At 38.1% G+C, this 70,689-nt stretch overlaps 9 protein-coding genes across 12 annotated transcripts; 4 read left to right on the top strand and 5 right to left on the bottom strand.

Annotated features, from left to right (window-relative positions):
* Positions 1–6,636: 6,636 nt before the first annotated feature.
* On the bottom strand, positions 6,637–7,888 carry LOC121785897 (ethylene-responsive transcription factor ERF011-like). The gene has a single exon (XM_042184371.1). The coding sequence runs from the start codon at positions 7,729–7,731 to the stop codon at positions 7,291–7,293; it is 441 nt and encodes a 146-aa protein (XP_042040305.1). The 5' UTR covers positions 7,732–7,888; the 3' UTR covers positions 6,637–7,290.
* Positions 7,889–18,336: 10,448 nt separating this feature from the next.
* On the bottom strand, positions 18,337–23,099 carry LOC121787032. Of its 2 annotated transcripts, none has more exons than XM_042185629.1 (10): positions 22,761–23,099; positions 22,088–22,150; positions 20,834–20,918; positions 20,697–20,765; positions 20,053–20,128; positions 19,788–19,836; positions 19,377–19,459; positions 19,216–19,285; positions 18,969–19,054; positions 18,337–18,865 (listed from the first exon to the last, which is right to left on the bottom strand). In XM_042185629.1, exons 1-10 carry the CDS (start codon positions 23,028–23,030, stop codon positions 18,817–18,819), a joined length of 900 nt encoding a protein of 299 aa, XP_042041563.1. In that variant the 5' UTR covers positions 23,031–23,099; the 3' UTR covers positions 18,337–18,816. The 2 variants fall into 2 exon arrangements, with proteins under 2 accessions (XP_042041563.1, XP_042041564.1); XM_042185630.1 differs by having other exon boundaries at positions 20,053–20,125; positions 22,761–23,098.
* Positions 23,100–23,499: 400 nt separating this feature from the next.
* Positions 23,500–27,769, bottom strand: LOC121787034 (SUMO-conjugating enzyme SCE1-like). Its single transcript, XM_042185631.1, has 5 exons — positions 27,523–27,769; positions 27,313–27,396; positions 24,361–24,513; positions 24,154–24,267; positions 23,500–23,823 (listed from the first exon to the last, which is right to left on the bottom strand). The coding sequence occupies exons 1-5, from the start codon at positions 27,589–27,591 to the stop codon at positions 23,761–23,763; spliced, it is 483 nt and encodes a 160-aa protein (XP_042041565.1). The 5' UTR covers positions 27,592–27,769; the 3' UTR covers positions 23,500–23,760.
* Positions 27,770–28,970: 1,201 nt separating this feature from the next.
* On the top strand, positions 28,971–31,244 carry LOC121786512. Its single transcript, XM_042185148.1, has 2 exons — positions 28,971–30,358; positions 30,991–31,244. The coding sequence occupies exons 1-2, from the start codon at positions 29,134–29,136 to the stop codon at positions 31,026–31,028; spliced, it is 1,263 nt and encodes a 420-aa protein (XP_042041082.1). The 5' UTR covers positions 28,971–29,133; the 3' UTR covers positions 31,029–31,244.
* A 13,490-nt stretch (positions 31,245–44,734) lies between these two features.
* On the top strand, positions 44,735–46,027 carry LOC121787555 (protein IRX15-LIKE-like). The gene has a single exon (XM_042186326.1). The coding sequence runs from the start codon at positions 44,960–44,962 to the stop codon at positions 45,878–45,880; it is 921 nt and encodes a 306-aa protein (XP_042042260.1). The 5' UTR covers positions 44,735–44,959; the 3' UTR covers positions 45,881–46,027.
* A 35-nt stretch (positions 46,028–46,062) lies between these two features.
* Positions 46,063–50,209, bottom strand: LOC121787554 (tRNA-dihydrouridine(16/17) synthase [NAD(P)(+)]-like). Its single transcript, XM_042186325.1, has 3 exons — positions 49,650–50,209; positions 49,451–49,557; positions 46,063–47,078 (listed from the first exon to the last, which is right to left on the bottom strand). Exons 1-3 carry the CDS (start codon positions 50,094–50,096, stop codon positions 46,346–46,348), a joined length of 1,287 nt encoding a protein of 428 aa, XP_042042259.1. The 5' UTR covers positions 50,097–50,209; the 3' UTR covers positions 46,063–46,345.
* Positions 50,210–56,763: 6,554 nt separating this feature from the next.
* LOC121787893 (probable E3 ubiquitin-protein ligase ATL44) lies at positions 56,764–57,240 on the top strand. The gene has a single exon (XM_042186740.1). It carries the CDS (start codon positions 56,764–56,766, stop codon positions 57,238–57,240), a length of 477 nt encoding a protein of 158 aa, XP_042042674.1.
* An 8,362-nt stretch (positions 57,241–65,602) lies between these two features.
* Positions 65,603–67,291, top strand: LOC121786130 (zingipain-2-like). Its single transcript, XM_042184672.1, has 4 exons — positions 65,603–66,089; positions 66,174–66,409; positions 66,598–66,735; positions 66,814–67,291. Exons 1-4 carry the CDS (start codon positions 65,663–65,665, stop codon positions 67,045–67,047), a joined length of 1,035 nt encoding a protein of 344 aa, XP_042040606.1. The 5' UTR covers positions 65,603–65,662; the 3' UTR covers positions 67,048–67,291.
* A 131-nt stretch (positions 67,292–67,422) lies between these two features.
* On the bottom strand, positions 67,423–69,315 carry LOC121786131 (protein RER1A-like). Of its 3 annotated transcripts, none has more exons than XM_042184675.1 (4): positions 68,894–69,315; positions 67,981–68,161; positions 67,821–67,888; positions 67,423–67,755 (listed from the first exon to the last, which is right to left on the bottom strand). In XM_042184675.1, the coding sequence occupies exons 1-3, from the start codon at positions 69,250–69,252 to the stop codon at positions 67,835–67,837; spliced, it is 594 nt and encodes a 197-aa protein (XP_042040609.1). In that variant the 5' UTR covers positions 69,253–69,315; the 3' UTR covers positions 67,423–67,755; positions 67,821–67,834. The 3 variants fall into 3 exon arrangements, with proteins under 3 accessions (XP_042040609.1, XP_042040610.1, XP_042040607.1); XM_042184676.1 differs by having other exon boundaries at positions 67,423–67,751; XM_042184673.1 differs by having other exon boundaries at positions 67,423–67,703.
* Between the last annotated feature and the right edge of the window lie 1,374 nt (positions 69,316–70,689).

Genomic DNA, 70,689 nt, shown 5'->3' with positions numbered 1-70,689 from the left:
TTTTTTTTAAATTACTAAACATAACATCTTCTTCTTGTTTCAAAAATATTGTGCAGATTAAGGTGATGATGGTGACATTTCGAACCTTAGAGCATGAATAACGCGGAGGGTCGGGCCGCAAATCGCGAGTCCCGGCCTGTCCCGCGCGATGGAGGAGGAGGCGGCATGGCCTGGGCCGGTCCCCGTGCCGCGATTCAGGCCTGGTGCCCGACCCGTGGCCCGGCCTGGGACGGCGTTATTCGGGGGACGGGCTGCATCCGCGAGTCCCGGCCCAACGTTACACGCTTCTTGGGCCGGGCCGCATGTCCAATTTATTATTATTTTTTTTGATTGTGTGTCTATAAATATGAGCATTCCATTTGTGCATCAATCCTACGTGCATTCCATTTCAATCTCTATTATACCCTTTATTTCGGGGTCAATGGATTGGTTCAACAGCGATGAACGTGAGATGGAGGAGTTCGTTAACTCGAACAATTGGTACATACCGGGGTCGCAACCATCGCAGCCACAACCTAGTCCGGGAGTCGGTAGCAACGTCGACGTAACATCGCCGGTTAACACCGAAGAGTTCGAGCTCAGTGAGATGGAGCCCGCTCAAGAGCGGGGCAAGGAGAAGGTCGGCGAGGAGGATGGGCCGAAGAAGTACGGTCCGCAAGAGACAATGTGGCTTGTAAGGAACTACATCGACGTCGCCGAGGATCCTATCATCGGCAACCAGCAGACCGACAAGGCTTTCTGGGAGCGGATTGCTCAGAAGTATAACGCTGGCCGTCCTAAAGTGTCGATCGAGCGTAGCTACATGAAGCTGCGCAAGCATTAGGGCCGGGTCCAGGCGGATATGAGCAAGTGGAACGGAAAGTGGGCCAACGTAGTCCGGATGTGGCCGAGCTGGCACAGCGAGGCGGACCTCGTCTAGAAGGCGAAGGATGCGTTCTTCACTGACGGGAAGAAGGCCTTCAAGTACTACGAGGTTTGGAAGCTCATCGAGAAGAGCCCGAAGTACACCAGCGGTGCCGAGCCGGCGGCAACTGGGGCGGCGAAGAGAACCAAAGTTTCCGCCTCCGAAAACTACTCTTCGAGCGAAGGAGGTCCGACGATCGACCTCAACGTGACGGACGACGACGTCTTCGGCTCCTCTCCTAGCATTCAGAGCCGCCTGACGGGAACAAAGGCGGCCAAGAGGAAAGCAAAGGGGAAGGTAACTGCGAGCAACTCCGCTATGGTGCCACCGCCGACCAATCCGTCTCTGGATAAGATGTCCGACACTTTTTCGGAGATGAGTATTACATGGCGGATGAGCCAGTTGACGGAGTTTACATCGAGGGATACATCGAAGATGTCGGACGACGAACTCGAGTTGCATCGTGAGATGATCGCCTACCTTTGCGCCCAAATGAAAAAGTAGTAGTCGTGGCCCGGGTTTCTAGTATTTTAAATTTGCTTCGTCTAGTAATGTAATGTTAATTTCTAATGAACAATGCATTTTCCCGGTTTCAATTGTTCGACGAATTGCGTTTACGAGTTAAATATGTTGAAGTTGTGAATAGTGTCATTTATTAGTTGCGGCCCGAGTTGCTAGAGCAGTTGGGGCCTGGGCCGCAACTGTAGAGGAATGATGACGTGGAGGGGACTTGGGGCTAGAAATGGGGATGGGGTTATTCATGCCCTTAAGAATAGGCGCTCGTAGAAATCTAGGCCGACTATGTTTATGGATTTTATTGCTCTCTCTGTTCGCCATTAGAGTTCTGGTTTAATATTTTAATCTGTATGCAATTATAAGTCTCAATTAACTTTTACTATTAATGGTAGGTAGATCGTAGACCATACATTCTACTCATATTATATTATAAGATTATATCTTATGATTAAATATGTTATATTCATGAGATTGAATCTCACCAATTGATCGTGAGATTGAATCTGACAACTTGATCTTAGATGAATAATTATGTGATAATAATAAGTAATATCCACTCCCTCCAACTAAAATAAAATCAGAACCTAATTCGATGAATAACCATATGATAATGAGTCATAACAACCGGAGGACATTTTTATAGACCAACAATTTATCCAACAGAGTACTAACCTCTGTAAAAAAACAAAATAATTTCTAAACTCAAGAAGCGGCTATGTCGTTATTTGACTCGATTCTAAGGGATATTAACTAGACTCTTTGAGCTGTCCGGCAAGTGATGCAGGCCAAGAGTTCCCAAAGTTATTTCATGTTTTAATTATATTCGATGTAATTTACAGTTTATTTTTCTAGCCCAAGCAAGATATTTTATTTGTGTAGCCCAAAATCATGATTATTAATGGCCATAAACAATCTTATTTGGAGTCCAAGCTACCAATTATTTTTTTAACTAAGGGACTCTAATAAGATAATGAGTAGTGCTAAATGGCCATAATATGGCCAACCATAAAAATAAAATATTAATAAAAAAACTCTCACATTTAGTGCCAATTTACTTGGATTTAGTTCATCTTAGAAGTAACAATTTTCTAAGACTAATTTACCCTTTGTTTACCTATAAAATATCACCAAATCATCTTGGTAACATTCAATTTTGAAAATGTAATTATTAATATTCGATAATAAGTGGTTATCATGGCTTTAAGTTAAGGATCCGATAATAATTAGTTTTGGGAAATAGAGTTGTAATTATTATAGAGAGAAATTGTTATCATGGGTTTAAGTTAAGTAACCGATAATAATTAGTTTTCTCCAAAATTGATAGGAAAAGGACAATTAAGTAAAAGTATTTGAGCACTATCTAAAACTATTATTTTATTATATTATTGTGTACAACTATTTACAAAAATGCCCCTGTGTGACCAGCCATATTATGGCCGCATAGCATTATCCTAAGATAATTGAGGGTTGTATTGAAAATTACCCAATACATATTTCTTACACTAATTAGTACTCCTTCCCTCCGTTCCATAGTACTATCTAAGAAAATTATTCCCAATGAGTATATTGTAAAATATTCAGCTAAATTTAACATGTGTTTGTGTTAAATAATCATAATGATTCCTCCTATTATCACCTTATCGGGTGGGAAGACTTCAGGTCGGTGGATTTTAATTGGGCTAGTCTGTTAGAAAATTGGACTAGGCTGTCACTATTAATCCATGCATTTCAAATTTTATATAAGTATGTGGTCATAATTATGTTTTTAGTGTGTGGATAGGCAAGGCCAACAACATGTCAACGATCTGACTCGTTAATTTTTTTTTCTTAGCAAAGTCATCAAAGGTCATGTCGAGTTCAATAATTTAGCATCAAAATACACAAATTTAGGTATTATTACACACCAATTTTGAATCAATTCAGAAGGCACTTTGTAGTCTATTTTTTTTTCGTTATTTAAGCAAATTTAATGTGTTATATTCGGAATATTATACCAGCACAAGAGTAATTTATAAAATTTCACCGGCCAAACTAGTTCAATAAATGGTCTTTAATTAGCATTACATTTCCTATATTACAACCTTGACAAATTGTCATGCAAAAAGTTGAGATATTTCATTCCAGTAACTGTTTTGTCATTTCATCCTTCAATTCTGATAAGAAATCCCACAAAAGAAATATATCACCAAGAGTGTGAATACATAGGAAATGATAATAATATGGAATCTTAGTATATGTAGTTGAGCTTGTGTAGCTGCTTGAAGTGACATTAAAATTTTGTGTAGTCTGACTGTATTCCACAAAGATTATGTGGAGCATTCACAAAGTCTGACATGGAATCAATACAATAAGTATACACTATAACAAAATCACGTTGAGAAAATATAGTGTGATTCTTAGAAGAGCTTGTGAAATTTGATCATCAAATTTTGATAGGTTTCACAACTTTCAAAATAAGTTGGAAAACAATGAATTCATAATTTATAACCAAATGGGGTTGTTTTCTTTACGAATAAAGACATCGATTAACTCACCGGTAATGACGTACATGTATCATTTCAACCATATGAGCAGTGGCGGACACAGTAAGGGGTGGAGGAGGGTTTAAGCCATTCCCAAATCATTTTTTTTTATAAATTTTCTATTGTGATTTTTCTCAAAATTTTTGAAATGCATACTTAGGCCTTCCCAAACTAATGATACTTCAGACTAAATAAATAAAAGTTGGATGTTAAAAGGGGCTCAATTTGATTATTTAAATTTTAAAGAACAGTAACAATGGTTGCCCTTTTATTTGGAGAAGAAGACGTATTCAAGAAGGAGAAGAGTAAGACCAAAAAGTTAAATAATAGTATTATAATAATACTTTTTAACATAAAAAAACGTGTGTGAAATTTGTTTCACTTATGGCTTGTAATTTCTCATATCCCGAGGATATTGATTTTAAAAAATTTAATGACCTTTAAAGAGTGATTAATCATTCCATTAAGGGATTTTTTAAAATTAATTACTAAGCAAAGTCTCCTTTAAATTATACACTCTAACCGGTTAACCTATGTTAAAATTTTCATTAACTTATTCCTTTTACATTAAAAACTTGTTTTTTACTAATTTATATTTTTTTCTGAGAAACTAAGATATAAATATGCATAGATATATTTTTGTTAAATACATGTTGGGCTCGTTTTTATGTGTATAAAATATTTATGTATTTTTATACTTATATGATTATTATTTTATGTTTCACTTTATTTTTTCATATCCTATCAAAGATGATCCCTCACCTCTTAAGGAAATAATTAAAATATATAATTGTATTTCATCTCTCCTCCTTTAAAACACCCAATAATATTTTTTCTCTTTTATGTTATTCCTATTTCGTACTTTTAAATACTCAACAATATATTCTCTATGTTAATTTATTCATTTTACCTACTTTAAAACATCCAATAACCTTTACTTTCTATTTAAACTCTTTAAAATGAAATTACATAAAATGTTGTATCGTCCTAAGGACTATCTATCCTGAGAGGAGTGTATATAGTACAACCCCTGCTAGAAAAATTTTCTGCGTCTGCCACTGCATATGAGATACAATTTCATCAAATTTTATTTTGTTTGAATAATTGCAAACAAATTCTAACTTCAGAATTAATTGCCTAACTGATTTCTACACTCAATAAAAAAAATGGAAACAAGAAAAAGAAAAGAATTTAGTATTGTTAATGAGGAAAGTGTGTATAGAATTTTGTTTTGCATCACTCTAAAATACTAATCAAGATTATATGTAATTTGGTATAAAGTCCTTTTAATTTCTTTAGAGTATTTTAAACAAGATCAACACTGCTTTGTAAAACTCAATTCCTGCAAAAACTGATACATGAGTTAGACAATAGCATGCTGGGCTAGGTAATTGTCAATGTCAAAATCCAGTTTTTGTTGTCTTTTATGTAATTGATGATGAGGATGGATATCTTGCATTCCAACTGAGGAAGTAAAACCAATTCCCTGCAAGTAAACATGTTTTCTCCTACTCTATTTTTGTGCAGAAAAACTCACATGCATGCTTTATCTAGGAAAGAAGTAAAGAACCAAAATATGCAAGTTATGAGAACTAAGCATGATAGTGGCAAAAAATTCTTTCACATAGTACTATAATGATTGAACAACAAGTCATTTGTGTGAATTCACCGCTCTAGTTCAATAAAATGCTCTTTAGCACTATGTTATTTTACCAACCTTGACAAGCATGAAAGATGAGGGATTTCGTTCTATTAACTCCTTTGTTATTTTCAGCCCTAAATTCTGACGTCAACTTCTAAACACTAGTAACATTTTCAACTAATACGAATGGATAAATATGACAATTACATGGAATCTTACCCCATGTAGTTGAGGTCGTAGACAAGGTAAAATTTTATACAATTTGCCTAATTTCACAAAGATTAAATCCCCACTGATTTTAGACAAATTCTTGTTAGTCCGAAACATTAAAATCTATCATCAAAATTATGAATTTTAATATTTTACTCAAAATTTTCATATGGTCTAATTTGAATGAAGTTATTGATTTCACATTGAACTCATGTTAGTAAGATATGTAGTGTCTGCTTTGGACAAACCATCACAATTTTATTTTTAGAAAACTTGTCAAAGGGTTTCAAACTAATTAATGCAATTTTGATAACCCCTTGTATATTGCTTGCAAGTTAATATATTCCACAATGCGAGATGTAGTAGATGTAGTTTGCACCATAACAAATAAGATCACATGACCTAGACTATATATGTTACACCATGTACACAGGTCACCATAGGTCACACCACATAGGAACACCGATAAACATGCAAATTAAAGCAATTTACAGAACCACGAGTGACTCATGCCCGGCTCAAACATGCAAAAAAAATATTTTTTAAAATAAAAATAAAATTATTTTTTTCTTTTATTTATTTAATTTTTATTAAGAATGAGAGAAATATATATATATAATATTTGAATGAGGAGTATAAAATAACTTTATTCCTCCAATGGATAAGAACGGGAGCTTTAAGAAACTGCATGTGGTGGGTTGCTGTGCACTAAACGTAAGTCGACCCAATTCCATTATCCATTCAAAACTCTCCCAAGCCTATCCCCTCCTTCTCATTTGGGCCCACATTTTTCATTATTATACTATTATATCAAACATAACTCCAACTATATATCATATAAATAATAATAATAATAATAATAAAATAGAAAAGGATACAACATGATTGAGATTGACCCACTAGCTCCGCCGGGCCGGCTGGGGGCTGTGGCTGCCACCGTGTAAAAGCAAGAAATAGTTATACTCCTAAACACCTCAACATTATAAGAAAATAGTACTACTCACATTACAAAATTAAAAATTCAAAACTCAAAAATTAAAATCTTGATAATTAATTGAAAAATATCCACTTGCACCAAACTCGAGCAATTGTAGGACCCCATCTGCTTCCCGCTCGCCCACCACCACCACCACCACCACCAATAATCATCAACACTAACATGCACTTCCTCTACAAGAAAATCTATGCTGCTGTAGATACCTAAGATATGTACATTAATTATTCTTTTACACAAGCATAACGCCAAACTGTTCCATCCAACCATATCAATATAGCCTATATACCAAAGAACAACCTAAAAAAAATTCAAAATCTACTAATAATAATATACAAAAATCCCCAAAAATAAATCTAAAAGAGATCGCTGCCTGAATTACTAGGTGCATGTTTATCATCACACCCCTCAACGAGGAACACTACATCACTAAAATTTTAAAAAAGAAAAAAGTAAAAAAAAAAAAACGTTATTTGTAGTAATTAATTAACAATTACAATTTCTATGAGCTATAGTCAAGGCTGGAGTCCTCGGGTTCGGGTTGGGCGGGTTCGGGCTCGGGCTGCTTGTTGAGATCGATCTCTTCCTCAAACCAAGCGGGTTTCGCGGAGAGGCGATTGGTGGAGTGGAGGGCGTCGACCCGGGCGCCGACCTCCGCCGCCTTCTTCCTTATGGAGGCGGCGGAGAGGTCGTGGAGGGCGGCGGCGGCGATTTGGTCGGGAAAGTTGAGCTTGGCGGTGGGGCCGCGGAGGTAGAAGACGGCGGTGTCGTAGGCGCGGGCGGCTGCGACGGCGGTGGAGTAGGAGCCGAGCCAGATTCGGGATCTCTTGTTGGGCTCTCTAATCTCGGCGACCCACTTCCCCCACTTGCGCATACGGATGCCCTTGTAGGGCTTGTCGCTCCGCCGCCGGGAGGAGATTCTCGGAGCTCCGCCGCCGTCCATTTCTTGAATTGATTGGAGAGAGAGAGAGAGAGGGAGGGAGACAGAATTAAGACATATGGGCGGGCAGCTTAGTTTTTATTCTTCAAAAGCGGTTTTTGTGAGCCAAAAAGACTAACGAAATAAAGAAATCCACCGACAAAACACCCTCTCGTTACGGCCTTTTCTCTCTCTAGAACCACTCGTATTTATACAAACATAATGAGTCATTAAATTTAAAAAAAATCTGTTTATTTATTGAAAATAACTAAATGAAATAAGATATTTAATATTGGATATCACAAAATAATAATATAAAATATTTGATAATTAATAGTTCTAATTTTAAATGCCAAACATAGAATTAAATAATAGAACACTAAAAGCATACTGATTTACTTCGTTTTTAGTTCATCATAGAAATATTTATATTTTAAAAAGAAATAAATATGAGTGTTTTTGTGGAATGATTTTTTTAAAAATAATTTTTACCACGTACGAAAAATAGAAAGGTTGGCCGGCAATGGCATGACATAGTGTATGAATTTGGTTTCAGCCGCAGAGGCTTTTTCTCACTCGTCATTCTCCACTATTTGGCTCTACCCGGAGATATCGGAAATTAAATTTAAACTTGAATTTCCTCATTTTTTGTTAGCCTCGGATTCCACGAAATAGCTGGTGTCATTATATTTGAAGATTTGTTCTTTTGCTTATAATCATTAATTTCGAATTCATATTCTCACTTCATGATTATAAACATATGTGGTTTTTATAAAATGAAAAGGTTGAATGTAATTTAAAATTATTCAGACTATTTTGGCAGAACTAAAATTTCCGCATACTCCAAGTTTTAATTGTTCAACACTCCAAATCAATTAGTATATCAGTTATGTGAATGTTTTAAACATCTACGACGGTAGTAGTATTATTAACTGGCAATGATATGGAAATCCAAAAATAATTAAACGCCTGTAAATTTGTTGGCAGAAGTTTGAGTTAATTAATTAATGTGCGAAATGATGATTAATTATGAATATTCGTTGGTGTGGTTGGTTTAGTCATTAGGAGAAATATATATATATATATATATATATATATATATATATATATATATATATATATATACAATTAACGATTTTGGGAGGCTTGTTCAGAGCCACACTCCAACAATTAACGATATTTGTAAATTGACTGCCCTTTACTTTCAGCGTGTGCCTGTATGGGCCATCCTCTGTTTCATACTCATCAGTGTTAACGCCTTGCATTTGATATTTGTGAGTTTGAATTGAGCAACTGGTAATAAATTTTAACAATTAATTTTTGTATTGAGTATAGCAATTATTTTTGACATTTACTCTTTTATAATATATTTATTTATTTCTCTTCTAAAATTGGATTATTTCAAAGTAGTTTGGATATAGTTTCTAGTAAATTGACTGTTTAGTTGTTTTGTCACTCTCTTTGAATCGACGTTTTCGTATTTGTGGGAAGATTCTTTTTTAAGGTAAAACTGAAAATGGGAGTGATGATTTAGCGAATTTTTGATGGGAATAAATGCAAGTAATAAATGAAGATCACAACACTGAGAATTACGTGGTTCGATTTACTGAGGTAAATCTACGTCCACGGGAAGAATAGAGGGCAAATTTGTATTGCTTGATCTAGCTTACAGATTACAATGCTGATTTGCTATATGAGATTCAGGATCTAGAGAACTTAACCCTGGTCTATCTGATCTAAGTTCTATTTATACATTCGAACTAAGATCGTGGTTTGCAGCCATGGTAGCGGAGTTGATAACTGCTTAATACCACTAAATAGATCGTGGGTGTAATGGAGGTCGTGGAGATCCTGCATGGGTCCACTATCTCCTTGTTCGGTCGAATACTGAGACCGAACTGCTGAACTTTGCCGATCAGCTTTTGCCGATATGAGAGTTGAGCTCGATTGGTCGGCTTTTACCGAGCTATAGGCTGTGACCGAACTCTTTGGTTGTGCCGAACTGATACTCTTCCTTGGATTACTATCTCCTTGTTCGGTCGAATACTGAGACCGAACTGCTGAACTTTGCCGATCGGCTTTTGCCGAGCTATAGGCTGTGACCGAACTCTTTGGTTGTGCCGAACTGATACTCTTCCTTGGGTTTTGGGCTGATGGGCCGTCACTGCTATTGGGCTCGCAATTATTGTTTAGTTGTTTAGTTCGTATCCCATCACTACCCCCCCCCGAAAAGCGAAGTGAATCACTTCGGCATTTTGGATAAGTGTAAGGGGGAGGCTGACGTCAGGGGACGTGCTCTGCACGTGTCTGCATTAAATGTGACAGCAAATCCGGCCAGAGAATCCAGAAAAAGTGGGATTTGAAACGGTGCGACGAATTTGAAAAATATTTCCTTTCCTCATCATTGGAGCACTTTTGCGATTATTTCTTCTGCATTCTCTCTCTTTTTCGTAAAATTTTCTTTCGCTTCTTCAAGAATTTCTTCAGAGACTTTCGACCATCAAAGAGTAAGAATCATGTCTTCTTCTTCTGAAACTGTTTCTGAATCAGGTAGTGGTAGGAAGGGGGGTAAGGGATCTTCTGGCCGGAAAAATTCCGGGGAGAAGACGGTAGAATATTTTCACAGCATTTTGAGTAAGGATACTGTGATATCCTTACACAGAAAATATTTTCTTCCTGGGGGGTTAGTGGTGATTCCCGACGACACTCATAGGGCTAACTCGCCGCCGGAGGGTTATGCCACCGTTTACGAAGCCTGCTTAGAATGCGGGCTTCGTTTCCCTCTTCCCCCCGCCTTTGTAGAGCTTCTTGATTTTTTCCAACTTCCTTTAGGTCAGGTGACTCCAAATTCTTGGAGGCACTTATCGGCCTTTGCTGCCGAGCTGCGTAGACTAGAAAAGGATCTGTCTCTGAGGGCAATCCTTAATTTCTTTCAGTTTAAGAGAAAGGGATCCTGGTTTTACTTGATCCCTTTACAGCCCTTTAGAGCCTTCTGTAAAACCAAATGGCCGATGTGGAAAAATCGCTTCTTTTTTTACAATAGGACAGCGGCTCCGGACTTTTCCTGGAGAGGGCCGAAGTCCGTAATTCCTCATCCTCGGGTAGAACCGTTGGACGAGCTCGAGGGCGGGCTCAATAAGATTCCCATGATTAGGAAACAGTATTTGGAATTTGAGCTCGTCAAGGGTGACTTCGTGTTCGACTCCTCGTCTTCGGACGAAGAGACTGAGGGTGAGGATTTCTTTTTTATGCTTTACTGCTTTAGCGGCGAAAACTAACTTTGTTTTCTTGCTTTTTGGCAGTGAACATGCTAAGCAGGCTTGGTCGCAAATCCTCCGAATCAAAGGAGCCGGAGATACAGAAAACCACCAGCTCGGCGTCTGATGCCGAGAAGAATCCGAAGAGGCAGAAGACCTCTTCGAGTCAGTCTTCAGATCTAAAAAAACCGGGATCGACCTCGGCAAGGGGGAAGGCGAAGACTCAGAAACCCCCAAAAGCGCCAGAGAGAGACATTGTCCAGGGGGGTTATGGATCAGGAGTGGTTACGGCCACTTCGGAACATATCTCTGAGCCCTTTTTATGGCCAAAGGACTTTGTAGAGGTGAATTTTCTTCTTGATTTTCTGGCTTTGCTTCTTTCCTATATTTTTTTGTGGCCCCTCTGTTGACTTTTTCCTTTTTCCATTTTCAGAGGAACAATATGCTCTGCAAACTCGTCACAGTTGAACTCTCTAAAGCGTCCAGCGATTATGATGAGATGCAGAGGAATTTGAATGCTGCTCGTCATCAGGCCGAACAGGCTCGGGCAGACTTTGAGAGGGCAAGGGCCGCTATGATCTCGGCTCAGGATGAAGCCCAACGTGCCAAAGACCAGCTCATCATCCAGAGAGAGCGGTCGAAACAGGGGGAGGCGGCTGCCGTGGTGGCTCAGGGGGAGGCTCTCCGTGTTTACACGGAGAAACTCTTTTTGAGCAATCAATTTTCGGCCCTTATCGGTGATCTGCTGAAATTGATGACCGATAATGCTGAGCAGGAACCCGAAGTCGTCTTGCCGCTGTATGGCCGAGAGATTGCAGCGCGTCTCCAGAGTCTGCCGCTCCTTGAGGAGCTTGCGTCTTCATCGGTCCTGCTTTCTGCTGAACGAGTCCGTAATTGCCGTGCTGACCGTGACGAGAACATGGAGGCCATCTTTACCTCCTTGGGGCCTGTTTCACCCGCTTCAATTTTCAAAGAAGAGGGTGAGCAGGAAAATGAGGCCGGCAAGGAGACCGAGCAGAAGGATCAGCAGACCGGCGACGGGCACGCCGAGCAAGAGGTGCAGCAGATCGGCGATGGGGGCGCCGAGCAGGAGGGAGGGAGGAGGGAGGCCGAGGCTGAGACCGAGGTCGACAAGGAGAAAGAAGCTGAAACCCACAGAGAAGCCGGAGACGAAACTGGCGGAGTATGATTTCGTCTCCCTTCTCTTAGTTTAGTTTCTTTCTTTCTATTTGTAAAATGGCCTTGAAGCCCTCCTTGTGTAAATTTTTTCTTGTGAATGAAAAAAATTCTTCTTTCTACACTCGTGTCTTCCTTATAGCTTTTCTTAATCCCTTTTACTCCTATTGTGGTTTACTGCCTGCTCGGTAAACTGAAATGCCGAACTGACATAGCTGCTTCGTATTCTTAACTCTAAGGAGCTGGAGGTACTTCACTGGAAGCGGCTATACTCTTTGGCTTTAAATGAAGCTGAGAAAAAAGCTATAGATGACCAGATGAAGTATGATGAACTCTTGGCTCGTTCAGTGGAGCTGGAGTCCAACAATAAGGACTTAGAGTCCATAAAGAAAGATCTGGAGGCCGAGCTGAATACTGTCATCGCTGAGAGGACTGCATATGAAGATTTCATCTGCGGGCGCGGGGGAATGACTATATCTGAAGTTCAGAATCAAGTTGATGAACTGTGGGAGGAGCTTCATGTACTCCGGAAGAACAATGTGCTGGAGAGCTCGGCTTGCCAACAAGTTGTGAAATCATTGCGGCGCTTGGCTTCTCTGTACGACATCATTCTTTCCCGGCGTCCCTCAATCGAGAGATTCCTTAGCCGTTTCCCGCTAATAGATGCTCACACTCCAACTCAAACCTCTAATCCACTTACTCAAAGTTCTACTCCAAATCAACAACGGACTCAGGAGCAACCGGAAACGTCAAGACAAGAACGCCCTGAAGTTCGTAGAGGAGTTGTGAATATGAGTGAGCAAGATCAGCGAATGCTTCGTGAAGAGACTCTTCGCCGCCGAGGTGCTAGAACTTCTCGGACTCAGGGAAGAGGCGGTAGGTCGATCAGAGCATCTCGTCCACCTACTTATTCTTCAACTGCTCGGAACGCCCGAACTCAGCATCATGAGGATTTTTCGGATAGGTGGCTCAACTTTAGCAATCGTAGACAGTAGAATAGTCCTTTGTAATGGTGTAACGCATTCTCGTAGGGCAGCGGAATTGTATGCCCAACAAGACTTAGTAAATGAAATTTTTTCATTTCGCTTCTATCACTGCGTATTTACAGTTCAGCGATTTTTTATTTCATTTATTGTACTCGTCCTCGGTCTTATGAAGTAAACTCTTCTTTGACCGGACTTAGTTAGTGTCCTTATTTGGCGAGTTTTATCGCTTGGATTGGACTTTCCCTAGTTAACCGGAGTGGTTCTCGGCTTATTGCAGTTCGTTTCAGACGAATTGCTTGTTTCTTAAGCTGAATTGTGGAATCTTGTATCTTCCTTAGAAGCTTGGACCCACAATTGTCTTTACTCGTCCTCGGTCTTATGAAGTAAACTCTTCTTTGACCGGACTTAGTTAGTGTCCTTATTTGGCGAGTTTTATCGCTTGGATTGGACTTTCCCTAGTTAACCGGAGTGGTTTGTTCTTTCACCGTGAGAACTGGAGGCAGATTTCTCCCGAGGCTGTTTTCCAGACCTACGGGCTGGACTAGCTTCCTCACGTTCATCACGGACGGAAGTATGGGTATTATGTGATCTGGTACGCATTTTTTGGTGGAAGAGGATCAAAAACTCGCTTTTATCACAGTTTTGGTTCTCTGTTTCCCACAGACGGCGCCAGTGATGATTTAGCGAATTTTTGATGGGAATAAATGCAAGTAATAAATGAAGATCACAACACTGAGAATTACGTGGTTCGATTTACTGAGGTAAATCTACGTCCACGGGAAGAATAGAGGGCAAATTTGTATTGCTTGATCTAGCTTACAGATTACAATGCTGATTTGCTATATGAGATTCAGGATCTAGAGAACTTAACCCTGGTCTATCTGATCTAAGTTCTATTTATACATTCGAACTAAGATCGTGGTTTGCAGCCATGGTAGCGGAGTTGATAACTGCTTAATACCACTAAATAGATCGTGGGTGTAATGGAGGTCGTGGAGATCCTGCATGGGTCCACTATCTCCTTGTTCGGTCGAATACTGAGACCGAACTGCTGAACTTTGCCGATCAGCTTTTGCCGATCTGAGAGTTGAGCTCGATTGGTCGGCTTTTACCGAGCTATAGGCTGTGACCGAACTCTTTGGTTGTGCCGAACTGATACTCTTCCTTGGATTACTATCTCCTTGTTCGGTCGAATACTGAGACCGAACTGCTGAACTTTGCCGATCGGCTTTTGCCGAGCTATAGGCTGTGACCGAACTCTTTGGTTGTGCCGAACTGATACTCTTCCTTGGGTTTTGGGCTGATGGGCCGTCACTGCTATTGGGCTCGCAATTATTGTTTAGTTGTTTAGTTCGTATCCCATCAGGAGTTGATTTCTTAATTTGTATGTTAATTTACTTTGAAAACTTCGTCAATTCTTTTCTCTATTTGACAACAAAAGTCCTTTTAGTTATGTGTGAAATATTGTATGCAATTTTATGTTTTAGCCTTGTATGTTAAATTGTGGTGTTTCACAATGAACCGATCGATCATTAAATCTAACATCAAATTTGACGTCGACCTATTTTCTCCTTTGTCCACCTACCAATTTATTTCATGAATAATTTTTGTCGGTATGCATCAAAATTCATAAAATTAAAGAGAATATTTCTTTATTGATAAACTATTGTTTTCCCTCAAACAATTCAAACAAGCCTTCTTGTGCTCGCATCATTGGTTTAGGGAATTATTGAAGCTAAAGATACACTGTAGTATTATTGTAATATATATTGGCTTATTTGAATATATTATGGGACGGTTAGTTTGGTGGAAGCAATAGATAATGCTGATAACATAGAGGAGAATAATAGTTTGTGTTTGAATTAATTTATTATGGTGTGAGATAAAATTGAATGATTATGACTAAAATGCAAAAAAATATGATAAAAATGTGGACTTTTTACAATCATGCAGAAATGCATAGAATTGAGAATACACAAAATCAATTAACAATCTTTGTGAGAATATTTTTGAATTTTATATTATAGATTGATCATTGAAGGATGGTTAAATAGTTAATTCAACTTTCGGTGATAAATTAATAGTGATTAGGTGTAGGTTGAGTAATCTATCAGAGCATCTCCAATGCTGACGGACGTCAAATAGCCGTCAAATAGCCTTCACACTGCCACATCATCAGCACTACAATTCTCCTGCCACATCAGCTTGCCATATCAACTGGACATCAAATAGCCATCAAATAGCCTTCACACTACCTATCCACATCACTAATAACAATTATATAATTTAATTTACACTTGTATCAACATACGGAATTTAAATTACGAGACAAATACGGAAAATTCGAATAATAATATTAAAATTTTTTTATTACATTAATATAAAAAAAAGTACAATAATTAAAAATATTACATTTAAAAAATTACATAAATTTGCATAAAAACTACCGCCTTGCAGTCCTCAGCGCCCACAACTCTTCAACTAAATCATTTTGCAGTCGAATATGAGCCTCCGTCTGACGCATGTCGGCATGTGCTTGGAGGAGGGCTTCTTCATCGTGCGGTACCCCACCTCGTACGTTGGCGGTGATGACGCCGTGGCTTGGACCTGCTTCATTATCGTCGGTGGCCCAATCAGTCAGTTGTACACCTTCATCTTCGACGATCATGTTGTGCATGATAATACAGGCATACATTATATCAGCAATGCAGTCGACATGCCACAAACGCGTTGGTCCCTTAACTGCAGCCCATCGAGCTTGAAGCACACCAAATGCGCGCTCCACGTCCTTTCGCGCCGACTCCTGCCGAGTCGCAAAGTAGGCCTTCTTCGGCTCTGATGCGCACCGGATCGTCTTCACAAAGACGGGCCACCTAGGGTATATCCCATCCGCCAAGTAGTAGCCCATATCATGCTGGTTGCCGTTGGCGACAAAACTGATGGCCGGACCGACGCCCTGGCACTGCTCGTTGAAAAGGGGCGACGAGTTGAGGACGTTTAGGTCGTTGTTCGAACCGGCTATCCCAAAATACGCATGCCAAATCCACAACCGGTAATCAGCCACGGCCTCGAGGATCATCGTGGGATTTTTTCCCTTGTAGCCGGTCGTGTAAAACCCCTTCCAGGCAGCGGGACAGTTCTTCCATTCCCAATGCATACAATCTATGCTGCCTAGCATTCCCGGGAACCCGTGCTGATCCCCGTGCATCCGCAGCAAATTCCGGCAATCTTCGGGGGTAGGCTTTCGGAGATACTGATCACCGAATACTTCGATCACGCCCTGGCAGAAATACTTCATACATTCGATGGCAGTCGTCTCACCGATGTGGAGGTATTCGTCCCACATGTCTGCCGCGGTGCCGTAGGCCAACTGCCTGATTGCCGCAGTGCACTTTTGAATAGGGGTGTGGCCGGGTCTGCCAACCGCATCGTGCCTGAAGCGGAAATACAGATATCGCTGCTCCAATTCGTTAACAATACGCATAAATAAGTCCCGCCTCATCCTAAAACGACGCCTGAAATGGTTGGCGTCAAAACGCGGCTCCTCTGCGAAGTAATCTGTGAACAGGCGCTGATGTGCAGCGTCATGATCACGATGCACCACTTGTCGACGGTGGACAACTGGTCGTGGGCGAGGTGCCGCCGGCTGCATATAACTCTGCATCCATCGATCAACCTCACGGCTCGTATAGGCATCAAGCTCTTCGTTCATCATACGCTCGTACTCATCCGCATCCCCACCACTACCACCGGCATTACTCATTTCTTAAATTGATCTTGTACAGAAAGTAAGGTAGAGAGAGAGTACTCGTTAAAACAAGTGGTGCGAATGAAAATGAGGTTCAACGCGCGTATATATAGTGTTTTGCGAAAAAAAAAAAAAATATTTAAATCCGACGCCGGTTTGGCGCCGATCCGGGAGCCACAATGGCGCCCGTGAGGATCGGCGTGGGAACCGGCGTCAGCGCGGGAATCGGCATGGCGACGCCGATTTTGACGCCGATTTCGCCCACGCCGGTTCCAATGGTTCGGCGTCAAACCGGCGTGGGCGAAAAATCGGCGCTCCGGTGGTGACGCCGACCATTGGAGATGCTCTCACAGGCTTCATCATGCAAAATAAACATTTGAATATGTTAAATAATATCTCACACATGTGTGTGTGATGGTTTAGTGATAGTGTGGTTAATTGATGAGATCAAAGATCTCGAGTTTGAGTTCACTATGACCTTTTAAATTTAAGTTAAAAAGAACTAATATGATCTTTTCAATTTATGTTAAAAAGAAAATGTATAATTAATTATCTAAATTTATGTTAAAAAGAACTCTGACCTGAATTTATGTTAAAAAGGAAAATATAATTAATTATTAACCTTGTCTTAACAGTCATATCACCTAAACAAAATGTGTCCTATGTCCACCGACCATATGGTTTATGCGCCATATAGGGAGATGTGGAATTTCGTTATAGATTTGGATGAGTATTTATTTTAAAATTAATTTATATAATATTGACCTTTGATATTTATATTGAAATTTAAATGAATATTTTTTTCTTTCTACAAGCCAGAAAGATTATATGAGAAAGTGGACCGAAAGTTTGGGAAGTTCGATCATCACATCTATACCTATATTTTTATAATGATGATTAGACTATGAAGGATTCAATTAAATTACATATTTTTGAATTACATATTTGAAATTAAATCATTATTCCCATTAAGTATTTGAATGTTTATTTTGTAGCATTCTAAATTTTATTAGGACAATATTGTATAAATAAGTTACTACTCCATCCGTCCCTTAGAAATAAATCTTATTTGGAACTACATAGATTTTAATGCGTAAATAAATCTTATTTGGAACTACATAGATTTTAATGCGTAATTGCAACAGGTAAAATAAAAGAGAAGGAGAAAATATAGTTTAAAAATTTTAATAGATGGTAGGACTCGTATAACAAAGCTTCCAACCAAACAATCTACCATTTGAAACAAACATTCTATCATATGGAATGCCTTCTCAATAGGTACACTCATCTAATTCAAAACTAAAATAACATTACAGTTTCAAGTACAGAACATGTAAAATAAGGTGTGAATTTACTACGAGATTTCTAATGTGGAAATCACATTATTAGAATTCTAGCATGAATTGACAATAATCTTTCTCCCCCGCAGATTCCGGAGAGAGATTCTATCAACAAGTGTTAATAGTAAATGAAAAGACTGACAAAACTCTGTAAATCTCACAACTGTGTAACTTAAATATTGTTCAGACATCCCATGTCTTTAGTAGCACCCACCAAGTAAAATACTAACACAAATATGAAATATGCATCTGCACTGTAACAATTTCTACTGTCTTTATCAATAATGTTATTCTCAAATCCAATGTGAAAAGTAGGTAATCAACCCTGATGGAACTAAAATGGTCAATTATGTTGACACACAAGACCTCTCTAATCATAGGCATCTTGGAAATTTTTACATAGTAAGAATGTGTCAACTCTTCGCATAAGTCAAAGAGTGGTTGAAGAAAAGTAAGGCACAATCACATTTTTTTCTTCGCCCAAGTTCCATTAATTCGACGCATCTCTAGAAAGATACCCAACGACGTAGGCAAACAGTAGATATACCCCTAACCAGGTTTGTTCAACGAAGCAGGCTCCTACATGATTTTACTGCATCTGTTCACCTGGTGGACCTCTTACTACGCATTCCCATCCGAGATTTTGCAAATCTAAATTCAGGTTAGGGGAACATGCCAAGAAATTTGTTCTGACATAACAATAAATATCAGTAAATGGAAACAGTTTACTGCTGTAACTAGCTCAAAAGGATACTCCAGCCGCATCCCTTCGCCAGACGTTGAGGAATAGAGAGCTGTGCCTTGTAGATGACTTAGAGCCTCGGTTGAAGAAGCAGTGTCCTGAGTAATGCCGAAGAAAAAATTTAGAGGAAAGGAAAAGTAGATGAACCGTTGCTAGTAAACCCAACGATCATATGAGTGCATGTAAAACACTGGAAATAATGCTAAAGCTTTTCTGTGGAAATAAACGGAGTTGTAGAATTGTCAAAATAATACCATACCTGAAAGTCAACAAATGCAACAGGTGCTCCATATGTACTTTGCATCTTCAGTTTTATAAATCCACGACATCTATGGAAAGCAGGCAGAAATGTCAAATATAAGAACATTTGCTGTGGTTCCATTATAGAGCATGAGCATCCAAAATGCACTTAATATATACCTAGAAAACAGTTGTGTCAGCTCTTCCTCGGTGCAATGTGGACCAAGATTGGCTACAAAAAGCGTTGGACATGGGCTGCTGCTCTGAAAACATTAGGAAATGCATTAGGCCACCTTAAAAACTAAACTAGACTTTGGCTCCTTACTAGAAACACAAAACTTAATGCAAAGCCAACTTTCTTTTCTATAATCATTTCAAAGTAGCAAAATTCACTCTAATGGCATTTAAGACTATTCAGTCGGTCTTTAATCTTAACAAAAATACTGTAGACAAAGGCGACAACCAGCAACATAAAAACATAACAAAATTGAGAAAATGTTGAAGCGAACAGGCGGGGGAATAGTTATAAGTTCAAGATAAGAGATCATTTCAAGAAAATGAATTCAGAAATACTTTAGTAGCAGACTTTACCGACTTCGAAGAAGCTCCACTCATGGACCCACCATCAACGTTACGCAGACTGGATCAAGAAAAAGCAGAATTAATAATCATAAGCCAACTCAACTATGGCATGGTAAACTAAGTAATTTAACTCCAGGAAATGGGATAAGTTGCAAATGCTTCTACGTCGCCCCCGGTTCTTAAGCTTGGAGCAGGTGTTAAATATAAAATAAGGCGCATACTTAAACAATCACTTCCAAGTAGTATAAATGGGCATAAGAAGTGCGCATATGACCTTTGTGTGGAAGAATAACCAATCGTGTTGTAAGCAGAATTACCCATTCCAGGTGTGTGAATGCTGCCAAGACCTGCTAGTGCCCAAGGGTGCAAACACGTGTAACATGAGCTTTAAGAATAATGTGCCCCCCATGTGACTAGTTTCAAATGGGATCATTTTGAATTGTTACTCAAGCAGCAAAATATAGTACTGGTAGACAGGATGATAAATGGAAGCAATAAAAGATCAAAAAGGACCTAGCGAATATAAGCTTGTTTATTCTTGAAGATTTATGGTTTGGTAGATTGATGGCTAAATGGATAGAATGATGAATAATTGAATATACTAACAAAATTCATAAACACATCCTGTGCATTTTAAAAGTATTAAGGAGGCAAATGGATAGACCATACCCAACCTCTTTAGACGGGAATGGGATCCACATATCAGTCATTTGACTCAAAAGTCAAAACCAAAACAATCAGGGGTTCTTGTTATCCATCAATTTAAAATCAAAGGGTAAACATTAGGCACCTATTAGAAAATTTCTAGTAATCAATCCTTATCCACTCTCATCCACAAATGAGGCCTTTAGGGAAAGGAAGCTCCACAGGAAATGAAAGTGTATGCTTTACATAATCAAACTAGAGGTCATATCTTACCAGGATCATCACCCCTTGAACTAGCCACCGCTCCTTTCAATCTCTTTTCTGATCCTTGGTTCTCATCATCTATTCATGAGATTAGTTAGTTCAAGAAACAAGCATATGACAAACTATTAATTTAAGATATGATATACCTGCTCGTATGCGTTTTGACCGGGAATTAGATTTTGCTAGATCAATATATAGAGTAGAACCCTTTTCAAGGTCAAACACCATACCCTGAGACGCAAAAGGAAATAAGAGAATGAATTATTTTATGGTCATCATTGAATCATTTAATGTTAATTAATAATGCAATTCCTCATCAACATGTAGAATGCACAAGAGCCACAGAATTCAGATATCTTAGATAAGAGTTGTTTAACAACCCCAGGAGCAACTATGTATCCTAACAAGATTCATAGCAATCGTTACTTTCCCCTTCACCTGGAAGCAAATCCAGTCCTCAGATGATTCGGATCCTTAATTCATTTGTGAATATCATTCATGATTCATACATATTTCAACATAATAATCTTCTTGCCTCTCATGGAAGTTCGTCAGCAGCTCATAAATCAGTTATGCTACTATGCATTGCTCATACAAATTATGCATTAATGACCTTCCTAATGAGGCATCCATTACAAGTTATAACAAAGGTTCTTTCTTTGAGACCTGAAGTTCTAAGTTTGGGGAGGCTAATATAATCTAGCAGAATTAAGTCAGCTTACTAAACATGATAAAAAAAAATTCATGTGCACACTAGCAAGTAGCATCAGCTAATCCCTATTTGAGGGCTGTAAGCCAATTACAGAAATTCCTCAACCAAACAAACTAGCAAGTAGCAGCAGCTAATCCCTAGGATGGACAATAAGGAAACAAACTGTTTCACTACCCAAATTCCTTAACCAAACAATTTATGGTCATTTTAAGTAATTTCAAAACATACAAATCCGTTTGGGTGTCTCTATAATCATATATTCAATTTTCAATAGTAACCATCTCAAAAGTTCCAAGCTTTGAATGAAGTTCATTTAATCATACACTCTCATTACAGTTACTTCAGATGTCATTGCTAGCTAATGTGGTTCCATATATTCCAATTCCGAAATATCATAGAGCTTATTTGATGCTGGATGAAGTCAATACATTCATGTTAGTGTGGCATTAATAAGAGTCTAAGAGACAACCCATTACAACCTCAAAAGGCATGTATACATTTATCTGTTTTCATCTTAACATAGAATTACAACCTATACAGACGCATCAATCATATATACCATTATCTGTACAAATACATAGGCAAAACACGATTCAAGAAAAAAAACAGGGAAATTACTCAAGAAAATAGACATGATATTGAAAAAACTTCCGAGTTAGAATTGGATGAACATGCTAGAATGTCTTACATTAAAAGTATGCAAAGCCATTACTGCTGATTGTTGATCCACAAATGTTGCAAAAGCAAAAGGCTGGAAAACAAGTAATAAGTGTTAATATCAGTTTCAAAAGAAACATGTAGACTAAACCCTAAAATCTGAAATCATAAAGTTCGATTTACAGAATCAGACAATGTTATCTTACACACACTTACTTTCTTTTGATACGCTTATTATGGTGACCAAGTAATCTATGACAAAACTAACCAAGTAATCATTCTGTATTTCTGCATAAGGTAAAACTATCCAAAATTGATGTACAGATTGCACAAATGATGCTAGCAGAAACAGGTACCGAGCATTGTTCGAAGTCATTTTATTCTTAACCAAACAACAAAAGAATCAGAACAAAAGATCAAAAGATAAAAATTCTATCTCAAGTACGCATATGCCGATTCACCATTTCAGCTCTTCCATACATTTCTCGACTCAATTCCTCGCCATCACCAGAAACCGGATAACAAAAAACCTAAATCCCGGTATTCATTTGCACTAATCGAACTCGAGAAATTCAATTCATGAAAAAAAGGAATTTCAATTTGTCGCGATTCCCTCTGTTCGAACTATAACCTAAAACGAACCTGCCTATTGAAGCTACGAGGTCATGATAAATGCACAAATCTGGATCGGGAGCGCGACGTACCTGATTATTAGATGAAGTAGGGGGTCGGAGATTAGAGGACTGGTATCCGGGGCATTCTCGGAAGAGATTGTAGAGTTCTCGCGGCTTGACGTCATCGGGGAGGCCGGCGATGAAGAGCGTGCGGACCTGGTCGTGCGACGAGTGTGGGTAAATTGGGGGAGCGTAGGCGACGATTTGGGGCTGGACGGCAGGGGAAGTTCCCGGAGGCGGAGGGGGCTGGTAGTATGGGTGGTGGATTGGAGGAGCGTAATAAGCACTGAAATCGTCCATTGAAGCTGTGCAACGCCCAACCAAAAAGGCACCTTTTTGCTCTTGTGATTATACCAACCCAGCTACAGTAGAGTCCACTATCGACTACGTATACCTTTTTTTCTAATAAAAATAAGATAATTAATACTATCTTTAAATTATTTAATTAAAGTATATAAAATTTACTAGTATAATAGAAATTACATATTTCCCAAATCTCAATTCAGTTGACTGAAGTGTGCCCAAATTTCTACAATTGCATTGATGCTACAGTCTTTCACAATAAATCATTAATTTGTGTAGGTGATTAACATAATTTATTATAGCAAAATGAACTTTGTTTTCAAAGTATATAATCATTAGAAAATAAATGCAAAGTCAGTGACAGAAGGATTAATATTTCGAAGACATTGTATTGACGTTATATTTAACTTGATGGAAGAGATCAAGCAAGATACCCCTATGAAATGGTAAAACGGCACAGTAATACTTGAATAACTGAAGTAAAACACGCATACCTCACAGTTGAATAAAGTAAAAGCGATCTTATGATACAGCATTCGACATCAATCTAAATACAATACCCATAGGCCATAGTTTCACAATCAAGAAGTTTCTAATGCGTCATGCTGGTTCAGTAACTATAAGCACATCCACTGCAGTACACGTTACTCTTCTTTCGATCAATACAATTTCCGGCAACAACGTTTGCCTCAAAGCTAAAGAATGACCAGCAAGCACAAAGATGTATTCAGACAAGAGGGGGGTAGAGCTTCGCCTGTTGCCGAACCCTTTTCTTGTATTCAACCAGATCCTGCAGGATTTACAGCAGTTCGTCACAAGTTATCATGGAGCTTTTTCCTTCCCAGCTCTCTAAGGCTAAAAAGAATATGAATCCATGTTTAATGAAAATACACAGACAAATTATTTTCACCACCCATATACATGAAGAGAGTAGCAGACTGATGTACACATGCAATATAGGGAAAACCGAAAACATCAAGAATTTGAGCAAAGGGGGGAAATGATTTGAGTAATATTACAGCAAAGGGAGGAAATGATTTATACAGTGACTGGTAAAGAAATTTGAGCAGCTGATTCAATGACACTTAACAATTTCAGAATCATAGAGAATTTATATTACCTGGATGAACATATGGTACCCCTCAGTTTGAGCTGGATCAGATGCATTAGGCTCATTCAACAAATCTTGGATCCCAACCAAAATTTGCTTCACTGTGATGGCTGGCCGCCACCCCTAATATATTTGAAATACAATGAAAAATAACATGAGCATCATAAGAATTAGCTTAGCAGTAACAATGGAATTAGAAGGAGCAGTTACACTCACACTATCTTCATTAAGAATTGAGAGGCAAACAGTTCCAGATGGGTACACATTAGGGTGAAAAAAGGCTGGTGGGAATTTACACTTTGGCGGCTTGCTCGGATAATCTTCACTAAAGTGCATTGTGAGTGGGTAATAACCACCCTCCCAATCAGTCTGCAAGGCATCCATGATCATAAATATGTGTTAGAGCAAACCCAATAGTAATATATGAAAAAGTAATCACACACATGCATTAATAGGGACACAACAAATTGAAAAATGAAGCTAGGACAGTTTCATAAAACAAAAAGAACAATGAAACTGATTAAAAATCAAACAGAAGCCATTTTTAATCAGAAGTACATTCCTAGATCTTCAACCTACTAAGGTTATAACCTAATTAAGTTTAGAAGGAACCTCAAGTCCTCAACAGACCAGGCTAGAAGAAATATTGGTGATAAATGAAGAGGGCTTTGTGGCAACTAATCACATACACTTACACAAGTTCTGGACAAGTCTACAGCTATAGTCACAACTCATAAGTGGTGATTTGCATTTTGCAAACAGAGTAAAACAGGACAATACAATTATGAAGCACGGATAGAGAAATAAATGCAATATTGATCCAATTATAGCATTCCGAGGATCATTTGTCAAGATAGATATGTGATAGCGTGGTTGAGAAATGTGGATGAGATGAGCAAGGATGTATGCTTGAAAAGCAGATTGATGTACCATGCAAGACTTATTGAATACTACATATGCTCAATCATTTTGGATTCTGGTTATAATTAACAAGATTTATGAAAAAAGCCAAACATATTTTATCTTTCGAAGGACAACAATGAAGCCATCAAGTTACATTTAGTACTCAAAGATTCAATACTCAAAATAAGAAAGAGAGTTTAGTAATAAGCCCCAACTTTCATCACATCTTCATTGCACACCTTCACAGACACCCACTATTATCACAATCCCAATGTAACCACATTATTTATTTTAATTTTTAAAAATATATAAATAACAAAAAACATAGGGATTGTTTATCTTTTATTTCCCAAACTTCCACTCCCAATCACCGTACCATAACTTACGTTTGCTTTGACATAATCCCATGATAAAGGGCCATTATGTCTTATCATCCTTCTACCGACCACAATTATAATGCTATGCTAACTTGCATTGTTCCCATAAATACGGACAAACCATCCCAGTGAGTTGTTGCATGTTACTTTCAAACTAAGTATCCAAAATAGTTCCACATTTTCTAATATTACTAATTTAATCCAATTTATTTATCATAATAGTATTAAACTGCATCATTCCCATCAGATACATTAATGTCACATTGTCCTAGTATATTAAGTATCACTTTGAAACCATATATTCAAAATGGACCTCCACACTATGAGTTGTGTAAACATTGTGGTTGGACCATTGGATGCGGCTTGAACATTTTAAATTAAATGAGGCACAATAGTAGTAACATATTCAATATCCTGATCTTGGGTCCAACTAGAATGATGTAGAAAAGTATTAATGGATTAATTAAATTATATTGAATACATGGAGTAATAAATTATTAGGATGATTCATATAGGTTTTGTGTTCTACTAACCAGTGTTGTTAGGGTCGCGGGGCGCATCGGGTTGATGAGGTAAAAATTCGGGTCGCGGGTTGACAAGTCGACTGGGTCGAGAGACCCACAAATCTAGGCTAATTGTTTTGCCTTTTAATATTAAATAAAATAAATATATTGCTCTAATGTTTAGAATATATCAAATAATATAAATGTAGACGCAACTCATGTGAATAGAGATAAAGTGGAAAATAAAAATGATCAAAATATCAAAACAATTCATAAGTCATAACACAATAAATAATTGATACCATTGTCTGAAAATATCAAAACAAATGAATATATGAAGGGTGGCAGCAAAAGATCTTTGAATTGTTTATTTGTTTAGGAGTGAAGAGGCCGAATTCTAAAGTGTAGAAAGTAGGTTTGAAAAGTTTGATGTGGTGCATGCATATATATAGAGAATGGTGATTCAGAGAGTCAGAAAACATGTGAGAGATTTGAGAAAATCAGAGATAGCATATGTTTAGGGCGACCCGACGGCGACCCACTCGACCCGACGGCGACCCACTAGACCCAACAGCGACCCTGTATCTCGATCAACCCACCCATGTTGGGGCGGTGATGGTCTTGACCCAGGTGACCCGGGCGACCCGAACGACATTTTGACAACACTGCTACTAACTTGATTTACTTTGAAAACACCCCAAGTAGATTAGGTAGTAATGCTAGGTTGCAAGCAGTTTAATTCAAATGAAGAAAAAAAAAAGATGATTGCTTGACATTGTGTGTGTTTATTCAAAATGGGAGCAATTCAAGAAAACGGCATTTTAATAAACATTTGTTTAACCTATATAATTTGATTAGAAAATGAGAATAAAATAACAATCATTATATTCAGAACTTGGAAAAAACATCCTAAACAGGGAACTCGGGCATTAAGTCAATAAACTAAGGCTATATGATATCAACACAATCCATCATAATATAGAACAAGCATATTTTCCATTTTGTACAGATACCAAGCAGTGCAAGTGATATAAAATCGTATCACTGCAAAGAGTGTGTTTCTCACTTTCCTCCCCTCATTTTCATGTCTCCAACAAAGATAATTAACCTGATAAAAGAGGTCCAATTTACCCAATAACAAGTACACTGAACAATAATCAGAGCAAGCAAGTGAGCAACAAACCACTTAAACCAATAATGAACAATTCCGCAGTTCGATTCTAATTAGGAAGATTCACATCCCAAGTAAAACCAACATTATTCGACCCAATTGAAGAGCCTCAACTCAATAATACACGTAAAAGAATGCCGATGATATATAATCGAAAACATTTTCAAGCCAAAACAGCAATGAATTTACATAAATAGTTGATCGATATACTTACCCCGGCCTTACCCGGAATCGTGCAGTGCCACGTCATCAAATTCACTGTACCATCAGGCAGAGTCTCCGGCTTAGCCACAAAACCCTAAACCCAAAATCAAAATCAAAATCAAAATCAACATTCTATTCATACTCAAATCAGTTCATAGACAATAAACACAAACTGCAAGCGGAAACTAAAAGAAACAAGGCTTCAAAAAAGTGATCGAACATGTGGATGATTCTTCCGCCACGACTTTCGCTCCTCCGTCAGCCTCCCGCGCGCAATTCCGCCAGACATTCTGCTCCAAGAATTATGTGAACCCTAGAATTCTTACGTTTCTCGAAGAAGACGAAGAGAATAAGGCGCAATCTAAAATGAATTGAAAGAGTGAGAGATGATTGATCTTTATGTCACATGAATTTTGTATTGGATGATTCTGCCGGAGAAATGGACGGCCTAGATTAGATCAAATATTGAAATGGTGATACTGATTCATAAAAGTCAAAAGGAAAAAGGATTTCTTTATTTATTGTTTCAGCGTGAAAACCACGCTAATTAGGGTCCACACGTGTAACCCTCGTGCGAATTGGGTTCTTTTCTCATGCATAATCTCAATTTTAGGAGCATTTTTTTATTATAAGAATAATAATTTAAATATCATCTTCGTCTCATAAGAGCATCAACAGTGGAGCGGAATTCCCAGCGGAATTCCCAAAAACCACTGCATTGCCACGTCATACGGACTTCCCACTGCACTCTCACGTCATACGGAATTCCCACTGCACAGTGACGAAATTCCCTGCAAAATTCCCGAAGAAATTCCCACAATAAAAAAATTCACAAATTAAACAATTTCCGGAAGTAAGAAATTTACGGAATTAAATAGTCGACACAAATTTACGGAATTAAACGGGAATTTCGCGGGCGTCAACTCAATGGCGGACGTCCGCACGGAATTCCGCGGAACACGGAGGAATTGTGAATTCCTTCGCGGAATTCCGTATCCGTGGAAGGGACGCACAATGGCGGACGTCCGCCACGGAATTCCCACACGCTGGTGGGAATTCCGCGTGGACGTCCACCATTGCTGATGCTCTAATAGAAATATGTGAAATATGTCATTTATAGTTGTCACAAATTTTAATGCATAATTAGTAAAGTAAGTGAGAAAAGAGAAAAAATAGTTAAAATTATGTAATGGGTGATTTGCCCATAATAAAGTAAAAGGAGAAAAAAAAGGTTGTTATAAATGGATATGAAATATTTCTATGGGAATAAGACAGACAAAAAATGAAATATGACCTATTTCTATTGGACGGAAGGAATATGTATTATTCGTTAATAGTAAATCTTATAATAGTATTAATAATAGTTTTAAAATATCTAAGAATTGTGTTTTCTATCTTTTTTTTACAATATATATCAAATTAAAGTAATTTTATGAAAATTCTAACCAAATCTTAATGGTAACTGATCTGTTAAGAAAGGAAAAGATACCAAAGAATAAATGCAGTTATGGACCATGATTATGCTCCGAGAATAGAATAGGAAAAAATTGATAATTGATTGTTAGATTGATACTTGATTGATCTTGTACCTTAATTACACTTGTATCATCCCTATATAATGAGGGAGCCTCAGCAGTAATAAAATCATCAAGCAATTATCGATCTATCTATTCTCTCTATTACCTCTTTCCCTCAAACTCCCCAAATATGCCTGATACACAATTCAAGATGGTATCAGAGCAGGGATGAGACTCAGAGTAGTTTCATCACTGTCTCGGACCAATCTCAAACCTTTTAGCTAAAACCCGGCAGACCCTGCAAAGCCAAAAACATGTCAGATAACGACGACCCACCAAAACCAACGGAAACAGAGCAATTCGCTCGAATGTTTGCCGAGTTTATGCGAGCAAGTATCGCACAAAGTCAGAACCAAATAATACCCACCAAACCTCCAGAATTAACACCAGAAACCTACAGAATTGATTCGTCACCATTGATTATTGCAGAGAAATTAAATGGAGACAATTATCCCCAGTGGTCTATCCTCATGAAAGCGGCAATCGGTGGAAGGGGGATGATGTCTCACATCACTGGAGTACCACCCCCTCCTCCAACGACCGAACCGGCCTTCGGAAAATGGCAGCAGGCTGACCATTGTGTATTCACATGGCTCACACAGAACGTGGAACAGAGGCTGGTGAGCCGATTAACCCAATATCCGACAGCCAGGGATATTTGGGTCAGCATCGAGGTCACTTACGCCAGCGGGAGTGACAAAATCCAAGTATACGATCTGTATGCAAAGGCAATTACATTAAAACAGAAGGAAGGGTCATTGGAGGAGATCTGGACCCAATTGAACGAGTTGTGGATCTCTATTGATCGGAAACACCCGAACCCAATGAAGTATGCAGAAGATATCGAAATATACAATACCGAGAAGCAAGAACAGAGATTGTTCCAATTACTTGTGGCTCTAAATAACAAGTATGAAAGCATCAAAAAGGAGATACTTAGGACAGAACCACTTCCCTCGGCTGAAGCGGCATACGCCATCCTCCGGCGAGAAGACGCCAGATCGAATGTGCTCCAGACGGAAAACTCCGGCGCACAGGGAGTCGGAGCTGGGCTAGCCGTGACTCACCAATGGCAAAACCACCGACCTCATCCCCAACGGAACGTCGGCGGCAGCAATGGTGGTGGATGGCACAAGAGGACCGATGAGGACAAGTCGAAACTCACCTGTTCCCATTGTGGGAAGAAGAAACACACACGGGAATCCTGCTTCGAGATCCATGGTTATCCGGAGTGGTGGCAAGAGAGAAAGACCAAACCACCGCCGATATCACTCCGGAACAGTGGGCACGCAGCGGCGGCAGTGGGAAAAGGAGAATCAGCCGCCTCCATCGGGAGCAACATGGGAGTCGCTAGCAACCGATGCGGCAACTCAGGGATGGAAGCTGCACCGTCCGGAGTGGCGACAGTGGCCAAGGGAGGAGGAGGAGTCGCTCAATCGGATGTGGGGGAGAAGGAAATGGAGGCGCCGAATTTGGGAGGTAATTTAGGGTTTGGGAATTTATTCCCAAGCCCCCATACTTCTGGACTTCCTAATTACGACCCCCCATACCCTGGAAAATCACTAATACAACCCCACATTTCCGAAAATACCAAACCGAGCCCTCACACTTTCGGACACCCTAATTGTGATCCCCCAGACCTTGGAAAATCACTAATACGCCCCCAAATTTCTGAAAATGACAAACCGGACCCCACAATGCAGAAACTTACTAAAAATGCCCCTAGAGTTGGTAAAAATTTCAAAACAGCCCCAATACCGTGTGAAAATCGATTTCAGATACTTGAACAGTTGCCTAAATCATATGCCTTGTCCGTCACATCCGAAATGAAAAATGATAAATGGATTTTTGACTGCGGAGCCACAGATACTATTACTTATGATATTTCTGATATATCTAATATGCATAGGGCACCAAAAAGTCATATCCAAACTGCTAGTGGAGAGTTTACAGCTGTTGAAGGAGCGGGAACAATCAGAATTTCATCTGCTCTGACATTATCTAACTGCTTATATGTTCCTTCTATGTCACATAAACTCCTTTCAATCAGCCATGTGACGAAAGAATTAAACTGTACTCTACTAATGCAACCAAACTTCTGTTTATTACAGGATATCAGGACAGGGGAAATTATTGGACGTGGCACTGAGCGGGACGGGCTGTATTACGTCGACGAAATAACACAACAAGGAACCGCATTGCTGACTCATGGATCTACTGATCGGGAAGCCTGGCTCTGGCATAGACGTTTGGGACATCCTTCCACGGGTTATCTAAAAATCCTCTTTCCTAAATTCAGTCAAGATATGTATTGTGAAACTTGTATGTTAGCCAAGAGCCATAGACAGTCATATAAATCAAATAATACCCGTGTCGATTCCTGTTTTTCACTAGTCCATTCTGATGTGTGGGGCCCGTCTCCAACTGTGGGGGGACAAGGGTTCAAGTACTTTATTCTCTTTATAGATGATTGCACTCGTATGACCTGGGTTTACTTTATGAAACACAAAAGTGAAGTTTTTGAACACTTTAGTCACTTCTACACATTAGTTCAAACCCAATTTCAGAAAAACATAAAGATCCTTCGTTCCGACAATGGGGGGGAGTTTGTCAACTCAAAAATGAGAACCTTCTGTCATGATAAAGGCCTGGTCCATCAAACTACTTGCCCATACACACCAGAACAAAATGGGGTATCTGAAAGAAAGAACCGTACCCTCCTAGAAATGGCCCGAGCTATGCTTATTGAGTCTAACACCCCTAGACACTTCTGGCCTGAAGCTATAGCCGCATCCGTTTATTTGACCAACCGCCTACCCTCTAGTACTCTTGATCTGCAAACTCCTCTGCAAGTCCTCTCGACACTAGCCCACGTACCTTTACCGTTAACTCTCCAGCCTCGGGTATTCGGATGCTCAGTTTTTGTCCATATTCCGAAACATGAGCGAACCAAACTTTCTCCGTGTGCTACAAAGTGTGTCTTCGTGGGTTATGGTAGTTCACAAAAGGGATATAGGTGTTTTGATCCGAAAACTAATCGTATGTTCACTACAATGAACTGCGATTTCCTTGAAACAGAATATTTCTTCAATCACCTTAGTGGTCAGGGGGAGAGCAATAGTGACCCACTAAGCCGGTTACCAGCAGGTCTTCCAGCACTTTGTTCTCCAACAGTTCACCCAGAACAAGACTCTGCATATCCTGAAGAAATACAGCCCGCACCAAACAGTGACACCATCCAAGAAACTCCCCTACTGGTATCCGATGTAAGTGCCTCTGATATCTCTCCTGAAAATGATATTCATCTGCATGAGACTGACCCTGAGACAGATGTTGAGCCCGATTCGAACTCACAGTATGAATCAGAAGTTTGCGAATTATTGGAAGAACAGATTAATGAAGAACTTGGAGGATATAAACTACCACCGAGACCCAATAGAGGAGTCCCACCGAAGAGATATAGCCCTCAAATCGTCGGCAGGAAAGCCAAGTACTCTGTTGTGAATTTGGCCAAGGGTCACCTCTCAGAAATGGCGCACGCATTTGAGGTCGCCTTATATGAAGAAGAAGAAATCCCATATACTGTGCAAGAAGCTCTGAAACACAAACACTGGCGAGAGGCAATGTTGAAAGAAATGGGAGCCTTAGAAAGAAACGGTACATGGGAGAAATGCAGAATACCAGACGGAAAAAAGGCTGTTGGATGCAAGTGGGTGTTCACCATCAAGCGAAGGCCAGATGGATCTATAGAGAGATACAAAGCACGATTAGTCGCCAAAGGTTATACACAGACTTATGGAGTCGATTACGATGAGACCTTCTCACCCGTGGCGAAAATGAACACCATTCGAGTATTACTCTCAGTGGCTGCAAACCGGAACTGGCCACTTCACCAGTTTGACGTAACGAATGCATTTCTACACGGAGAACTGAAAAAAGAAGTGTACATGGAAGCACCCCCGGGATTCTCCGAGGGATTCGGAAAAGGAGAAGGGTGTCGGCTGAGGAAGACCCTCTATGGACTCAAACAATCACCAAGAGTTTGGTTTGGGAGGTTCAAAGAAGCCATGACCAAGTATGGATTCCAGCAGAGCAACTCGGATCATACTTTGTTCTTGAAAAAGAGGGAGGACAAAATCACATGCCTCATCATCTATGTAGACGACATGATCATCACTGGAAACGATACAGAAGAAATAGAAAGACTAAAAGGAAGCTTATTCCAAGAGTTCGAGATGAAAGACTTGGGGAACCTTAAATATTTCTTGGGGATCGAAGTACTGCGCTCTGAGGGAGGAATCTTCTTGAGACAGAAGAAGTATACCTTGGACATTCTAGCAGAGACGGGTTTAATTGACTGTAAACCCGCTGATACACCAATTCTGGTGAACCACGGGCTGCAGATCTCTGATGGAGCTGAGTTAGCAGATCAAGGCAAATACCAACGCCTAGTGGGGAAGCTCATCTATCTCTCTCATACAAGACCAGACATTGCTTATGCAGTCGGCGTAGTAAGCCAATTCATGCATCGACCACAGAAAAATCACTACGAAGCTGCATTGAGAATCGTGCGGTATCTCAAAGGAACGGCCGGACATGGGATAATGTTCAGAAAGAATGAACAACGAGGAATTTATGGGTTCACCGACGCTGATTGGGCAAGTAACCCAGTCGATCGAAAATCAACAGCCGGATACTTCACGTTTGTCGAAGGTAATCTAGTAACATGGAGGAGTAAGAAACAAAAGGTGGTGGCATTATCAAGTGCTGAAGCCGAATTCCGAGGGATAAGAAGTGGATTAATGGAAATCCTATGGCTTAGAAGATTGATGAATGAAATTGGGTTCACACAAGACAAGAGTCAACTGTACTGTGACAACAAGGCAGCAATTTGTATATCCGAGAACCCGGTTCAGCACGATAGAACCAAACACGTTGAAGTCGACAGACACTTCATCAAGGAGAAGTTGGAAAGTGGAGTTGTGGAGCTACCGTTTGTCCGGTCCGAAGAACAGTTGGCCGATATCCTCACCAAGGCAGTCAATTCAAAAGGCCTCACGAACGTACTTGGCAAGTTGCGCTTTGGAGATCCCACCACTCAACTTGAGGGGGAGTGTTAAGAAAGGAAAAGATACCAAAGAATAAATGCAGTTATGGACCATGATTATGCTCCGAGAATAGAATAGGAAAAAATTGATAATTGATTGTTAGATTGATACTTGATTGATCTTGTACCTTAATTACACTTGTATCATCCCTATATAATGAGGGAGCCTCAGCAGTAATAAAATCATCAAGCAATTATCGATCTATCTATTCTCTCTATTACCTCTTTCCCTCAAACTCCCCAAATATGCCTGATACACAATTCAAGAGATCACACAAATGTACTATTGTTTGTATGTATGTCGACTTGCAATATAATGACTAAAGTTATATTGCATTGTTATATTGATCATAGTTCAATGCATATGATAGTCAAAGTTTAATATATATAATGAAGAAAAAATATACTCCCTCCGTCTTAATAAAATAAAGATATTTTTCACTTTGGGATGTCCCATAAAATTATTCCCCTCTATTTTCGGTAACTTCTTTATCTCTGATAAGGTGAGTCTCATTCTCAACTAACAATATTATAATTACTTTTCTTTCATGTATTTATTCCTTTACAAATTGTGCATTAATTCTCATATCATCTCAAATGTCTATATTTTTATAGAACTAGAGCAGCGGCGGATCCAGGTGGGGTCGGCCGACCCCACCGTTTGTCCATGAATGCCGCCGGAAAATACCACTACTTGGCCGCCGACCCCAAAAACCCTGCCTCCGACCCCACGGCAGCCTTCTCCACACGACCGAAGGAGATAAGACTATGAAACTAAAAATTAGGGAAACAAAGAAGAGAAAAGTTATAAGATTCCGATAAGAAATTTGGAACAAAGAAAGAGGAGAGCTGAGAATTTTGCAAAAGATAAAAAATTGGGGAAGAAGATGCACCGTGTTTTGAGATCTGATTCGGTCGATTTGGGCTTGAAAATTGAGATAGTGGGGATTTGGGCTTCCATAAAAAAGTTTTTTAGTTAATGCTACTTCTTTCTTAGTTTTTTATTTGAAAATCATCAAATCTGGAGTATAATATATTCATTATTATTTATGTTCATAGTACTTTAATATTATCAATTTTCAAATTTGGTGTCGCGGAAATTCAGTCTATTTCCTATCACATATTAAGTCATCAAAAAAATACAATATATTGAATACCAATTTTATACATATTAGTAATTTATTGCAATGTAAATCATCCCTCTCACTACTAGAAAATTGGCTTGTAATGACACTTAAAATTGTCACTAGAAAATTACTGTGCTGACACTTCATCTATAATGGCACTTGATGAAGTGCAGCACCGGGTACCTGTAGTAAGAGGTAGTGTGTAGATAGTACATCTATGATGACACTTTTTATGTTGAAGTGCAGTAACAATATATTATAAAGTGCAGTGAAAAGCTAGTGTGTAGATAGTACATCTATGCTGACACTTTTTATAAAGTGTGATAAAAAAAGTGTAGTGAGAAGCAATTTTTCTAGTAGTGTCTTCTGTTTTATTAGGATCAGTCTTCTATATTTGCTTATTAGTACTATACAATTTGAAAAAAAAAACTAACCCACACGATAGTGTTCGTAAATTACACGACATTAAAATTAAAATACTTTAAAATACAAACAATAAAATTGTGAGAATCAACTATTGTATATAATAAAAGATAATGGTATTACTTAAATTATAATGTATTTCTTTTTAAAAAACTCCATTTAAATATTATTTAAAAATAATTATTATTTTAATAAAATATATACTCTGTATAATATATTTTGCACTCTGTCCGACCCCAAGAGTTCCAAGAGTTTTATATCCTGGATACGCCATTGAACGAGAGAGTACTAATATGCTCAAATTTGCAATGATGTAAATGACATTTGTCATATTCTAACAACAATTTGCATATAGTGAGGAGTGTTCACTACAAATGAAATAGGTTCACTGCATGTATAATGATCTAGGTTCACTAATGCGGAAAAAATATATGTACTCCTTCCGTCCCTCAAGAATATGCATTCTTTCCATTTTAGTCCGTCCCACAAGAATATGCACTTTCTAATTCAAGAAGTCATTTCTCTCTAATGAGGTGAGACTCATTCTCCACTAATAATATTTAAATTACTTTTTCTCCCTACCCCTCTCCTACTTTACCAATTTTATATTAATACCCTTGCCGATCCCAAAGTGCATATTATTTGGGGACGAAGGGAATATATGTCTGTTGCATATAATGAAGTTTGTTGCAAAGTTATAATGGTCTAGTTCAATGTATAAAATGAAAGTTAATATCTTTTTAGACAATTGTATCTTTTCATGCTTCCAGATGAAGTATGCAATGATAAGTGATTTGGCATAATCTCAACCTTCCACAATTTCATTCGATGGATGATATTTAGTCTTAGCTATACAATTAATGTTAGATTTCATCCTAGTATATGTGTTATGGAGTATATATTTAATTTGATTCTATAACCTTAAAATTGTTGATTTTCTAAATTATATAAATATCAAAACTTAAATTATTAAAAGTTATAATGAAATGGAAAAATAGAGTTTTGTCATTATTGATATAATTCCTAGGTCCCCTATTTTTTGTCCATGCCATTTTCATATGTCTTCTATTTATTGTTCATTTTCAGTTTTTTATCATAAATTGTCACATTCCAATAACTCATTACACTCACATTTATTATACAACTAATATATAAAAGAGGGACTCACATTCCACTAATTTTTTCAATCCAATTTTTTTTACATTTCTTAAAATTTGTACACGTTACAAAGAAGACTAAAAATGGGGGACGGAGGGAGTATGATGTAACCAAACTAGTTGCATAATGAAAATAGATAATATGAGTTTATGTTATAAACATTAAAACATAGTACTGGAAAACTAATTACTGGTTTGTGGTTTGTTGTAAGTAACATTTGTTTGTGCATGATGGAAATAATTATATATGCATTTGCTTATGAGTATTAAACAAATAATGTTGTTGTTCATGAATATTATCGCTCATACTATTACATTTCAGTGTTTCCATTTTCATAAAAAATGACTTATGTAATTATACTGTTCTGTGCAGGACATAAAAGGCATAGATTAGTTAACAACGATGATGATTTTGATGAGAACACGCCTATCATCTTATCATTTGTTGACGAGGAGAACCCAAACATCCTCGTTATAAAAGCAAGAGTGTTTAATGTCTTGAATAATTGATATAGCAAAGATTCGGGTGTGTATTTCTCTACAAAGAAATCGTCAAAAATAACGCAACTTGATGTTTTGAAATGTAATGATAATTCCATATTTATTTTGATGATTTATATTAATTCTAAATCTACCATTAATTTAAATTACAAATTAAAATAAAATTATGAAAAACGAAAAGTACATGAAATCCTAAATTGAATATTATAGAATGCCCTTGCATAATCTATACTAATCTAAAGTGACAGTTTAATGAAAAGACATATTTGCTCTTTTTGGCGGGAAATTTTGAAGCTATTTTATTTGCCCTTTTGGTCATTTTGAGCAATAGCAACATTGGACAGAAAGGAGAGAGAAAGAGAGATTTCGAAAGCTGTGTTGCTGCAATGGAAAAAAAAAAGAGTGGCCAAATGCATTGCTGAGGCTTCACAAACAAGTTTTGAAATACTAATAAATAGGTGTACAATTAATTGAGACTACATTTATTCATTCATGTGAACTATAAACTAATTTTCTAATTGCAGTGCTTATCTCATGGGAGAGATTCTGCCCGGAATCCGGCGACTACTCCGACGGCAGAGAAAGGTAGTATCTTTCGAGCAGGCGTGAAGTAGGGCGAGGAAGGGAAGCGGGTGAGGGCGACGGCTGGACGGCAACAACGAGAGAGATGCCGGAGAAGAAGATGAAGCGGCAGCGCGGCGGGTGAGGAAGGCAAGACAGGCGGACGAGCGGCGAGACTATGTGGAAGGAGCGCCGACGAGGGAGAAGGAACGATGCTCTGGCCGGGGAGATTGATTTCCGCCGATTAGGTGGGGAGAGAGGGGTGCGACAGGGATGGAGGCGTGAGGGAGAGGGATGGAGGGTTTGGATATTAATTTGTGTATCATTTGGATTTTCTTTTAGGCATTTAGTGGGCTTTTAGTGTATTGGATTTTGGAGTATACTTTTGGTTTTAAATAATAGTAGAATTATGTAATTGATATTTTTAATTAAATATAGTTTTAATTTGGATATTGGATTTTATAATTATGTTTTAAGCTAAATTTTAATTTAGACTTCTAATTTATTGAAATTTGTATATAATATATTATATTTTTAAATTAAATTATATATAATTAGAATTGATTTGACTTAGACTTCTCAAAAAATTGAATATATATATATATTAACATGTACTTTGATGAAAATGCATTTATTTATGATTTTTTTATTCGTTTTATCATGTCTACTTAATTCTTAAGAAGTATGTTTTTAGTTATAAATAATTATGTTGCAATTTCAAAACTTATGAACTACTGGTTTTTTATTGTTTTTCTTATGTTTTTGTTTGCATCTATGAATACTTATGTTTTATTAATCAAAACTGGTGAACTATTTATTCGTTCAAATAGTTTGCTTTTTTTTCTTTGGTAAATAGTAGTATTACTGTACATTTTTCTTTATTTGTAAATCTTATTCTATTTCATCCACACATCTCCTTTTTTGTTATTTCTTTTATTTTATACTACTACACTCATATCAAATATTAAAATAGTATACAATCTTCTGCTAAAATATGAAATGTTTCAGTGGGTTAAGAGAAGTACAAATATCTTTTTGTTATTGTTTATAATATTTTTAATTGTTTATAAATTATAAATACTTATTTTAATTAGTTTTTATCTGTAAATATATTTTTATACTTATTTACTCTGTATTCTTCATTTTAAGTTAATATATCTTCATTATTTTCTATATACAAATGTAAAAATAATTGATTAAATTGATACAAATTAGAAAATAAAAACAAAACTAATAAATTTAAAAGATTATAATATAAAAAATTTAATTGCTAAATATTGAATAAAATTGACAAATATGAAATGTTATAGAATTGATAAACTATTAAAAAAACTTTTGTTTATGGATTATATTTGAATCACGAATATTTAAAAAATCTAATGTCTTCAATACTGGATTGTGAAAAGATTTGATAATATAGATGGTAGAATAAACTATTTAATTAAGAGAATATAATAGATGATGATTACATGAGAGGCAATATAACAGAAAAAAATTAGGTTTTAATTTTGAACTATTAATTTATTCGACTTTGTATAAATATTTTTAATTTAAATTCATCTTTGTAATTAATTTTATGTATTGTTATTTTGCCTTTTATTTGAGTTAAAATTGGAATTGTGCTAAAGAGTTTAAAATTGGAATTGTGCTAAAGAGTTTAATTTACCTTCTATTTGGGTTAAAATTTAAAAAAAATTCATCATGGTAATAATTTATTCTCTGAATTAATCTATAAACTAAATGGCAACACAAATATATAATTTAATTTTCATGCTATATTTATTTAATTAAAATATTTAATATTTCATCCTCATAAAAATAAATAGTACATTTTTTATATTCGATTCAATTGTACGTTTCTTATTCCAATATCTACTCTTTGATCTTTACTCACACATATTTTATTTATTTGTATATTTATTCTATTTAACTTAGATTCTTTGATCCTTAGTTACACATATTCTTTTTGTCATTAATTTTATTATTTTTACTCCACTTGGATCATAAATTAAAATTGTATATAAATAATACATTCATGAGTAGTAAATTCTTCATTTAGAGTGAGACAAGATAAGTACATTTTTTTAAATCTTCACGTTGCTTTGAGTTCTTTTTTTCTATATTTTTATTATATTTTGTATTAATTATTTGAAACTCTTATGTCCCGTGCATAGCACGGAGGTTAATACTAGTCATTTTAAACATTTACTAAGGAAATTACCGACTGACGAGACTCCCTTGGTAATTACCTACAAAATACCAAGGGAATTCGTCATCAGTAATGTTCTCACCCTTTTTTTCAATAGTATGTTTGTTTTGCGTGGAATATGTACTGCAATTAATTCATTGTTTTTTTTCTCTATATTTAATGTTAATTTTTTTACCGACGGAATTGTAGCGGTCGGTAATCTTAATAATTTAATATAATAATCACAACACATAATCGTTTGTTCTAATAATACTCAAGTCATTCGTACTTCAACAACCACGACACGACTATCGGCGAGCTACAACCACCGTCGTCTCCTCCATTAACTCGCCGAAAATCATTTGTATCGCCTCCACCACCCTTGCCCAACATAGATTCTAATTCTCTATCACTTCAGGAAATATAGCAAAAGTATTTGTATGTTTTCATGGAATATCAAGGCTGCAAGAAACTCCATCATCTAGAAAATAAGACTAATAATGTTTATTTCCAACTATGCGAAAGCAGTAGTTCTAAAGTGATCAATCTCTAATTCTTCATGCTCAGTGGTCCATGAAGAGGCCAGAACTACCAGTTTAAAATTATACGAGTTCCACAATGCTGCCCCTTGAATTTTCGTTACCAGTCTCCACAAAATAAACATAACTATTCGCTTTCTTATTGCCTTTTATAGATATCCACAAAGAAGAGGCAGCCTTTTAATTTTGATATTCCTTTAAGATATCACTTATACATTTTTCTACTGCCATCAATTTTTTTTTTACTATGATATTTATTTTTTATTATAAAGTATCAAGTAATTATATTTAATTATTGTGTTGGAGAATTGGATCCACTTTATTAGAAAGAAAGAAGTTACCAAAAGTAAGAGGTGGTATTTTTATGGGACGTCCTAAAATGAAAAATATCCTTATTTTTATGGGACGGAGGAAGTATTTTTATTTTTTTTTGTAGTTGTTTCTTATTCAAGAAGCGGAGCATATTGAAGAGAGATTTTATCTCCAAGGGTAAATCGCTTTCCTTTTATTTTGTCTCTAATTCATGGCCACCATGCCTACACTCATTTGTTTAAGAGTATGCCTTGGGGTGTTAGAAATTGGTGGCTAGGCTTGGGGTGGAGCTCTACGGGTTCCACCCACTTTTTGTTAAGGAGAAGTTAGGATACTATGTGTTAAGGTTTTGCTATTGTATGCTATGTATAGATTCTTTTATGTTTTGACAAATAAATAAGGTGAATTTTCAATTAGGAACAATACAATGAGTAGAAATCGTCATTGTATGTATAGACGTTGCTGTCTTTATGCTGAATTCAATCTATAATTTTTGGAGGGACTTGATAGTTCCATCAATTTCACAAGTAGTAAGCATACATATATGGACAAAGACAAAATCAAATGTACATAGGTAAAAAAATGTGATAAAGAAATGCTTTAGAAACACAGTCGAGACGGGGCCTTCACAATGTTGAATCTGGCTTGAAGGACCCCAAAGGCTCTTTCGACGTCTTTCCACGCGGACTCTTGGTGCTGTGCAAAAAGAACCCGTCTCGGGTCTTGCGGGTTGCTGAGCATCTTCACAAAAGTCGACTACCTTGGGTAGATACCATCGGCGAGATAGTAACCCATGTGGTATACATTTCCGTTGACGGTGAAGTCGATCGCCGGTGCTACACCATTCAACACATCATTGAAGAGGAGTGAAGAATATAGCACGTTCAAGTCGTTGTTGGATCCGACAATACCGAAATATGCATGTCAAATCCATAGGCGGTAGACGGCGACCGCTTCAAGGATAAGTGTTGGGCCGCCACCTTTGTGGCCGCTTAAGTGTTGCCATCTCCAAGCAGTCGGACAGTTCTTCCACCTCCAATGCATGCAGTCAATGCTGGCAAGCATACCGGGAAAGACATGGACTGTTTCGCGAAGACGAAGCAACCATTGGCAATCATCGGTGGTGGGTGCCCGAAGGAATTCATCACCGAAAGCTGAACGAACGCCCTCGCAAAATTTTTTAAAACAAATGATTCCGGTGGACTCACTGACATGCAAATACTCGTCGAAGAGATCGGTCGTTTGCCCAGTAGCGAGTTGTCGGATGGCACACGTACACTTCTGCAATACCGATAGACTTTGCCGACCGGCTGCATCTGGACTTGTTTGGAAGTATTCAACACGGGCGGACAATGTGTTGACAATACGCATAAACAAGCGCTTTAACATGCGAAAACGGCGCCTAAAGTATCTTCCGGAAACCGCAGCTGGTCGGAAAAATAGTCGGCAACGAGCCTTTCGTGGGCTCCCTCCCGGTCACGATGAATGTAGCGGCGAGTTGATCTAGTTGGTTAAGGAGGAGGGGCGGGGGTATTCGCTGCGACATATGCTTCGTAAGCGGCACGATGTTGTTCGTAGTATTCTTGTTCTTCACGCTCCGCTTCCGCAATGAGATGGGTGAAATCCATTTGAGGTTTTGAGTGAGAGATGAAGGTGTAGATAAATTGTATGAAAAATATGAATGAGAGATGAATGAGAGATGATTTCAACACGGGCGGACAATGTGTTGACAATACGCATAAACAAGCGCTTTGACATGCGAAAACGGCGCCTAAAGTATCTTCCGGAAACCGCAGCTGGTCGGAAAAATAGTCGGCAACGAGCCTTTCGTGGGCTCCCTCCCGGTCACGATGAATGTAGCGGCGAGTTGATCTAGTTGGTTAAGGAGGAGGGGCGGGGGTATTCGCTGCGACATATGCTTCGTAAGCGGCACGATGTTGTTCGTAGTATTCTTGTTCTTCACGCTCCGCTTCCGCAATGAGATGGGTGAAATCCATTTGAGGTTTTGAGTGAGAGATGAATGTGTAGATAAATTGTATGAAAAATATGAATGAGAGATGAATGAGAGATGATATGATGTGAAAATGGATAATGAATGTGTGTATTTATAGATGATTTTGGGAAAAAAATAAAAATAAAAAAATACAGAAAAATGGGCAAAAAAACGGCCATTTTTTGGGGTTGTGAGAATATATATATTTTTGGTATTATTTTCAATTTTTTAAAAAATAAAAAATAATAATTTTCCAACGGATATGCCGTTGGCCAATCAGAGCGCGCCACGTCGCCTGCTCGCTGGCACGGACGTGCTCGATGCATCGAGTAGCACCGTGCCAGCGGTACGAGCGCAGCGGCGGACAGCGTCTCCGTGCCGCTGGCACGGACGGCTGCATGCTCGCCGATGTGGATGCTCTTAACTTCGTATTTATAGTAATTTTCTTTAACTTTTACATAAAATCAAATATGTTCTTTAACTTTAACTTTTACATAATAATACGTTCTTTAATTTTGTCATGCCCTTATTAATATTTTTACGGAATCTATATAACCAGGATTTATTATTGACGTGATTGCTTAAATAATATTTTATGTCAACTAATCGGATTTGAGACATTTACCAAACTAAATAACCTTTGTTTTTCAAACTATCCTCAGCCACTTCGATATAAATTTAATGTTCATACAATAATTCATTCCGCCAACAAAATGAGGGTGTTGATTTGTCTCCTTCATCCATTAATTCCTTAATATTTCTGCTTAAGAGTGCCTACTTTTAGATTCCTTTTTTGTTGGTAATAAGTTTAAATTTTATTCAAGAAAAACAAAGTACTACAAAAATTATTGAGTTTACACTTGGTCAATGGGGTAGGAATGGGTACCATCTTGAAAATCATATGGGTTTTTATATTAATAAAAATTATTTGTTCCAAAACGAAAAGCAGACGTTTGGTCATTTATTATATATAGATTGTATGTTGTACCTCTAAATTTATTTTGTATCCGATCAATACATACATGTATAGTTAAGTATAATATAGACTAGTAGTTGTGGATACAAAATAATTCGAATATAAATTCTTAATACACTTTAACATAGATGTTCATCTATTATTGTACAAATTATAGGATGAGAAGATCCCCGATTGAGATCCAATCTAAATCCATCACTTATCATCCCTATTTTAGTTCATTTTTAGTCTTTTAGCAAGGGGTGTTAATCAGGACAACCCGCTCAACTTCGGATTAGTTCTAGTTAGATCACCAAGCTTTTCAATTATGGATTATTTGGGTTACCAAATGACAAACATAACCCTTAACTTTTAAGTTTTGCACTAACCAATCATGTTTGAAAATTTTAAATAAGTTTTATACTAATAGAGTATATTTTTATTGATAATTTATATGTATGGTATGATCCCCGATTGAGATCCCAATTGCTTTATTGACAAATATAACCCTTAAAGTGCTTTTAAGGGACGTCTCAAAATTACAAATCTGATCTATTTTAAAGGACGGAGAGAGTATATAACTTAAAAAAAAATCCATCTATTGCACAATGTATATATATGTTAGGTGATTGGATGCGCATATAGGGTCATAGGGTGTATGTGACTTATACAAAAACAAAAAAATATGCATCTATTAGAAAATGTATATGTATCTTAGAACCCATACAATGAAACAAATCATCGAAAATGAAATATCAATGTGTTTCTACATTTTAATAATTTTGCACTTACAAATGTAATTAAAAAGGGGTTGCTTTAAAAAATGAAAATGGGATGAACAAGGAAAAACGACATTTGGCTTGCAATTAGTTAAGGAGTCATTGCACCCTTATTCCACACTCCTTTGCCACTCCCACCTTCTCCCATCCATCCAACCACCCCCCAAACCATTTTTGTATTTGACTTATATATTACTCTCTATACCTTCATTAGTAGGTCGATATTAGATAACCTTTAAAAATTTCCACACCCAATCAAATTGAAAATGTGCACCAAAAAGGTCTAAATCAATTAAAAAGAACGATTTTCACAATCGTATATTGGTGGATATCGCAACGTCGTCTTCATTGTTAGCCGGCGTTTAACATCTTTAAAGATCAAACCTCCATTGAAATCCTCAGAAAATTCAAGAGAGCCTCTGAGATTAGTTGAAAAAGATGAAGAACAATTTGAGTAATAGCACGAGGCTCATTCTCCTCCACCCTTACATTCAAAAGCAAGGGAGCTCCAACCGTCTATGGCTTCTCGCTCTAGTCTCCTTCCTCACTCTAGCATTCCTCGCCACCCTCATCTACACGCGCGAGTCGATCACCACGACCACCTCCACCGTCGCGGCTGTGGTGGCCGCGGCCAACCCCCGCCTCTCGGCCTCCGTGTCGAGGGCCTTGATCCACTACGCCTCCAACTCCAACAACTCCGACCACATGACCTACACCGACATGAAGCACATCTCCGACGCCCTCCGCCAGTGCTCCCAGCCGTGCAACCTGCTCGTGTTTGGCCTCACGCCGGAGAGCCTCCTCTGGCGGGCCCTCAACCACAACGGGAGGACGGTATTCATCGACGAGAACCGCTACTACGCCGCCTACATCGAGGAGAAGTACCCGGAGATCGAGGCCTACGACGTGCAGTACGCCACGAAGCTGAGCGAGATGAAGGAGCTGATCGTGGCCGTGAAGGAGCAGGTAAGGAACGAGTGCAGGCCGGTACAGAATCTCCTCTTCTCCGAGTGCAAGCTAGGCCTCAATGACCTCCCCAACCAGCTCTACGAGGTCGAGTGGGATGTGATACTCGTGGATGGGCCACGGGGATACTGGCCGGAGGCGCCAGGGAGGATGGCTGCCATCTTCACGGCAGCGGTGCTCGCCCGGAGCAAGAGGGGATCCAACCCTAAGACGCATGTGTTCGTGCATGATTTCAACATGAAGGTAGACCGAGTCACTAGCGATGAGTTCCTCTGCAGAGAAAATTTGGTGAAATCAACAGATACAATGGGCCACTTCGTGCTCGACAGAATGGATAGCAACGCCGTACAATTCTGCCGGAACACCCATTCACCGCCATCCAACTCCTCGTGATCGGGTTTGCAACACCCTCTGTGTTTTTCCTGTAATAATCACTAGAGGATAATTTAATTGATTTTCGCATTTTTGTTCCTTTTGGCATCTGTATCCTGTAATTTTCTGTCAAATTCATGAAATATTTCCTCTGTATACCATTCAAAAGAGAAGCCTATTCTTCTAGTATTCAGAAAGCAAAATTTCCAAGAACTACCAGTATAATTACCCTTGCATAGTAGCAAGCAGAGATACAAATATAGTTCATATAAAGGTACAATCAAGTTGAATCAGGTATATTAATACAATTGGAAGGTTCATTCCCCCATCAATGACGACAAAATTCGAGGATTACAAGAAGTAAATCCACACTTGAACCATCTACAAAGTCGTGTGTCGTAAGAATTGAAGATAGATCATTCATTAGTAACTTACCTAGCAACGCTGCTAAACAAATCTTGAGGTGGTCAGGATACAGAGTCGCGCTTAAGTTTGAGCAACAGATGTGTTGTTGCGATTATCATCCGTGACAAAAAGTGGTATTCTGGCATTAAGCTCTCTAAGTCGGTCGACTATACCATACAGAAATTCGAACGTCAGCTTGGATTGTTTGTTGAGATCCTCTCTTACATGTGGATGAACTCGGAACCAGTCTCCCAGTAACTTATGAACGTGAGATCGGATCATCCTCCATGGCACCGGATGCTTCTCACAGAAGTTTAAATACTCCACCAACAGCTGAGCTTGGTCGAGTTCCCCAGCTTTGCATATTTCTTCATGACCCGAGACCCATTCAGAAGTTCGATAACCAGCAAACAGAGCAGGATTCTCAAGCAGAGGCTCGGCCGAAAGGACCCCTTCAACTCCGGTCTCTTCTATGCATTGCCACGCATCTTCTATATGCCGTATATTACCATTTGCAAGGACAGGAATTCTCACTGCTTCTCTAACAGCCTTGATTGCTTTCCAGTCTGCTCGAAACTTCTTCCCATCTTTTTCATCTCTAGTTCTTCCGTGTACTGCTAAAAGAGCACATCCTGCCTCCTCCAACATCTTTGCGTAGTTAATTGTGTCTAGTAAATCCGGGAAGATCCGAATTTTGCATGAGACAGGAACATTAAGGCCATTAGCTAATTTTTCCACCAGAGACTTCACAAGAGGAAGATTATCCATCAGGAAAGCTCCATAATATCCTCGTTTTGCAATACGCTGGGGACACCTAAACAAAAAACAAAAGGAAAATAAGTTTTTTATTCAAATAGAAGTGCCAATAATCTGTTTGAATGCAGGAAGACAGCTAGAATCATAAGGACAAAGTCGAGATTGCTGGCAGATAGTAATTTAAAGAAAGAACCTTCCTTTTCTCTTCTATGTATAGCTTGAAATATTGTTCAGGTCGAAGTTAAGATTAGAAGGTTTTATCAGTGTGTTACAACTTTTGGATTTTGAAGTTATAGAATACTTTACTTCACCTTTAGAGTAACTGATTGGTAATGGTTTTCAAATTATAAATTTTGTTAAAAAGAAATCAAATCAGTGTTGTCAAAATGTCGTTCGGGTCGCTCGGGTCGCCCGGGTCGCCTGGGTCGAGACCATCACCGCCCCAACATGGGTGGGTTGATCGAGATACAGGGTCGCCGTTGGGTCGTCTGGGTCGAGTGGGTCGCCCTAAACACATGCTATCTGATTTTCTCAAATCTCTCACATGTTTTCTGACTATCTCAATCACGATTCTCTATATATATATATGCATGCACCACATCAAACTTTTCAAACCTACTTTCTACACTTTAGAATTCGGCCTCTTCACTCCTAAACAAATAAACAATTCAAAGATCTTTTGCTGCCACCCTTCATATATTCCTTTGTTTTGATATTTTCAGACAACGATTTCAATTATTTATTGTGTTATGACTTATGAACTGTTTTGATATTTTGATCATTTCTATTTTCCACTTTATCTCTATTCACATGAATTGCGTCTACATTTATATTATTTGATATATTATAAACATTAGAGTAATATATTTATTTTATTTAATATTAAAAGGCCAAAAATTTAGCCTAGATTTGTGGGTCTCTCGACCCCGTCGACTCGTCGACGCCCGCGACCCAAATTTTCACCTCATCGACCCAGTGCGCCCCGCGACCCTAACAACACTGAATCAAATACGTTCCTTTGTTGAGCCACTCAAAAATTGAATATATGAAGGATGTTAGAACAGAATAATATAAACAAAAAAGAGCATACTTTTCCCAAGCAATTCCATCTCTTATTACGTTCCCCACATTTGTATGAAAAGTGCAGTTTTCCTAATAAAACCATAAAATTCCATCATAATAACTACCAATACTAGCAATATTAATGATTTCATCTTTTGTCTAAGTCGCATGGTAAATTTTAGCATGTAACCACTTGTATTGAACACATGAAACCCAAGGTACATGAGGCGATAGTCATACTGCCTTAGAGAATTTGAGTCGCGGCACTCAACCAGCCGCTTGCCCATGCTTCAAGTCAGGTGCCATTTCGTGAGGCCAAGTCCACGAAATATGCACACCCTAGAAAAAATCATTCTTTAATAATTGGGTCTATTCTTATTTTGGGTTGTTTTCTTGTTTGTTACAATTCAACCTTGAATTGGACATTTAACATGTTATTCACAATATAAGGATTTCTAGAGACCAGGAAACAATAGGAAAGCCTTATAAGTCGCGTGTGATACTTAAAGTTTTAGTTGATATTGTGTTTCTAAAGGAAACTGAGTAGGCCCTTTCTTTTAAATCTACCAAGAGAAAGAATGTCTCCACACACACATCAAGGGTGTGCCTAACAAGAAAAGGAGTGAAAATGATGTCCCTTTGTCATAAGTGGACTAGTAATCCTCTAGTACTGTAAGATGAAGTTTGAAGAAGGTATGGTAAGAGTGTAAGTTACAATGAGGTTGATGAGGAGGGTGAACATGACTTGATGGACCTTAAGTGGAACATGGTACTCTAATGGGTCAACTGCAATGAACTATACAGTGATTCCGAGTCAAAACATGACGATAAAAACATAATAGCCATAACAGATCCTTAGTATGGTGCGATTACAACATCAAAGAAATTTTCAGTCACCTTAAGCCGAGTGACACCTCTCTATTCAGGTCATATATGTGTTCTCCAGGACGGTAACAGAATACACTTGTTAAAGCATATCGGTTGTAACCAACTGTAACATAATGCATGGTTGTGCTATGTGTGTTAAATGTTGTGTGTCTAATCGGGATTCGAAAACAATTCATGGGATCTTTTACACTCCACAACAGGTCAATTATATTATAGACCTATGTATCAACAAAATACACAAGTAAAAATAGATAAATATAAATATATATTATACTTTTAAATATACTTCTAAATATAATTTGATGTCTCAACTAAATGCTTTCATTTATAATAATCCTACAACAGAGATAATTCTAACTATTAACAACACCTAATTCCAGAATTTAACCCTTCCCAGACGACACCATAACACAGCCAAATGTTTTTCAATTAGCTCTTCCAACAAAAGAAATTAACAGGGCATGAAATTTAAACAATTACCCAAAATTAATGTCAACGTAGTCGCAGTAAGCCTCAACTTTCTGCGCTGCCTCCAGCAGAAGATCAGGATCATTCGCGCAGAATTGCACAAACAATGGCCTATCTTCCTGTCAATTCCGAAAAAAAATCATTAAAACAAAACGCTATCAATAAACTAATCAAACACTAATTCCAGATCCAGTTCAACACCGAGACATGCCTTACAAGTGCTGAACTCCTGTGAACGATATTTTTCATTTTCAGAGAAAATTCGAGAATGGAGCATGGGCGTGTAGGCAGCTTGGGCGCCGTACTTCCGGCAGAGCATCCGGAACGGCAGCTCGGAGTTGTCTACCATGGGGGCGACGATGAGTTTTGGCCGGCCCAGCCCATTCCAGTAAGCCCAGGCCCGCTCGATGCGGTCCTCTATAGTCAGGTGCCCATTCGGCCGGCCCAAAGCGGCGGCGAGCGGCTCGGAAGGCGGCGGAGTGGTAATTGCGGGGGAGCAGAGGGAATCTTCGTTTGTGTCGTGGCCGTTAGTCGGCGGAGACGCTGAAGTGAGGTTTAGGGTTTGTGTAGCCATGAATGGGTTTAGAAGGGTATTAGACAGTTTCTGGTTGGGGTTGGGCGTGAATAGAGAAGCGCAGAGATTTCGCCTGAATCTCATCGGCGAGAGGCAGCGGCGGTGGAGGATTGAGCCATGGTCGAATGCATATGGTTGGTGGGTTGCCTGAGGAGGAGGTGTGGTGCTCCTTTATTTGGGACAAATTAGTAATTAGGGTTTTTAGAATTTTAGTTTCAATCATGAATGACAATAAATAGACTAAAGAAATAATCGAATTTACCATGCAAGCATATCAAACTAAGATTTGATTCTACTAACATTTTCAATTCAAATTCTTTTAATCTTAAAGGAAAGAGAGTCATATCATTTTTCAAAAATTAATTATTTAAATATTATACTTATTTGTTATTAATTATGTAGTAATATTTGATCCATAATTTCATTTTTTGGATTTGTAATTGCGATTAACATTCTCATTGGCTGTTTCGAGAGTTACATACTACTCCCTCTATCCGTCGTTAGGAGTCTCATTCCTAGGCGGCACGAATTTTAAGAAATATTAAGAAAAGTTGATAAAAAAATGTTAGTGGAATAGAAGTTTCACTTGTATATACTCCCTCCGTCCCACTTTAGGAGTCCCAGTCACTTTTTCACACCCATTATCATACTCCCTCCGTCCACGAAAAATAGAATACATTTATCATTTATAGTTGTCCACGAAAAATAGAGCACATTTAAAAATGGAAAGTTTTCAACAACTCCCCTCTTACTTTTTTCCCTTTCTCTTACTAATAATATGGGTCACACATTTCACTAACACTACTTCTCTCTACTTTTTTTCCCTTCTCTCTTATTTTACCAATTCCATATTAAAACCCGTGTCATTCACAATGTGTCCTATTTTTTTATGGACGGAGGGAGTAATAAATAGTTAAAGTGAATAAATGATAAAGTAAGAGAGAAAATAATATAGAGAAGAGTCTTGTCTACATTATTATCACGACCGCCCATACTAGGGGTACGTACCACAACGCGGCGACCGTGACCAGGGGACGATAAAAACGACAACTCACAAGGACAACAGTTTATGAAAGCTTAATTAGCTTAAAGGAGTAATATTTTTGGTTCATTAAAAGTTTAGACAACAAATTTTTAGTTTAAAGAACTTAATGTTATAAATTTATTATTAATTAGCAATGACTTAAGACAAAAAGGTTTTTCAAAATAAGCAGTTGAGAAAATAAAAAAAACAATTAACTTCCAAAAGAAAACATTTGGTTTAGTTCACGAGAAACCATTTTAGAGAACCAAGGTAAACATCAGATTAAAGCCTAACACAATTAAACATGCTCAAACACCGTACGAAATGGAATAAAGTCTTGAGGCCTAGTTCAAAAATATAGCAGCGGAACTAAGGTTTTAAGAGAGTCGAGGATAACGCCTATGTATGAAGACACAACGCATCCTAAGTTCTTGGGCCAACTCAACATCCTCCGCAACATCCCGCTCAACCTGCACATAAAGAAAAAGAATAGCAGGGTTGAGTACTTGTTGTACTCAATGGGCTCATGCCGAAAATATTTTAATATAGTTATTTCATCCATACCAGTGATCTCGAGTTTTATATGTAGTAAGAAATATCAAGATAACACAAAAATATTTCAAAGTCTGGCCAGACAATTTATCTCCCTACTTTTCTCATCAATCCATCAATCACAATCATCATATCACAGTGCGACGAAAGTGTGGCCACACTATTCGCCCACGAGACCGGCCGACTAGCAAGGACGGCTCACGATCTCACCAGTGTACACAACCTGATAGGGTTTGCGGCCCTACTCAGACCCGAATTCGTATCACAACACAACCATATAGCCTAACGGAGCAAGCTCAGACGAACTAGGCATCATGCAACAATCTCACAAACAAAATAACATGGCATGACATAACAAGTTAAACCACCCTTATAACACCACATCGTATTTTCGGAAAATAAAGAGATTTGAAAAAGAAAACCCACCTCGTTTGCTTAAACAATTCAATATCCACTTAAGGCAACCCTCGTTCTTTGTGCTCACGTACTCACAATAACCCTTGCCAAACCACAATACAAATCAGCCTTCCATCAATTCACATTATCATGCATGTCCTATCGTTCCTTTTATCATTTTCTTAAATTTACCATCCCAAACATTCATCAACATAAGGAAAACATGTCATAATATTTCTCAACGTGTCGCACATAATCACGTCATAGGATACATTCCTAAATCATACATGCATCATATAATTCACTCAAACTTGGCAACAAGTGATATTTCCACATAACAATAAATCTGGCAAAATTGCGCGGTTGGTTTGTAAAAGTCACCAGAAATCCATACGACCTCATATGAAGCTAAACTTTGGTCACAACACAGTAGACACATTCAAGTTCATTCCGTTAAAATTCCACACCAAAATCACGTCATTTGGTCAGTCAAAACAATAATGTAACTCTCTGGTCGGAACACAAAAAATCTGACAGCACTGTGCAGTTCCATTGAAAAATTTACCAAAACTTCATCCGATGTCCAATGAGGCTGAAATTTTCAAAAAACTCAGAAGACACTTCAAATTTCATCTAGTTCAAAATTCACATAAATGGGAGGCCATTTGGTCGGTCAAATAGAAAATGAAACTTTCTAGGCGAGAATACAAGTTTCTGGCAGAATTGCGCAGTCAACTTCAAAAATTTATTAAAAATTCATCTTTCATCAACAAGGGCTGAAATTCACATACAACACAGAAAACACCTTGAGTTTTACTCAGTTAAAATTTCGTGTCAAAATTCAATCGTTTGATTGGTCAAACACACGTCAGAATCCACTGTCCGAACATCACAAATTTCAGGCTTAAGAATTTCGAAAATAGGGTTTCTTCCTCAATCATCCAAACACAATTTTTTTCATGCTTATAACACACAATCATGCTTAAAAGTTTATCACAATCATGCTCTCACATAAACTCACATTATTCACCAAGGATTCAAATCAAACTCCACATAAACTCATTCAAAATCGCATATTCATCCAAGTTCTCATGCAAACACAAATTCTCACCGATAAAATTTTGCGATCTATGATTCCTACACTCACTATATGCATGTAGGGTTCAAGAACAAGGATTAAATGAAAAGAAAGAGGGAGAATGAAACAAATATACCTTTCTTGATGAAAACGAATCGGTAGAAACAAGAATTGATGGATTCGTCGGATACTCTTGAAAATCAACTCCAACGGATGCAATAACAAGGATGAATGGTGGATTTTTGGAGAGAATATGGAGAGGGAGAGGAGAGGCGTGTGAGAGAGAGGGAGAGAGAGGGTGAGAGGGTGGACAGCTAGGGTAGGAAGAAAAATGGGGGCTAGGGTTTAGTTTAGGTGATTTTATAGTTCTAGGTTAAATCCAAAATTTAATTAATTGTGGGGGAATAAAATATGGGCCAATAATTAAAATCCCACAATTATAGAGAAGGCATAATTTTTGAAAATTATGGCTGTGAATTAACAAGGAATTATTTGGTATTTACTTGGAGAGAAATAAATCCACAATTTAGGAAATAAAACAATGAATATTCCATAAATAAGGGAACAAAATAAATTAAATCTCCAAGTAGGAAAAATAAGGTGGGGGCCGAAAATTAAAGAGGAATGCACAAGGAAAAAAAATAAGAGCATAGTGGCGTGTGATATAGGTGCGAATTAAAAGGAAATATTCACATCCCCAATTAATTAGACATAAGTATTAATTTGAACAAAAAGGGTCTCACAAAAGGAAACAAATAAATTCTCCTCTACAAAAAAAATGAGGAGGCCGAAAATTTGGCTTAATTAGCCAAGGAGTTATTTCAAATCTTTATTTAATTTGGGTGAAGAAATAAAATGTGACAAGATTTAATTGGATTTAATTAAAAGAAGGGAGTCAACAAGGCACCAATTAAATCAAAGAAATAATTAATCCTCCTAATTAAAAAAATAGGGGATTTTAAAAAACTCCAAGAGAATAGGCTAGTGTTAGCGACAATTGGGTCTAGATTTAATTTGGATAAATATCCCAAGATCATTAATTAAATCCAAGAAATGAAATACTCATTTCAAACAATTAGGAGGGCCGAAGATTCCAATGAATTGGCTAGAAGAAAAAAAAATGCATGATCCTATCTAATTTATTCCCAACACTGTAAAAATATAAAAGTATCAAATACTTCATTCCATATCACCCACGAGAATTATTTCACATAATCCACTTAATCACATAGAAACAATCAATTTCATAGCCTAAATTTCCAAATCAACATATTAAATAAAAGTCACAAAATTCTGGGATGTTACAATTATTATCTCTCTTACTTTACTATTTCTCCACTTTAACTATTTATTATGATTTTTACAAAACGGGTGTGTAAAAATGACCGGGACTCCTAAAGTGGGACTGAGGGAGTATTAGTTTTAAATGAAATGTGAGTGGAATGCGTTAGTGGAAGGTGAGACCCTATTACCATTTAAGTAAAAGGGAACCAGAACTCTGATATCCATAAGATGAATGAATGATTAGTTTATTAGATTAGCAATATATCCTAAAAGGTACGTTTCGACAACAAAATAGAGCGTATAAATTTATTTCCTGCAAATATTTGTAAAAATTACTCTCTATTTTAAGACTCGACTACTGACATTTTTTGTGATTTAGTAACTGTGTTGGACATTTTTCGCTCAATATCTTGAGATAAACATAAGTGAACAGTGAATATATTGTGAAACATCTTGATTTATTCATGCACAAAGTGGCGGTGGTACCTATGGAACATCTTTTATGTATAAACAGTGAATATATTGTGAAGCATCTATTATGTTTGTATAAATAGAAAAATGAAATAAATATATGTTCGGTTTCAAGCACACCATGGTGGTGGTGGTGGTCGGACAACCAAATGTATTACTCCCTCCGTCTATTGTTTATAGTCCCTCTATAATTAAATGTGAATTATTTTTCATTTTGTATATTATTGATTCAGATTTTATTACATAAATAAATTCATTTTTCCATAATTTTTGTTGTTACACACTGAAATTCCCTACATAACTAGAAATAGAGGGATATGATAAATTTTTTCTGTACAAATAATTACAAAACTTTAATCACTCGCCTATGAAGAACCACAACTTATTAAGAAATCACATAAGAAGTTGATGACAGAAATGTGACAGAATTCATATGTCAGCGAATTTAGGGATTGCCAAAAATGTTCTTCAAGTGATCTGGGCATTTTCGTCCGAAAAGTAGCTAAAACAACATTATTGATTATACAAAACGTTAGGGTTACCTGAGGATATTATTTTTGTTAGGAATCTGCGGTGCAATAACTCAAAAGTTAAGGACTAATGGCGTATTTAGTAACTACCCCATCCGTCCCTGAAATTTTGTCACATTTTTTCCATTTCCGTCCGTCCCACTAAATTTGTCACATTTCACTTTTTACCATTTTTGGTAGTGAGCCTCATATTCTACTAACTTATTCTCACTCAAATTTTATTATAAAACTAATACTACTTTAAAAGTAGGACCCACATCCTACCAACTTTTTCAACTCATTTTTCATTACATTTCTTAAAATCCGTGTCGGTCACACTGTGACAAAATTTGGGGGACGGAGGATTATTTTATACTAGTACTACCTATTAAATCCAACAATTCATAGGGGTGTGTTATATTGCTAACTCACCCTTAAATTGCTAACTGTAATTAAATGATAGGCATATTTTAAATCAATGGACCATATCATTCAACTCCGAGTATTAATACATTGAACGAAAAATGTCAATTAGGGTATATATGTAAATTAACAACAAATTAGTTGTAACTAACTTTTAAACAATATCTCAAAACTTAAAATGCATATAACTATCTCGATTTAAATTATTTTTTCACTCAACATATACCAAATTAAAGATAATTTTATAAGGATTCTAACGAGATCCTATATGCATATATTTCGATGTCAAAATTTGATATTATTTTCGTAAATTTTCATATATTTCTACAACAACTTAATGTCAATATAACTACCATAATATGTCAAACTTAGTACATGTAAAATGTCAATAAAAACTGTGTTGATATATTGATCTATAACCCTAAATTAGAGTTGTTATTATCTTTCTAATATTAAAAAAATAAAAAAAAAACGAATTTATACATGACAATTTGTAGATCATTAAATCTTTAAAATCTTATGGTATTAAAATAGTTATAATTAGCTATTAAGGGATAAGTTAGCAATTGATCACTTTCCCCGTAATTCATAACTATCATATAAATCATCATTTTTTCTTTAACTTCTTACCTCTGATCAACATCTCACTTTTAAAGCTAAAATATATAGGAGTAATAAATTTTTAATTTACTCAATTATTTCCCGATAGCCATGTGGCAACATTCAAACGCTACCATGATGTTATTTGTATTCAATTTTTAAAAGTAGTATTGATTAACTCGAATTCAACATAATATTATGATTCAAATCCAAATTATTCATAAAATTACTTCACACGGCTAATATATAGTAGTATTTCGTCCCACGTTAATTCTTCAAAAAGGCAACTTTCCTTAATCACAATGGCGACTGCGTTGAGTTCAATATGGTAAATTTGTTGTATAAATTAAGGCCAAAAGTTGTCATAACACCAAACAAATTTCCTCCTTTCTCTCAATTAGGTCAAGAATGAACATGGAGGAAAGTGTCCAATCCAACATTTACGATGAACTCGACACGATCATGGAAGAAACCATCCTAGGCCACGTCATCGAACTGGAGAGGATACTAGAGCGGCCATGGACCAACGCTGACTTCACGAGGACGTTGACCGCGCTGACTCAATTAGCAACAGACGCTGCCTCGGTGGAAGAAGTGGTTAATCGCGAAGTTGCTCATCTCGGCGCGACAGGGGCCGCGGCAGACCAGCTCGCCGGCCTTCTTCCCGACTACTTGGGGATGCTGATGCGGGCGTGGTTGGTCGCCGAAGGCCTTCCCGGCGATGATGGAGAGACGGATGAATGCTGCGTGTGTCTCGAGCGTCTGCACTGTGGGCTCGTTGCGACGCTGGATTGCGGCCACGAGTTTCACGGGGACTGCATAGGGAGGTGGCTCCTCCGTGGCCAGGACTCCTGCCCTATCTGCATTAATGCTGATGTTCTTCTGTTGTGATTTGTGATCACCTTGATATTCTGATTTTGTTATCACATTTACATACATATATGATATTAATATTATGGGGATTTATTGCATACTTGATTAATCACACACATCTGATTTTGTAATCACATACTACATCTGATTTTACATATATTTTTGTTGTTTGATTGCATACTTGAATAGTGGTACTAATGCTCTGCAATAGCCCTATCCATAGTTTTCTCTTTATTTCGATTCTTGATAACTACAAGTTTCATAGATTTTCTCCATAAATTTAGGGAGATTGCTTTGATCATCCTTGTAACTTGCCAAAATGAGACCGTCATCATCTTACAGTCTCATTTGCTAATCAAAAATTATTTTATTCAGTCTGAATCTTGAGATCCTCGTTTTCCATGTCATGTTGTTTTCTTCAATCTGAATCTTGAAGCTTTGATATTGTATTGAGGTGTTTTTTTGTCATTTTAGGTTCCATAGCAGAAATAAAACTTTGAAGGTGAACGCAGTAATTAATTTTCATTTCTGTGGGTCATAGCACAAAAAATCTGTCCAGATTCATATCTCGAGAATTCTTAAATGATAAAGTAAACACGCCCCAAAAGTTATAATGCAGCCCAACCCAAACTCAACCCCAACAATTCAACATTTTGAATAATTAAATTTTAATTGAAAAGTACTTTAATTGCGATTTAGAAATAAATACTAACTGATGCAATAATTTAAAAGGAGAAAAAATACAAACAATATAAACTGAAAATTACAATAATAAAAAAACTGTGATAAAATTATTGGAGAAAAGGCTATTTATAGGTGAAAGTAAGGTATTAATAAATAAAGAAAAAATGCAGCTGCAAGGCTGGCGATTCAGCCGGGAAGTAGGCGGGTGGCCGGGCTGCTGATGGAGAATGAGGAGCTGAAATGCAGCCTTGTCGGGCGGCAGCCCCGATTGCTGATGCTCTTAAACTTCATATTACATGTCTAATACGACATAGAAATGAGATTGGGTTGATGAATTTTTTTCTTGTGCAAAATTGAAGGCTCAACATCGAACTAACCATATAAATGCCTCTTTTAAAAGCGTACAAAATAAAGTCTTGGCCCAACTTTGAAATTAATAGGCCGAAATGCTGATAGTAATTGCATCAATTATTTTTGAAATAGTTAAATTATTTGTTCATAACATGCACATGAGAACATGTATTTGGCAATTGGTTAAGTTATAAATAACTATACAAGTTAACTATTGGCAGACTTTCTGATTGCTTTATGATTTATTGGAGAAATCCAGAGCTCAGTCACACAATTAATTAGTTCAAGTTTCAAATCACATGTATTGTGCATGTAAATACTCTTTTTTTTAAATGAATGGTGCCTCGAATAATAAGTGTTATATTAGAGATTGTTGGATAATGCACATAACAAACGTAAAATAATATTTAAACGAACTTATCAGAATTGTCTTTTGAGCAATACTTCAACAAATAAACCAAACTTTATCTTTCCGATTGTTGAATGATTTTTTTTGGGATTTCAGTGAATACCATTTTCGGATTGACTATCGAAATTCATCACTATCACTGTCGATGTCTCTTTATTAAATCCTTAAATATTTCAAAGATCTTTTCGGTTACCAATTAAATTCAAGAGCATGTTATATATGGTTCATTTAATCAAAAGGTAAACTATTTGATTGCGAAATTGATTCATATAGAAAGCCAGTTCTTGATTCACGATGGTGGTGATGGAGTTGCCGCTTCTATGTACTAAGATGTGTTTGTTGGAACAATTTTAATGTTGGTTACCTTTTGATTTGGGGTGTCGAATCTGTGGATTGATAATCACTTGTGACTTGTGATACGATCCTCTATATCTTAGGAAATCACAATTATTTAGTTATCTTTTATTCCCCAAATCTTTTCCATATCTTTGTTTTCTTATTCAATAAGTTAGGTTAGTAGTATTCTAGTATTATAAATATGAGAGCTTGTTATCATTTTATGCAATGAATGAATGAAAAATATTGTTTTTCCCACAAATCAACGTGAATTACTCTAACCCTAGTTTCACCGCTGCCCGACGGAGGAGTTCCGCTCACAGCACGAAACTAGAATCGCCGCCGATCCTATCGCAGGACGCCGGAAGTTTGTCTGGATCGTCGAGCAACCCGCCGTCGATCAACGTTAAGGAATTAAGTCCTTAACAACTGGTGCTTTCATTGAGAGCTGTCCCTCCCACCATCTCGAATCAAAGCTCCACTGCTGCCCGACAGAAAACATTCCGCGCACAGCACCTGCTTTGGTTGCCGAGTCCAGCCTATCTGCCGAGCTCTCGCCGCCGGACAATCTTACTTCTGCAAAGCCCGACGGGAAGGATTCCTGTGTGCCGCGTTGAAGTCAGACCATTATCCATAACCCATACCTCACCACCCAAAAGAAAAGAGTGACCCTCTTCGTCCAATTCATCCAAAAAGAAGGAAGAAAACCACCAAACAGAAGCTTCCCCCTTCCTTCGTAGAAAACATCCTATCTTCAGTCCGTCAACATGTCATACGACTATGCCGGCTATCACCGTTATCAACGCTTGTCCTATGATCAGCCACCACCCAGGTACAGGCGTGAACCCTACGGTCCGCCGCAACCTCACCGAATGGGGTCTGTCCAGACGCACCCCCCCACTTGTTGGGATCCGCCCCGACAACGAACCGATAACTGTTTTCCACCACCGTATTGTGATCCAGGTATGGTCCCGGATTCATAAGTCAAGCCGCGAAACTCCTACGCCCGATATCGCCCGTGGCAGCCTCAATATCACCCTCGTCCAGCCACCAAAGCGGAGGACCCGATTAACGCAAAGTTAGACTGCTTATTGGAAGCATTTGACAAGATAGAAACTTGGTTTGATGCCACAAATCGCCGGTTTAGCAAATTCCAAACGTTACCGCAGCCCGAGCCCGATCTTGATCAGCCCCATGTTTCTGCACCACTCCGAAAGATGGCATATCCTCCATCAAGAAATAATGAGGCTTCTTTTGGGCCTTCGCGTTTAGTCCCCAATGAATCAACGGCTCCACCATGCCACCGCACCAAATCCGATCAAACCCCAGCGCGTCAGCCTTCGTGTTGGGAACCCCTTTAATGGCCACCCCTGCTGTAGACCAGATCCACCAACCCTACCAGCCGCCACTGCCGCTGCCGCGATCAAATCACCCGCCGCAGTCGAGTCCAACACAGCCCTTGGAGCTGCCGCCCTACTCCACTCCAGGCCCTCTCCAGCCCTTGCAAACGCTACAGGAGACAGCTCCATTGTTGGCCTCTAATCGTCTTCCGCAAGCTGCTGTCCCGAGCTCGTGGCCAAAGGAGTGGCAAATGAATATGCAAAAGGCTGGTGAGTATGGTTTGATAAATAAAGTTGTGCCTTGTTCTCATGATGTTGTGGGAGAAAAGAACATTGTTGAAGATAAATGGAAATAGAATGGGATGGGACCGAAGGGTTTAGTTGAGAGTAAAGACGATGAAGATAGTGACATACTTAAGATGATCGAAATGATCACTGTGTGCGCATTCGATCCCGGTATACGTGTCAGTCTCACCAATCAAAAAGGAGAATTTCTTGCTCTGCAGATAGGAAAACCGGATCTACGTGATAGCAAGAAGGAGCTTCCGCATGAAGAAGTAATCAAGTGCTTGTTTGCCACGGGGACCTTTCGCATAGAGCTACCCATGCCTGCAAACCATGTTGTCTTCAATACTGCTCCGGAATTTAATGGGGATTTGAATGTCACTGATATTACAAGCATGAATCCTCGATTACCATCGCTCGACGCCGATGTAAGGTTGATTCCTCCACGAAATAACAAGTCCTGTTTGATCATTCAGGGACGTGTGGCAGAGCTTTCCATTTTAGCATTGAATTTGGATGACCACATCAGTCTGCCTTCGTTGATTTTGTATGGAGGTGATGAAGGGACACGCTCAGCTGCTCGGTGTGTGTTTGATCCAGGAGGCGACGCCTCGCCAACGCTTTTGCTGTCAACCCTCGTCGTTGCTTCGTGGTTTCCACCTTGAGGACAAGACGGATTTTAACCATGGAGGAGTTGATACGATCCTCTATATCTTAGGAAATCACAATTATTTAGTTATCTTTTATTCCCCAAATCTTTTCCATATCTTTGTTTTCTTATTCAATAAGTTAGGTTAGTAGTATTCTAGTATTATAAATATGAGAGCTTGTTATCATTTTATGCAATGAATGAATGAAAAATATTGTTTTGCCCACAAATCAACGTGAATTACTCTAACCCTAGTTTCACCGCTGTCCGACGGAGGAGTTCCACGCACAACACGAAACTAGAATCGCCGCCGATCCTATCGCAGGACGCCGGAAGTTTGTCTGGATCGTCGAGCAACCCGCCGTCGATCAACGTTAAGGAATTAAGTCTTTAACAACTTGTTACCTTTATTAGCTAGCTAGGTTGATCTATTTATTGTTTATGTTCGGACTTTTGGAATTGAAATAATGCAAATTTCCATATTTAAAACTTTTTTCTAATTTTTATCTTGGCTATGATTAATATTTCATTCGTTCAATTTAAAATTTTCCCTTTTCATATTTAGAAACAAATTCATTTCTTTTTTTTTATTAAAATAATTAATTGTTTTTTTTCACTCTATTTTATCATACTCAACTATTCTATCCAACCGGGGGAGTAATATTCTTATAGTTGCATCTCTATCTTTTTTTTTTTCGAAAAAGATGAGAGTGAATGAGATGTAGTTATTTTGAAGGAAAACATCAACGACCTCGTGTTTGAACTGCATAGTCAGGCCACGTTACTATCATTGTATGGTATGTAACATATGGAAAATTCTAGATATTTTTTCTTTTAAACGATTTACCAAAATCTTATTGGGTAAGAGTTTCGGTGGTCTAATCCGTTGGTGATATTCAAGCGGTGGCACTTGGTTCAATGAAATACTGAAGATATGAAAATATTACTATATCAAATGAAAAATGTTCATATGTAGTCCAACGTGGCGGATTGTGATTTGACAAAATTGGGGCTCCACAAATCTTGCATCCTAGATTGTAGGCAAAATACTACCGATAAGAATTGAATATAGATAGCGGTCTACCAGTTTGAGAATCCGAGCCGCCAGATTTGGTTGATTTCCCAATATGGTATGGAAATGGGTCCAGGTTCAATATTGAATGCCTTTACCAGTTCCCATAACTTTCTATTTTTAGATTGCCATAGTCAGAGCCAATTGGGAAAAGACTATTGATGTTATTATGAATCATTTATAATAAAAAGAGTGATGAAATCTAGCCAATTGCATTTTTGATTTGTTATTAGAGTGTCCACAATGGTGGCCCTTGAGGGCCACTAAAATTGGCCCGGCCATTAAATGTGGCTCTCCATAGCCCTCCACAATGGTAAAACCTAAAAATAATAAGGGTCACGAAATGTGGCCTTCTCCAAAATAAAAATTAATTTGTTTGCATTTTTAATGATATTTTTTAATTTAACTACAATAAATTTTATTAGACTATAATTTATGATATTTATAATTTTAATTAAAATAAAATAATTTGGATTGTAAATAAAAAAAATTTCACAACCTAACCAAAAAAAAGTTTAACAAGAACTTCGTTGTATTATATTAAAATGGGAAAATTATAGAACGAAAATTTTCTAGTTTAAAAACAACAACCCGAAAACCCATATCACTCTGCGACGCTCCTTCTACGGTTGAACCAAATCAGCATGCTGTGTTGTATGCGATATTTGGCTCCGCATATCAGTGTACCGCTGGATCAAGTATTCATTAGTACGTGGTACACCCATCTGCAGGGGCTCCATGACAATACCCGAGCTCGAACTAGCACCATCTTCAGGTGCCCATCGCTCTGCAGCATATCTTTCGTCAGCTATTATCATATTGTGCAATATGATACATGCAGTCATGATGTCTGAGACATCATTTTCGTGCCATTGTCGAACCGGGCACCGTATAATGGCCCATCGCGCTTGGAGGATACCAAAAGCTCGCTCAACATCCTTCCTAGCACCCCTTGTTTTTTCGCGAAGTAGGTTTGCCTCTGTCCAACGGGTTGTCGGATCGACTTCACAAACACGGGCCGACGAGGGTATATCCCATCGGCCAAATAGTATCCCATGTTGTACTGCGTGTCGTTGGCCATGAGTCTAACTTGCGGACCCTCACCCCGGCACTCGTCATTGAACAGGTGGGACGATCGTAGAACGTTGATGTCGTTGTTCGACCCAGCGACACCAAAATACGCATGCCAGATTCGCAAGCGGTAGTCAGCAACGGCTTCCAGGATCATCGTGGGATGTCGGCCTTTGAAACCAGAAGTGAACTGCCCCTTCCAAGCCACCGGGAAGTTCCTCCACTCCCAGTGCATGCAATCGATGCTCCCCAACATCCCTGGAAAATGATGTACAGTCCCGTTCATATCAATCAGACTCTGACAATCATCGGTCGTTGGCTTCCGTAGATACTCCCCTTTGAAGATATCCTTAATGCCCCTACAAAACTGCCTTAACGTCTGTAGAGCAGTCGTTTCGCCCATCTGTAGGTATTCGTCGAACATGTCAGCGGGCCCGACATAGGCAAGCTGCCTAATTGCCACCGTACACTTCTGATATGTCGACAAGCCGGGTCGGCCGGTGGCATCATATCGCAAGTCGAAGCACTTGAACCGCTGCGCCAAACACGTCGCCATATGGACGAAGAGTTGTTGCGACATTCTGAATCGCCGACAGAAAATCTCTGGCGGATAACGGGCGTTCTCGCTGAAGTAGTCTTCCATCAACCGGCGGTCAGCCCCGGCATGGTCACGGTCGATATACCGCCGATGATAGAACGGCCAAGGGACTGCCACCGCCGCCTCCGCCTCGTCAGCTTCATGTTGCACCTCTGCAACCAGGTTTTGGAACTCCAGATCTACCGCTTCTTGGTACCGTTCATCGTCGGAATCCATATTTCATAAGTTGAATTAAAATAGATTGGAAAGATTGGAAAGAGTGGTGTTTGAATTGGGGTAGAAAAATGGTGTGTATTTATAAAAAAAAGAAGCAAAAAAAAAATCGGTGGCTGGGCCACGAAACGCGGCCCGCTGCAGTGGTGGGCCGCGGAACACACGGCTCAGCCGCGTGAAGGCCGCGGCCGCGGCTCCCTCTCGGCTCTCGACACTGAGCCACCGTTCATGGCTCTCTGCAGTGGGGGCCGCGCACCCGAGCCACAGGCCGCGACTCTCCCACTGTGGACACACTTAGTACTATTTCAGTTTACAGAAATTGCTAATAAGATTTTAACTCTAGATTTCAGTGCTTACTGAAGTTGGTACAGATTAGTTATCTCACTATAGAGTGAATTTAAATTTAATATATATTGTACAAATTCAAACTATGATTTGAATCATTAGTAATAATAATAAAAAATGTTAACACAATCAACGCATCATTAACCGTTGACACCGTGTTGATATTTTATATTGTTGTTATTTTGTCATCTATTAATATATTTTAACGGTCTAGATCATAGTTTAGAGTTTGTACAGTATATAGAGTTTCGTATTTGAGCACATCCCTAATACATCTACCTTAATTGAATTTAATTAGAGTACACCAATTTTTATTAATAATTAGTAATTCATATTGTAAAATTTTTACGAGCTTGGCCACAACCTCGTGTGTATATGATTCATTCAACGCATTCAATCATCTAAATAGATTAGTGCATGTGATGTGATATTGTGAATCCATGTATAGGTAAATAATGATAAAAAAAAATAGCTTGCTGTCTAACTAAGTAATAAAACGTGTTAAACCGTCCGATATCTCTGCAAACGTGTATAGAGTAATATATACATTTTACAACGCATCATACGAGTATTATCTTGCTGGACTAACTAAGATTAAATGATCTAATTAGTTAAACTTTATGATTTACGAGTGAATCATTCACAATTACTTAATCACGTGTAATATATGTAGTAGTATTTTAATTTTAATTTTAATTTTAATTTTAATTGATGTTTTTCATTTTAAACAACTACATTATATAGCAATTTCCATGCATCACATGATAAGGAGTATTATCTTGTACTCCTAGTTGGACTAAATTAAACTCCTTTCAATCCAGTTACAATTATTGGTTAACACAGAGATTTCAAAAGCAATTGTTTAATTTGTTTAATTGTTGAAAAAATAGAAAAAGCAAGCTTGCCATGGAACTAAGTAACAAAATGAATCTAGTCCGATTCCCTGCAAAAAGACCAAAGCAATATTTTACTAATATTATCAAGTTTTATGCCTATAAAAACCGCGGCACATATCCATCGCCTTCAATCCTAAGCAACAACATCGTTAACTACATCCCACCTTGAGCGCTCTCTCCCTTTCTCAGCCATGCCGATGCTCATCGCCGCCCTTCTCATCTTCAGCTTGGCCGCCTCCGCCTCCGCCTCCGCAGCACCCGACGACCAACAGCTGAAGGGGCTCTACGAGGAGTGGCTAGCGCGGCATGGTAAAGCCTACAACGACATCGGAGAGAAGGACAGAAGGTTCGACGTCTTCAAGGACAACTACAACTACATCACCGAACACAACTCCTTGAACCGGACCTACAAGGTGGGACTCAACCAATTTGCCGACCTCACTCACGACGAGTACAAGTCCATGTACCTCGGCACCAAGATCAACGCCCACCGCCGCTTCGCCAGGTCCAAGAATGCCTCCCTGCGCTACCTCTCCCGCGCAGGCGATCGCCTCCCCGACTCTGTTGACTGGAGAAAGACAGGCGCTGTTGCTCCCATCAAGAATCAGGGCACTTGTGGTAAGTGTTTTCCTTATCTTTAATAACTATCTTGATTGTTATCTGTTTGTGAGTGGGATTTTGGGGGATTGTGTTATGGAACAGGGAGCTGTTGGGCTTTCTCGACTGTGGCTGCGGTGGAGGCCATAAACAAGATTGTGACAGGGGAGATGATAACTCTGTCGGAGCAGGAGCTGGTGGACTGTGACAGAACACAAAACTCCGGCTGCAACGGCGGCCTCATGGACTACGCCTTCCAGTTCATCATCTCCAACGGCGGCATGGACACAGAAGAGGATTACCCTTACAGAGGTGCCGATGGCCAATGCGATCTCAACAGGGTTGGTTCATTCCCACTTTACATACTCACATACACGAGATGGTTCATTTCAGAACTCTTCTTAACATATCAGTTATGAGTTCGCTGATTCATGAATATCAGTTCCCATTTTAAAAAAAGTTCCACTCCCTTCACATATATAAGTTGTTTACACTTTTAGTAATAGTCAGTTCTTACAAATCTTTGTAGAGGAATGCCAAGGTTGTGACCATAGACGGGTACGAGGACGTGCCCCAGGACGAGAAGGCCCTGCAGAAGGCCGTGGCTCATCAGCCCGTTAGCGTGGGCATTGAGGCCTCCGGAAGGGCCCTCCAACTCTATTCCTCGGTAAGTGATATCTTCATATCAACATAGTATGGATTTTGAGGCATTGGATGGTTTGACATAAGTGAGTTGTGGTTGCAGGGTGTTTTCACTGGGGGATGTGGGACAGAGCTGGATCACGGCGTGGTGGTGGTGGGGTACGGAAGGGAGAGGGGGGTGGACTATTGGATCGTGAGGAATTCGTGGGGGACGAATTGGGGGGAAGATGGCTACTTCAGGCTCGAACGCAATGTGGGTGATGCATCCGGGAAGTGTGGGATTGCTATGATTGCTTCTTATCCAACCAAGACTAGCAATGGGTATGCCTCTCAGTGATTGGGTTTGACCCTTTCCAAGATCCACAATGTTCACTTCGATCAGGAGCACTCTTTATTAGTTTCTGCTTTTCAATTGTTGGATGTTGTTATCTGGGATTTCACTATTCCCTTTCCTTTGTTGGAGAGATTTATCTGTAGATATGTGTTTTAAGTTTCATGCTTTGCCTTGCTCCTCTCCTTTGAGGAACAGTCTGTTATTCTACTTCAAAAGTAGTTTTTTTAAATCAAACTGTCTTTGTTCTTTCTCCTCTGAATGGTACAAACACAAGATATTGCTGTCTGAAATCGAAGTGAAATCAAAATAATGCTTTTGAAGCATGGATATTTCTCCACACAATTCTTCTGCAACAGTGAACCATTTCAAAATGTAAAATACTAAGAAAAATGCATGATAATACTAAATGAATCCCACAGTATTTCAAAGCGATGGTGTTATGGTTCATCTCAAGTAGCTGGATATACAGTACTATGTATAAGAAGTCAAATTATGCATAGCTCCAACATTATGAGTTAAAATTTTCTTCACTGGTCTACACAACATATAAAATTTATAAATAAAAATAAATAACAAAACAAACTCGTTGCTGGTTATATCATTTCAACTTTCCTAGTCAGATCATGCATCTGCATTCCGGCGGCATACAAATTTTCCCTCTGCAGCATAGCAAAGAACACTTCAATTGACCGGTGGAAGCCCAAGCTCTTCCTGAGGAGCCGAAATTATAACAGAGAATATTTAACAAAAATTTTGCAGGATATTATCATACTTACCCGTGAATTTTCAACTAAGTATTCAAGCTTTCTCTCTCGGGAGAGGAGTCTCTCTTTCCGCCATATTTCTGAAAGTAACAATGGATAAATCTTATGTTGAGGATAAAAGGCATCTCAAGCAACAACGACATTTGAACTGCAAGGAAAATCACAGAATTACCTGCTTCCCGGTAGAAAATGGAACATATTTATACTTCATCATATGAAGTATCTGTCTCCTTAGCATTAGTGTGCACAGCATGACCCAGTAGAAGAGAAGTATTGGCCAAAACACAGGTACATCAAATACGCTGAAGAATGTCAGCACGAAAGCAATGCAGAACGCTTTGGTGATTGAATACCTAGAAAGAAAACAAAAGGCTACCATATAATCTCAAAATGAAGACTAAAAGTGAACATATTAAGTATTAAATCAGGCACTGAAGAATATAGTTAAAACACAAGCTCAGCCCTCACCAATGTATTCATCTTCAAAGTTCGTTCTATTGTAAAACCTAATGGCTAACCCCGTTATCCATTTACAACAAACTGATCGTTCCTTATCGTGCCATGGATTTAAGTTTAACATAAAAAAGGACTCAGCCAAGTTGATTGACACCTCATAATCATGATTAGCTTGTTTCCTACAGTGGCAGTCGATCAACATTCGGTGACATAATATGATTCGAACATTATCACAACACTCAGATTCAGGTAAATTAGCTAAATTCAAAAGCCAAAACTTTATCACAATATTAACTTTCGGATCATCCTTCCTCACAGATTATACTTCAAGTTGAAAACCAGATTTGAGAGTTCAAAGCATTACTACTGAAAAATATTGAAAGTATACAATTTGCATTAAATTTCAAACCCAAAACCACAACTACAACTATAATAAACTATATAGCGGTCGCAGATCCTCTTTACTTAATTGAGTAAAATTAGGGCTAGGAATTGAATCAGTACAGCGTCGTTAAGCAATCAATTAGCAATACGAATTTAATCTCCTATAAAACAAATAATTCATCAACTTGCAATTAAAAAACGCCGACTTCAGATGCAATTGAAGAACAGAAACAAAAGCGACAAACCAGAATTTGAATTCAGGGAGGCGGCGGACGAAGGGGCGGAACTCTTCCGAGTTCCGAATAGGGAGCGTGGCGTCGAATTCGGGGTCGTCCTGCGGCGAGAGGAATCCGATGAACAAATTGAGGAGGTAGATGCCGAGGGCGTAGGAAACAACGTAGAATCCCTGGACCAGGTACACCCGGACTCCGTAGATCAATGCGATGCAGAGGAACGCGATCCAACGGTAGAGCAAGTACGGTGTTGACTTATCTAGGAAGTGCTGGAACCGCTGCGAAACAGCGAATTTCCACTGCGAGATGGCGGATGAGGCCGCGGCTGGAGTCGCCGCCGTGGTGGATGAACCGTCGGCGATGGGTTCCATTGTCTAGTGTTTTTAATTTGTTTGGTTGGTTTAGTTTAGTAGTCATCTGATTAGCATGTGGACTTCAAATTGGGAATAAATAAACCGTTTACTTTTTATTTTGTATAGGAAAACAGATTCGTAAATTCGTAAGTACATTAATTTTGATTTTGTTGTATGAGTATTAATTATATATTGCTTGCAGTATAAGTAATTTAAATTTTGTTTAAATTTATCTTAATAATTGAATTCTCCCTAAATAATTCTAATTTGACCAAAAAAGTGATTCACTGTTATTAAAAATTCATAACTCGCCTCACTCATACCAATTTTCTTCTCTAGGAAACAAATATAATTGCAATTTTTTTGTTTTTGACTTATAATTTCGTGAGGAACAGACATGTTGCTACTAACATAGATCTCTTTTATTCATCGCAATCGTACACGATCCATATTAATTAATACAAACTGATTACAGCAAAAAAAATTATAGATTTAACAGTACACTAACTAATAAAGATGTATCTATACTAAATTTAATGAGATATTCCCTCAGTCCCACTTTAGGAGTCCCGGCCACTTTTGCACACTCGTTTTATAAAAATCATACTAATAAATAATTAAGGTGAAGAAATGGTAAAGTAAGAGAGATAATAATACAGACCAGACTCTTCTCTATATTATTTTCCCTCTTACTTTACCATTTCTCCACTTTAATTATTTATTACGATTTTTATAAAACGAGTATACAAAAGTGACTGAGACTCCTAAAGTGGGACGGAGGGAGTACTATATAGAAAGAATAGGACATTACTCCCTCCATCCGAAGGCGTTCATAGTTAACTCAATATTGATTAGAAAGATGTAAAAAAATGTTAATAATATTGATTAGAAAGATGTAAAAAAATAAAAATAAAATATGCGTCTCAATAACCTACTTCATCCGTCCTACCTTAGCAGTTTCGGTTATCTATTTTAGTCCATTCTACATTAAAAGTCTCAGTTAGAATATTCCATAATTGTTAATAGACTTCACATTCCATTAACTTTAGTCTAATCACATTTTATTATTAGACCAAAGTCTAAAAAAATGGAAAGTTATAAACCAATATTAACCCTACACATCATTTTAAATGTGGACCCCAAATCCACTAACACTACTTTCACCACATTCCCCCCCCCCCTCTATCTCTTATTTTACGAATTATGTATTAAAACCCGTGTGATTTATAATTTTGTCTATTTTTTGTGGACGGATGAAGTATATAAAAGTAAGACCCACATTTCATTATCTTTTATTCTTTTTCTATCAACTTTCCTTTACATTTCTTACAAATCGTGCCGGACTCAAATGAAACTTCAAGACGGGAGGAGTAATATTTAATTATCTGATTTGAGAAACGATAGATTCATCGGAAGTGAAGGAGCAATGGAAGGGAGGGACTGAGAGAATGATGG

This window comes from Salvia splendens, chromosome 22 (assembly GCF_004379255.2).
Source record: "Salvia splendens isolate huo1 chromosome 22, SspV2, whole genome shotgun sequence".
Lineage (NCBI taxonomy): Eukaryota > Viridiplantae > Streptophyta > Magnoliopsida > Lamiales > Lamiaceae > Salvia > Salvia splendens.
Note: the sequence above shows the minus strand (reverse complement) of the source record. Positions and strands in the feature narration are given on the sequence as shown.

Coding starts and splice junctions, on each gene's coding strand:
- LOC121786130 (XM_042184672.1), top strand. CDS start 65,663: ATGCCGATGCTCATCGCCGCCCTTCTCATCTTCAGCTTGGCCGCCTCC. Junction 66,410..66,597: donor GCCAATGCGATCTCAACAGG/GTTGGTTCATTC, acceptor AAATCTTTGTAG/AGGAATGCCAAGGTTGTGAC. Junction 66,736..66,813: donor CCCTCCAACTCTATTCCTCG/GTAAGTGATATC, acceptor TTGTGGTTGCAG/GGTGTTTTCACTGGGGGATG.
- LOC121786512 (XM_042185148.1), top strand. CDS start 29,134: ATGTCAGATAACGACGACCCACCAAAACCAACGGAAACAGAGCAATTC. Junction 30,359..30,990: donor GGAGGCGCCGAATTTGGGAG/GTAATTTAGGGT, acceptor TGTTTATTACAG/GATATCAGGACAGGGGAAAT.
- LOC121787034 (XM_042185631.1), bottom strand. CDS start 27,591: ATGTCTGGCGGAATTGCGCGCGGGAGGCTGACGGAGGAGCGAAAGTCG. Junction 27,397..27,522: donor GGCGGAAGAATCATCCACAT/GTTCGATCACTT, acceptor TTTTGGGTTTAG/GGTTTTGTGGCTAAGCCGGA. Junction 23,824..24,153: donor GGTACCATATGTTCATCCAG/GTAATATAAATT, acceptor TAAATCCTGCAG/GATCTGGTTGAATACAAGAA.
- LOC121787893 (XM_042186740.1), top strand. CDS start 56,764: ATGGAGGAAAGTGTCCAATCCAACATTTACGATGAACTCGACACGATC.
- LOC121787554 (XM_042186325.1), bottom strand. CDS start 50,096: ATGAGATTCAGGCGAAATCTCTGCGCTTCTCTATTCACGCCCAACCCC. Junction 49,558..49,649: donor AGGAGTTCAGCACTTGTAAG/GCATGTCTCGGT, acceptor CGGAATTGACAG/GAAGATAGGCCATTGTTTGT. Junction 47,079..49,450: donor TACGTTGACATTAATTTTGG/GTAATTGTTTAA, acceptor TTTTTTGTTTAG/GTGTCCCCAGCGTATTGCAA.
- LOC121785897 (XM_042184371.1), bottom strand. CDS start 7,731: ATGGACGGCGGCGGAGCTCCGAGAATCTCCTCCCGGCGGCGGAGCGAC.
- LOC121787555 (XM_042186326.1), top strand. CDS start 44,960: ATGAAGAACAATTTGAGTAATAGCACGAGGCTCATTCTCCTCCACCCT.
- LOC121786131 (XM_042184675.1), bottom strand. CDS start 69,252: ATGGAACCCATCGCCGACGGTTCATCCACCACGGCGGCGACTCCAGCC. Junction 68,162..68,893: donor CTCCCTGAATTCAAATTCTG/GTTTGTCGCTTT, acceptor TTTTCTTTCTAG/GTATTCAATCACCAAAGCGT. Junction 67,889..67,980: donor CATTTTCTACCGGGAAGCAG/GTAATTCTGTGA, acceptor TGTTACTTTCAG/AAATATGGCGGAAAGAGAGA.
- LOC121787032 (XM_042185629.1), bottom strand. CDS start 23,030: ATGGACGATTTCAGTGCTTATTACGCTCCTCCAATCCACCACCCATAC. Junction 22,151..22,760: donor CTACTTCATCTAATAATCAG/GTACGTCGCGCT, acceptor CTTGTTTTCCAG/CCTTTTGCTTTTGCAACATT. Junction 20,766..20,833: donor GTCAAAACGCATACGAGCAG/GTATATCATATC, acceptor TCTCATGAATAG/ATGATGAGAACCAAGGATCA.